Source organism: Lithobates pipiens, unplaced genomic scaffold, assembly GCF_037356315.1.
Source record: "Lithobates pipiens isolate NorthernLeopardFrog02 unplaced genomic scaffold, aLitPip1_a1.2 Scaffold_30, whole genome shotgun sequence".
NCBI lineage: Eukaryota > Metazoa > Chordata > Amphibia > Anura > Ranidae > Lithobates > Lithobates pipiens.
The window spans coordinates 61,760,851-61,832,939 of NW_027507791.1; the positions used below are offsets into that span (position 1 = coordinate 61,760,851).

General features: G+C 43.2%; 1 protein-coding gene across 1 annotated transcript; it reads left to right on the plus strand.

The window, feature by feature from the left end:
* The first annotated feature begins 16,352 nt into the window (after positions 1 to 16,352).
* Positions 16,353 to 35,753, plus strand: LOC143942091 (uncharacterized). The gene is made up of 6 exons (XM_077463391.1): positions 16,353 to 16,509; positions 18,324 to 18,656; positions 22,374 to 22,676; positions 24,547 to 24,666; positions 28,989 to 29,029; positions 35,440 to 35,753. The coding sequence occupies exons 2-6, from the start codon at positions 18,338 to 18,340 to the stop codon at positions 35,503 to 35,505; spliced, it is 849 nt and encodes a 282-aa protein (XP_077319517.1). The 5' UTR covers positions 16,353 to 16,509; positions 18,324 to 18,337; the 3' UTR covers positions 35,506 to 35,753.
* Positions 35,754 to 72,089: the final 36,336 nt, after the last annotated feature.

Here is a 72,089-nt window from a genome sequence, read left to right on the forward strand (position 1 = left end):
GAACTTTTGGAATAACGCACAGAGGCAGCACCCTGCAGAGGCGGAGCTCTGTGGTGGGATTCAGTCAGTGTGCTGCCCCTAAGCTGGCCTCCAGAGGGCATCCTGCCTCGTTGGAGATGTGCCTCCTCCAGGCACAAACATGGAGTCAGTGACCTCATCATCCCCTACCTCTTCATCACTGGAGTAAACCTGGCAGTATGCTGCAGCTGGTGGAACATGACTGCCAGATTGCTGTCCTTCTTGAGCATCCCTTCTCTTTGCGCTCACGCTACTGCCTTCCTCTAGCTGGGTATCATCATCAGAGCCTTCAAAACACTGGGCATCCTCCTGGAGCATGTACCCAACACTGTTCTCAAACAGTTCGGGGGACTCCTCAGGAGGACATGGTGGGTCTAGGGACGGAGTGACTGATGATGACATTGAGACGAGGGAAGAGGACGCGTTAGCAGCTGCTTTACTTGTACCCTGAGCCTGGGTAAGAGAGGATGAGGAGGATGGAGAGGGCATGGTCATCCACTCTACCAAGTCTTCGGCATGATGCGGCTCAACACGTCCAGCTGCCGAAAATAAGGGCAAGCATGTCCCATGGCCACGTGCTGATGACGATGCACCACGTCCACGACCAGCACTGTTGTCTCTAGACACAGAGCCTGCTTGCCCTCTTTTATTGGGTCGTGACTGTCTGCCTCTCCTTGTTGGCTTTCCAGGCATAGTAATGGCCTGCAGGGAGATGGGAAAACCAGCAATTAGGTAGTGTATATTTTGCTGGAGGCACACAACACCCACTAACTCCTGCAGATGCCTTTATTATAGAACACCAGAGATAAAGGGGTATATACAGATGTATACTGTGCTGTGCTGGAGGCACACACACCTTCCAATAACTCCTGCAGATGGCAGATGGCTCAAATAGAGAAGAGCTATGTAGGTGGATATAGCGGTATGTACTGGGTACAGAGCACGCAGACAGCACGCACTAGCTCCTAACACTACTGACTGCAAGCTCTATTATAAAAGATAGATCACTAGCTATATAGGTGAGGGGAATATAGCGGTGTATACTGCGGTCAGGGCAGAACACCAGCAATAAAGGGTAGATACAGGTGTACACTGAGCTGTGCTGTAGGCACACAACACCCACTAACTCCTGCAGAGGCCTGTATGAGAGAACACCAGCAATAAAGGGTAGATACAGGTGTATACTGTGCTGGGCTGGAGGCACACAACACCCACTAACTCCTGCAGATGCCTGTATGAGAGAACACCAGCAATAAAGGGTAGATACAGGTTTATACTGTGCTGTGCTGTAGGCACACAACACCCACTAACTCCTGCAGATGCCTGTATGAGAGAACACCAGCAATAAAGGGTAGATACAGGTGTATACTGTGCTGTGGACACACAACAACCACTAACTCCTGCAGATTAGAGATGGTAAATACTTACTTACTAGCTGTGCACACATAGTCCCACCACATGCCCACTGACATAACACATGTATGAAGTGAATCTGGAATCGGAAAACTACAAGCATTCTTTTTTTATCTGTGAAATTTTGACAATTCAGGACTCAGGAGCGCATGAAGGCAATGAAGGAGAGGAAAGGTCAGGGTAGACTATGAAGAGGGTGCAGGAGATGATAACCAGCACCATGATATAGAGCACTGACACCAATACTGTGATAGAGTGCACTGACACCAGCACCATGATATAGAGCACTGACACCAGCACCGTGATAGAGTGCACTGACACCAGCATCGTGATAGAGTGCACTGACACCAGCATCGTGATAGAGTGCACTGACACCAGCACCGTGATATAGAGGACTGACACCAGCACCATGATATAGAGCACTGACACCAGCACTGTGATATAGAGCACTGACACCAGCACAGTGATAGAGTGCACTGACACCAGCACCGTGATATAGAGCACTAACACCAGCACCGTGATATAGAGCACTAACACCAGCACCGTGATAGAGTGCACTGACACCAGCACCGTGATAGAGTGCACTGACACCAGCACCATGATATAGAGCACTGACACCAGCACCGTGATATAGTGAACTGACACCAGTACCGTGATATAGAGCACTGACACCAGAACCGTGATAGAGTGCACCTGACACAAGCACCGTGATATAGAGCACTGACACCAGCACCGTGATAGAGTGCACTGACACCAGCACAGTAATATAGAGCACTGACACCAGCACCGTGATATAGAGCACTGACACCAGCACAGTGATAGTGTGCACTGACACCAGTACCATGATAGAGAGCACTGACACCAGCACCATGTTAGAGAGCACTGACACCAGCAGCGAGATAGAGAGCACTGACAGCAGCACTGATACCAGTAACTTTCTGCTGGGCCCCAAAAATATGACACCGCTCAACCTCTTCAAACAGGAGGGTACGGGCATATAGTATGGTGTGCTTTTTTTGTACAAGGAAGTGAGCCAAATGTAGAAAAAAGGTGCTCGATTAAATAAATAGTTTATAGAGATATACATGGTCTACTGGTCACATGTGTTGAATTCCTCCGAGATCCATGCCTCATTCATTTTTATAAATGTGAGGTAGTCAAGACTGTTGTGAGCTAGGCGAGTGCGCTTATCGGTCACGATCCCCCCTGCTGCGCTGAACGTCCTTTCGGACAGGACACTGGACGAGGGGCAAGCCAACAGTTCCATTGCAAATTGGGCAAGCTCTGGCCAGAGGTCAAGCCTGCCCACCCAGTAATCTAGGGGTTCATCACTCCTCAGAGCGTCCACATCGGCGTTAACTTGTAGTAGTCGGACACCTGTCGGTCTAGGCTTTCCCTGATACTGGATGCGGATGACACCTGTCGATGGGTCAGCTGAAAGAATGACCTCATATCAGAAGTCACCAACACAACTTCAAACTGCCCTCTTCTTGCAGGCGCTGTTGGATTGGTACCCGCAACTCTTTCTCTGGGAGTGGGAATTCCTCCTCTGCCAGCGCACGCAAAGGCAGAATGCAGCATTTCTTGAAGCAAGGCCTGGAAGTGCTCCATTCTGACAGCCCTCTGTGACGGTGGTAACATTTCCGCCATTTTGTGTTTGTACCAGGGGTCTAAGTACGTTGCCACCCAGTACTGGTCCTTGACCCTTATGCTTTTTATACGGGGGTCCCTGTTAAAACACTGGAGCATGAAGGCCCCCATTTGCACTAAACTGGAAGCGGTGTGGTGGCCTGGCTCCTGCTCATCATCCAGGATAATGTAGTCCTCCTCGTTCTCCTCTCCCCATTCACGCACAACAACAGGGATCCCAGAAAGGTTTAAAGCATGCTCTTCTTGCTCCTCCTCATCTGCCCCGGCACCATCGTCCTCTGTAGTGATGGACGAACTTCCGACGGGACGTTTCGCGAACGCGAAACGCGAACGGACACAAACGTTCGCGAAAACGACCGTTCGCCGCGGGCTCCATTGACTTCAATGGGAGGCGAATTTCGCAAACCTTTAGGTCGAATTTGCGGCCACGGGGTAATTATTAGGGGGTAGCACGTAGTCCCACCACCTGGACAATAGCATAATACATGTATGAGGTGAATTTGGGATCGATAACTACAAGCATTTTTTTTTTATTTGGGAAATTGTTCTGACAATTCAGGACTATGGAGCTAATGAAGGCAATGGAGGAGAGGGAAGGTCAGGGACCAGGGTAGGCAAACAAGAGGGTGCAGGAGATACAGAGCACTGACAGCAGCACCGTAATACAGAGCACTGACATCAGCACCGTGACATACAGCGCTGACAGCAGCTCCGTGACATACAGCGCTGACAGCAGCTCCGTGACATACAGCGCTGACAGCAGCTCCGTGACATACAGCGCTGACAGCAGCTCCGTGACATACAGCGCTGACAGCAGCTCCGTGACATACAGCGCTGACAGCAGCACCGTGACATACAGCGCTGACAGCAGCTCCGTGACATACAGCGCTGACAGCAGCTCCGTGACATACAGCGCTGACAGCAGCTCCGTGACATACAGCACTGACAGCAGCTCCGTGACATACAGCGCTGACAGCAGCTCCGTGACATACAGCGCTGACAGCAGCACCGTGACATACAGCGCTGACAGCAGCTCCGTGACATACAGCGCTGACAGCAGCTCCGTGACATACAGCGCTGACAGCAGCTCCGTGACATACAGCGCTGACAGCAGCTCCGTGACATACAGCGCTGACAGCAGCTCCGTGACATACAGCGCTGACAGCAGCACCGTGACATACAGCGCTGACAGCAGCTCCGTGACATACAGCGCTGACAGCAGCTCCGTGACATACAGCGCTGACAGCAGCTCCGTGACATACAGCACTGACAGCAGCTCCGTGACATACAGCGCTGACAGCAGCTCCGTGACATACAGCGCTGACAGCAGCACCGTGACATACAGCGCTGACAGCAGCTCCGTGACATACAGCGCTGACAGCAGCTCCGTGACATACAGCGCTGACAGCAGCTCCGTGACATACAGCGCTGACAGCAGCTCCGTGACATACAGCGCTGACAGCAGCTCCGTGACATACAGCGCTGACAGCAGCTCCGTGACATACAGCGCTGACAGCAGCTCCGTGACATACAGCGCTGACAGCAGCACCGTGACATACAGCGCTGACAGCAGCTCCGTGACATACAGCGCTGACAGCAGCTCCGTGACATACAGCGCTGACAGCAGCTCCGTGACATACAGCGCTGACAGCAGCTCCGTGACATACAGCGCTGACAGCAGCTCCGTGACATACAGCGCTGACAGCAGCTCCGTGACATACAGCGCTGACAGCAGCTCCGTGACATACAGCGCTGACAGCAGCTCCGTGACATACAGCGCTGACAGCAGCTCCGTGACATACAGCGCTGACAGCAGCTCCGTGACATACAGCGCTGACAGCAGCTCCGTGACATACAGCGCTGACAGCAGCTCCGTGACATACAGCGCTGACAGCAGCTCCGTGACATACAGCGCTGACAGCAGCTCCGTGACATACAGCGCTGACAGCAGCACCGTAAGCAGCCCCAGGAGGAAGTCAGCACAGCACAGGGATGGTGTGATCCCCTCATAATAAGAACCCCCAGGAGGAAGTCAGCACAGCACAGGGATGGTGGGAGCCCCTCATAATAAGAACACCCAGGAGGAAGTCAGCACAGCACAGGGATGGTGGGAACCCCTCATAATAAGCAGCCCCAGTAGAAATATGACACCGCTCAACCTCTTCAAAGAGGAGGGTAGGGGCATATAGTACGGTGTGCTTTTTTGGGTCAGGGAAGTGAGCCAAATGAATTAAGAAGGTCTGTGTGCTTGATTCCAAAAATTGTTTATAGACATATACATGGTCTACTGATCACATGTGTTGAATTCCTCCGAGATCCATGCCTCATTCATTTTTAGAAATGTGAGGTAGTTAACACTGTGGTGAGCTAGGCGAGTACGCTTATCGGTCACAATCCCCCCTGCTGCGCTGAACGTCCTTTCGGACAGGACACTGGATGAGGGGCAAGCCAACAGTTCGATTGCAAATTGGGCAAGCTCTGGCCAGAGGTCAAGCCTGCCCACCCAGTAGTCTAGGGGTTCATCACTCCTCAGAGCGTCCACATCGGCCGTTAACCCAATGTAGTCGGACACCTGACGGTCTAGGCGTTCCCTGATGCTGGATCCGGATGACACCTGTCGATGGGTCGGCTGAAAGAATGACCTCATATCCGAAGTCACCAACACATCTTCAAACCGGCCTCTTCTTGCAGGCGCTGTTGGATTGGTACCCGCAAATCCTTCTCTGGGAGTGGGAATTGCTCCTCTGCCAGCGCACGCAAAAGCAGAATGCAGCATTTCTCGAAGCAAGGCCTGGAAGTGCTGCATTCTGACAGCCCTCTGCGACGGCGGTAACATTTCCGCCATTTTGTGTTTGTACCGGGGGTCTAAGTACGTTGCCACCCAGTACTGGTCCTTGACCCTCATGCTTTTTATACGGGGGTCCCTATTAAAACACTGGAGCATGAAGGCCCCCATTTGCACTAAAGTGGAAGCGGTGTGGTGGCCTGGCTCCTGCTCATCATCCAGGATAATGTCGTCCTCTTCATTCTCCTCTCCCCATCCTCGCACAACAGGGATCCCAGAAAGGTTTAAAGCATGCTCTTCTTGCTCCTGCTCATCCGCCCCGGCACCATCCTCCTCTGACTCCTCATCAGACTCCTGTTGTTGACTTGTCTCAGATAGAGTAGCCCCCCCTGGGAATTCATCCAGCATTGCGACTTCCTCATCTTCCCGCTCCTGCTCCTCCACAGCCTGATCAATGACACGACGCAATGCACGCTCCAGAAAGAAGGCATAAGGTACCATGTCACTGATGGCGCCATGGCTGCGACTGACCAGTTTGGTGATCTCCTCAAATGGCCGCAGAAGTCTGCATGTGTCGCGCATGAGCAGCCACTGGCGCGGTGAAAAAAAACCCAGCTCCCCAGAACCGTTTCTTTCGCAGAGTTCATACAGGTAGACGTTAACTGCACGTTTCTGCTGGAGCAGCCTATCAAGCATATAGAAGGTTGAGTTCCATCGCGTCGGGCAATCGCAAATAAGACGTCTGACCGGCAGATGGTGTCGCCGCTGAATGTCAGCAAGGCGAGCCATGGCCGTGTAAGATCTTCTGAAATGGGCCGAGATTTTCCTTGCCTGCCGCAAGATGTCCTGGACCCCAGGGTATTTGACAAGGAATCGCTGCACGACCAAGTTTAAGACGTGTGCCATGCACGGCACGTGCGTGATTTTGCCCTGTTTCAATGCGCTAAGCAGATTGGCACCGTTGTCACACACCACTTTACCAACTGTCAAATTGAGCGGTGTTAGCCACTCATCTGCCTGTGAACGCAAAGCTGAAAGGAGTGCCGGGCCAGTGTGGCTCTTTGCTTCCAGGCACAACAGACGCAGCACGGCATGGCAACGTCTCACCTGGCATGTGGAATAGGTTCTGGGGAGCTTGGGCGGTGCAGTGGAAGAGACGCTAGCAGCGGAAAAGGAGGAGGCAGCTGAGGAGGAGAGGGAGGAGGATGGAGTAGGAGGAGGAGAAGAAGAGTCAGGCCTGCATGCAATCCGTGGCGGTAAAACCAAATCTACACGGGTGCCACGGGTTACATGCTTGACGGCCGTCAGAAGGTTCACCCAGTGGGCAGTAAAACTGATATACCTTCCCTGCCCGTGTTTGCTAGACCACGTGTCTGTGGTCAGATGTATCTTGGCACCGACACTGTGTGCCAGAGATACATTCACTTGCCGCTGAACATGGCCATATAGCTCTGGGATGCCCTTCTCTGAGAAATACTTCCTTCCTGGGACCTTCCATTGTGGTGTTCCAATGGCCACAAATTTGCGAAAGGCCTCCGAGTCCACCAGTTTATATGGCAGTAGTTGGCGGGCTATGAGTTCTGACAAGCCAGCCGCCAACCGTTGGGCAAGAGGGTTATCCGGCGTCATCATTTTTTTACGCTCAAACATTAGGCCCACGGAAGCCTGCCTTTTTGCAGAAAAATGTGAGCTTGGCGTGATGGAAGGTGGAGTGGAGGACAATTGTGAGGAGAGAGGAGAAGGAGAAGTAGAAGACGAGGCTGGACGGTGAGAGCCTGCAGTGTGGCTTTGTGTGTTCCGTTGCTCCCACTGGGCTCGGTGATGGCTGCTCATGTGCCTTCTTAAGGCGGTCGTCCCTAGGTGAGTATTGGGCTTACCGCGACTAACGCGTTGACTGCAAAGATTGCAGATGGCAACGCTATTGTCAGCAGCGGACACGTTAAAAAAAGCCCACACTGCGGAGCCATGTGCCGGTGTCCTGGGAGCGCCAGATGTGACCGTACATGGTCGATGACTCGCTCCTGATACATTTGCAGTCTGCTTTGTCCCTGCTGTGCAATGTAAGTCATTGCTGCTTCTCCTCCCTATCTGCTGGTCCATATCTCCCTCTGAACTCCCCTCCTCTTCCTCTCTTGTGGGCACCCACGTGACATCACTAGACACGTCATCATCAACGTCACCTTCCCCACCGCTATAAGTAGAGTAGGCAGCAACACCGGGGACCAACCTCCTCCTTGGGCTGATCTGGGTACTGGCGTCAGACTGCTGAGTAGCGCTTGTTGCTACCTCCTCTTCCTGATCCAATACCAAGAGTGGCTGCGCATCAGAAATGTCCTCTTGATATGGATCGGAAAATAATTCCAGTGACTCAAGCGGAAGGTATGTGGTGGTGGTGGTGGTGGTCGTGTTGTTGGTGGTAGTGTCTTTGGGGGTGCACATAGCAGAGAGTGAAGAAGAGGGTGCAGATCGAGAGGATGAGGAGGGTGCAGAAGAGTAAGGCTGAGCGAGCCACTCAACCAAGTCTGGTGCATCCTTTAAAGTAATTGAACGCACCTTCTGCAACTTCCCACTTTGGCTCAAGCCTGTTGCTCCTGCCCTACCCCTACCACCCCTGCGGAAGGGCCTGCCTCTTCCTCTGCATGTCATTTTTTAAATGACCCTGTGACAAAACTCTTAGTCCCTATACCGCTGAAGGACTGCTGCAGTATAGGTGAGCGGTCAGCAGTGGTGCACGTCAACCCTATCTATTGTGGACCTATAGCGGTCCTTACAGAACAGCAGACTGTACCGCACTCAAGCCTATGTACCGTAGCACCCTATACCAAGTTACCAGTCCTTATAAGAACTTTTGTGGACCAAGCAGGTTGTGTATTAGTGTTTAGCAGACTGTACGTCAGTCCCTATACCGCTGAAGGACTGCTGCAGTATAGGGCAGCGGTCAGCAGTGGTGCACGTCAACCCTATCTATTGTGGACCGATAGCGGTCCTTACAGAACAGCAGACTGTACCGCACTCAAGCCTATGTACCGTAGCACCCTATACCAAGTTACCAGTCCTTATAAGAACTTTTGTGGACCAAGCAGGTTGTGTATTAGTGTTTAGCAGACTGTACGTCAGTCCCTATACCGCTGAAGGACTGCTGCAGTATAGGGCAGCGGTCAGCAGTGGTGCACGTCAACCCTATCTATTGTGGACCGATAGCGGTCCTTACAGAACAGCAGACTGTACCGCACTCAAGCCTATGTACCGTAGCACCCTATACCAAGTTACCAGTCCTTATAAGAACTTTTGTGGAACAAGCAGGTTGTGTGTTAGTGATTAGCAGACTGTACGTCAGTCCCTATACCAATGAAGGACTGCTGCAGTATAGGGCAGCGGTCAGCAGTAGTGCACGGCAACCCTATGTATTGTGGACCGATAGCGGTCCTTACAGAACAGCAGACTGTACCGCACTCAAGCCTATGTACCGTAGCACCCTATACCAAGTTACCAGTCCTTATAAGAACTTTTGTGGACCAAGCAGGTTGTGTATTAGTGTTTAGCAGACTGTACGTCAGTCCCTATACCGCTGAAGGACTGCTGCAGTATAGGGCAGCGGTCAGCAGTGGTGCACGTCAACCCTATGTATTGTGGACCGATAGCGGTCCTTACAGAACAGCAGACTGTAACGCACTCAGGCCTATGTACCGTAGCACCCTATACCAAGTTACCAGTCCTTATAAGAACTTTTGTGGACCAAGCAGGTTGTGTGTTAGTGATTAGCAGACTGTACGTCAGTCCCTATACCAATGAAGGACTGCTGCAGTATAGGGCAGCGGTCAGCAGTAGTGCACGGCAACCCTATGTATTGTGGACCGATAGCGGTCCTTACAGAACAGCAGACTGTAACGCACTCAGGCCTATGTACCGTAGCACCCTATACCAAGTTACCAGTCCTTATAAAAACTTTTGTGGACCAAGCAGGTTGTGTGTTAGTGTTTAGCAGACTGTGCGTCAGTCCCTATACCGCTGAAGGACTGCTGCAGTATAGGGCAGCGGTCAGCAGTGGTGCACGTCAACCCTATCTATTGTGGACCGATAGCGGTCCTTACAGAACAGCAGACTGTACCGCACTCAAGCCTATGTACCGTAGCACCCTATACCAAGTTACCAGTCCTTATAAGAACTTTTGTGGACCAAGCAGGTTGTGTATTAGTGTTTAGCAGACTGTACGTCAGTCCCTATACCGCTGAAGGACTGCTGCAGTATAGGGCAGCGGTCAGCAGTGGTGCACGTCAACCCTATGTATTGTGGACCGATAGCGGTCCTTACAGAACAGCAGACTGTAACGCACTCAGGCCTATGTACCGTAGCACCCTATACCAAGTTACCAGTCCTTATAAGAACTTTTGTGGACCAAGCAGGTTGTGTGTTAGTGATTAGCAGACTGTACGTCAGTCCCTATACCAATGAAGGACTGCTGCAGTATAGGGCAGCGGTCAGCAGTAGTGCACGGCAACCCTATGTATTGTGGACCGATAGCGGTCCTTACAGAACAGCAGACTGTACTGCACTCAGGCCTATGTACCGTAGCACCCTATACCAAGTTACCAGTCCTTATAAAAACTTTTGTGGACCAAGCAGGTTGTGTGTTAGTGTTTAGCAGACTGTGCGTCAGTCCCTATACCGCTGAAGGACTGCTGCAGTATAGGGCAGCGGTCAGCAGTAGTGCACGGCAACCCTATGTATTGTGGACCGATAGCGGTCCTTACAGAACAGCAGACTGTAACGCACTCAGGCCTATGTACCGTAGCACCCTATACCAAGTTACCAGTCCTTATAAGAACTTTTGTGGACCAAGCAGGTTGTGTGTTAGTGATTAGCAGACTGTACGTCAGTCCCTATACCAATGAAGGACTGCTGCAGTATAGGGCAGCGGTCAGCAGTAGTGCACGGCAACCCTATGTATTGTGGACCGATAGCGGTCCTTACAGAACAGCAGACTGTACCGCACCCAAGCCTATGTACCGTAGCACCCTAGACAGACCAAGTTACCAGTCCTGATAAAGAGCTTTGTGGAACAAGTGAGTTGTGAATGATTAGCAGACTGCAGCAGAAGGGCAGCAGTCAAGTATAATATTCTTTCTATATTTGGAAGAAAGAATATTATACGTGTACAAGCCTATTACCGTACCACTGATACCAGTCCTGAAAAGAACCTTTGTGGAACTAATAGTAACAGCAAGTCTTTAAAATTATCCTCACTGCCTGACACACTGCTTCCTGCCTGTCCCTATACAAATTGGCAAAAAAGAGTAGGCTGGAACGATTAGCTGGAACAGCTCTTTTGTGGACCTGATAGTAACAGCTAATGATGATGATGATGATGATGATGAAGAAAGACTAATCTGGCTGAGCTGTCCCTAAAATAGCAGCATACAGCGCTCTGTCCCTTTATCTAAACTGACAAAAGAAACTCAGGCTGCTGACCTAACACCTATACCAGTCCTGAAAAGAACTTTTGTGTACCAAATAGCTAGCGTTTTCTCTGTCCCTACTCCACACAGGATCCTTTCCCTACAGTGACAGAAGAAAGAATGTAAAATGGCCACCGGATCGGGTGTATTTATAGGTTAGGGGGAATGTCCAAGTGTCCATGAGCTGTCATGTCTCAATTGGTTGTCCTGTAACACATGATAAACGTGTCACGAAAGGTTAAAGTTCTTGTATACATTAAACACGTAAGTCCGCCGGGGCGAACGACGGAAAAAGGCGTTCGAACCCGCGGACGGCGAAAGTCGGAAATTCGCCGCGAAACGACCGCCGGGCGAACCGTTCGGCCATCACTAGTCCTCTGACTCCTCTTCAGACTCCTGTTGTTGACTTGTCTCAGATAGAGTAGCCCCCCTGGGAATTCATCCAGCATTGCGACTTCCTCATCTTCCCGCTCTTGCTCCTCCACGGCTTGATCAATGACACAACACAATGCACACTCCATAAAGAAGGCTTAAGGAACCATGTCACTGATGGCACCATGACTGCGACTGACCAGTTTGGTGATCTCATCAAATGGCCGCAGAAGTCTGCATGCGTCGCGCATGAGCAGCCACTGGCGCGGTGAAAAAACCCCAGCTCCCCAGAACCTGTTCCACCGCAGAGTTCGTACAGGTAGACGTTAACTGCACGTTTCTGCTGGAGCAGCCTATCAAGCATATAGAAGGTTGAGTTCCATTGCGTCGGGCAATCGCAAATAAGAAGTCTGATTGTGTCGCGGCTAAATGTCAGCAAGGCGAGCCATGACCGTGTAAGATCTTCTGAAATGGGCCGAGATTTTCCTTGCCTGCCGCAAGATGTCCTGGACCCCAGGGTATTTCACAACGAATCGCTGCACGACCAAGTTTAAGACGTGTGCCATGAAAAGCATGTGTAATTTTGCCCTGCTTCAATGTGCTAAGCAGATTTGCACCGTTGTCACACACCACTTTACCAACTGTCAAATTGAGCGGTGTTAGCCACTGATCTGCCTGTGAACGCAAAGCTGAAAGGAGTGCAGGGCCAGTGTGGCTCTTGGCTTCCAGGCACAACAGACGCAGCACAGCATGGCAACGTCTCACCTGGCATGTTAAATAGGTTCGGGGGAGCTTGGGCGGCGCAGCGGAAGAGACGCTAGCAGCGGAAAAGAAGCAGTCAGCCAAGGAGGAGAGGGAGGAGGATGGAGTAGGAGGAAGAGAAGAAGAGCCAGGCCTGCATGGCAGTAAAACCAAATCTACACGGGTGCCACTGGTTACATGCTTGACAGCCGTCAGAAGTTTCACCCAGTGGGCAGTAAAAGTGATATACCTTCCCTGCCCATGTTTTCTAGACCCTGTGTGCCAGAGATACATTCACTTGCCACTGAACATGGCCATATAGCTCTGGGATGCCCTTCTCTGAGAAATACTTCCTTCCTGGGACCTTCCATTGTGGTGTTCCAATGGCCACAAATTTTGGAAAGGCCTCCAAGTCCACCAGTTTATATGGCAGTAGTTGGTGGGCTATCAGTTCTGACAAACCAGCCGTCAACCGTTGGGCAAGAGGGTTATCCGCCATCATCTTTTTTTATGCTCGAACATTTGGCCCACGGAAGCCTGCCTTTTTGCAGAAAAACGTGAGGATGGCGTAATGGAAGGTGGAGTGGAGGACAATTGTGAGGAGAAGGAGAAGTAGAAGACGAGGCTGGATGGTGAGAGCTTGGAGTGTGGCTTTGTGTGTTCCGTTGCTCCCACTGGGCTCGGTGATGGCAGCTCATGTGCCTTCTTAAGGCGGTCATCCCTAGGTGAGTGTTGGGCTTACCGCGACTTATGCGTTGACTGCAAAGATTGCAGATGGCAACACTATTGTCAGCAGCGGACACGTTAAAAAAAGCCCACACTGCGGAGCCATGTGCCGGCGTCTTGGGAGCGCCAGATGTGACCGTACATTGTTGATGCCTCGCTCCTGATACATTCGCAGTCTGCTTTGTCCCTCCTATGCAATCTAAGTTCTTCCTGCTTCTCCTCCCTATCTGCTGGTCCATATCTCCCTCTGAACTCCCCTCCTCTTCCTCTCTTGTGGGCACCCACGTGACATCACTAGACACGTCATCATCGACGTCACCTTCCCCACCACTATAATTAGAGATCTCGGAGTAGGCAGCAACAGCAGGGACCAACCTCCTCTTTGGGCTGATCTGGGTACTGTCGTCAGAATGCTGAGTGGCGGTTGTTGCTACCTCCTCTTCCTGATCCAATACCAAGAGTGGCTGCGCATCAGAAATGTCTTGATATGGATCGGAAAATAATTCCTGTGACTCAAGCGGAAGGTATATGGTGGTGGTGATGTTGGTGGTGCACATAGCAGAGAGTGAAGAAGAGGGTGCAGATCGAGAGGATGAGGAGGATGCAGAAGAGTAAGGCTGAGTGAGCCACTCAACCAAGTCTGATGTGTCCTTTGACGTAATCGCACGCACCTTCTGCAATTTGCCACTTTGGCTCAAGCCTGTTGCTCCTGCCCTACCCCTACCACCCCTGCAGAAGGGCCTGCCTCTTCCTCTGCCAGTCATTTTTTAAATGACCCTGTGACAAAAGTCTCTAGAGAAGTGCAGTATGTATGTGGAAGAAGGTATATAACACCCCGCTTCAATCTGTCATTTTTGGGGGCCACTGGTCTATCACACCAGTTATAATACTTTTTTTTATTGCGTTTGTCACTATTTGTAGTATCGCTGCAGAACCACTCAGCAGTCACAATGCTGCACAGTGGAAATGCACTATACTATGCTTTCTATATGTGCAAGTATTTTATATTCGTATTACACACCTATATACTGCACACCAAATAGTACACCTATACCACTCCTTAAAAGGACCTTTGTGGACCTAGTAGCTAGTGATTTGCAGACTGTCCCTCAGCCCCTACACTGATAAAAGAATGCTGCAGAATAGGGCAGCAGTGAGCAGCAGTGCACCACAACCCTATATATTGTACACCTATATCAGTCCTTACAAGGACCTTTGTGGACCTAGTAGCTAGTGATTTGCAGACTGTCCCTCAGTCCCTACACTGATAAAGGACTGCTGCAGAATAGGGCAGTAATCTGCAGCACAGCCCTGCGCCAGCACCCTATATATTGTACACCTATACCAGTCCTTAAAAGGACCTTTGTGGACCTAGTAGCTAGTGATTTGCAGACTGTCCCTCAGTCCCTACACTGATAAAAGAAAGCTGCAGAATCGGGTAGCAGTCAAGTATAATATTCTTTCCATATTTGGAAGAAAGTATATTATACGTGTACAACCCTATATACTGTACACCTATACCAGTCCTTAAAAGGACCTAATAGTAATAACTAGTGATTAAACTGACTGTCCCTGCTCCACACAGCGTCCTGTCTCTACACTGACAAAAGACAGCTGCAGAATCAGTCAGCAGTACATTCAGCAATCACCAGCACAGCAGTGCACCAGAACCCTATATACTGTACACCTATACCAGTCCTTAAAAGGACCTTTGTAGACCTAATAGCAATATCTAGCTAGTGATTAAACTGACTGTCCCTGCTGCACACAGCGTCCTGTCCCTACACTGACAAAAGACAGGCTGCTGCAATCACCAGCACAGCAGTGCACTGAACCCTATATACTGTACTACACCTATACCAGTCCTTAAAAGGACTTTAGTGGACCTAATAGCTAGCGATTTGTGCCACTACAGTCTCTCCCTGCTCCACACAGCGTCCTGTCCCTAAACTGACATAAGACAGAATGTAAAATGGCCGCCAGATCAGGTCTATTTGTAAGGTAGGGGGAATGTCCAATTGTCCATGTGCTGAAATGTCTCAATTGGCTGTCCTGTAAACCATGATGGATGTGTCATCATGGGTCAAAGTTCTTTCACACTGTAAACACATATGTCCGCTGGGCGAACAGCGGTAATAGTCCGCCGATCAGGCCGCGAACCGACCGCTGGGCGAACAGTTCGGCCATCCCTACTGCAGATGCCTGTATTAGAGAACACCAGCAATAAAGGGTAGATACAGGTGTATACTGTGCTGGGCTGGGCTGGGCTGGAGGCACACAACACCCACTAACTCCTGCAGATGCCTGTATGAGAGAACACCAGCAATAAAGGGTAGATACAGGTGTATACTGTGCTGTGCTGTAGGCACACAACACCCACTAACTCCTGCAGATGCCTGTATGAGAGAACACAATCAATAAAGGGTAGATACAGGTGTATACTGTGCTGTGGGCACACAACACCCACTAACTCCTGCATATGCCTGTATGCGAGAACACCAGCAATAAAGGGTAGATACAGGTGTATACTGCCCTGGAGGCACACAATACCCACTAACTCCTGCAGATGCCTGAGAAAAGAACACACTGTCCCTGCCTATCTAGCTCTTTCCCTGCACGCCGGAACACACTACACAAGGCCACCACGCTGGCGGCCTTATATAGAGTGGGCCATGTACTAAACCCCTCTGAGCTATAATTATTGCTCTCTTCGCTGCTGGCGCTGTGATTGGCCAAGCATGTGGGGTCATAGTGCATGCTTGGCCAATCATGAGCCAGCAATGCACTGCGATGGCGCAGTGCATTGTGGGCCATGAGCGCCACACGAATTTGGCGCAAACGGCCCATAACGTTTGTTATTCACCGAACGTGCGAACAGCCGATGTTCGAGTCGAACATAAGTTTGAATCGAACACCAAGCTCATCCCTAGTCCTGGTGCTCCAGGGCCTTCAAAAATGTGATAGGTTGTCAGAGAATTAGATGTGTAATTTATGCCCCTAGAACGTCTGAAGGTGCTCCTTGGATGTTGGGTCTCTCCTTGTGGCTAGGCTGTGAAAATGTCTCAAACATACTCAGGAGGAGTAGCAGTGCAAGTGGGTGTAAGTGCAAGTATGCATATGTTGTGTTTGAGAAATAACAGGAAGGGAGTAAAAGTGTCCAGTACTGAAGTGGTGAAAGCTGAACACCAGACTTACCTTCAGTCTTGCACATTGTGAGCCTCTCACACATTCCTCTCTTCTCATGTCCACAACATGTTTGGGAGTTTTCTTTAGTCCTACTACACTTCCTGCTTAACTGCAGAGTGCACAATACACAAGAAATTACAGGATTTCGGGCAGGATTAACAGGTACTTTTTTGCACTAATAGAACAAATTTTGGAAAATGCATCATTGGTATATTTAACAGGCAGAAAAGAAGCAAAAAAGATGTTAATACACTTTAATTTTTCCATTTATAATGCTATATTTGCATAACTCATACTATAATTATTTATTCGGCTTCTATAAAAAACAGTATGTTTTCATCAATGTACATCAAAAAGAGGTAGGGTCTGACAGGAGGAGGGTTTTCCAAGAATATTTAATAACGTATAAGCATAAACCAGAAATCAGTATACCACCAGCAGCAGCAAAGAAACATGAGTCTTTTAACATTTTTCCTATTCTCTGAAGGTAAGTAACTTCTCAGAACATGGTTTTGCCTACATTAACATTAGTTATTTATAACAAAAAAACAAACAGAAGAGCAAATAATTTGAAAGCTAAAATGTTTGCATATTTATAACATTTATAGTCTTGTTAAAATTTGCATATGACAAAAAAAAAATTAAAAATGTAAAGAAAAAAAGAAAAAAAAGACAACATATAACATGGAAATTTGATCTCTGGTATAAATTGTTTTTTAGTTTCTGTATAGATATTATAGCGTTCTGTATGTGATACTTTTTAAATACTTTTTCATGAAAATACTGGAATACTACAAGATCTAAAAATTGTAACTTGTATCTTTCAAATAAATTATGAATTTTTAGTAATGTTAATGCATATTAGAATTATCACCTATGTCTAATGAACACAGGGTCAAAAGCAATGCATATTATACAAATTACTAATATCAACAAATTCTACATAAATAAAAACAGAAGCTGGATTACATCAGTAAAAAAGCACGAACTCTGTAAATCACAATTTTTTTTATTGAACTTCATAAAAATACATCATATCAAAAATATTTTTGCTTTTTAAGTGAGTTTAAAGGGTATATTCTATCTGACACAATATTTTTTTCATTTCCTCTCAAACACTAGGCATATATTTATGAAATAGTGACCGTGACATTTACCAAACATTGTAGGGGTATTATCCAGGTGTATGCTTTTAAAAAACAGTGATTGATTAACCTGCAGTTAATGATTGGTGAATGTCACCTTCACTTTATGAAGTGGCATTTTTTTTGTTATATTTTACTGTATAGTGGAAATGATAAAACTTCTAAGGGGAAGAAGGACATTCAAAACAGATACTGAAATTTGATCATTTCTATTTTTCAAAATATTTCTACATTTGCAATTTTTTGGAATTTAATGGCCAATTATTTTTTGTCACCTCAGTCCTGGTGAATGGAAGTGAATCTACCGAACATTACACAGGGAATGTGGAGAGGATGTACTACTAGGAATATTGTTTATTAGTGGCATGGTGCCAAAATAACTAATCACATTTTTATTACTATATCCCAAGGCAGATGCTTGTGATATTTTAAAAAGTGATAACCTGTGTGATAATCTTTGTGAATGGACCCCACTCTCCATGTTTAAACAAACGCAAAATATTTTTGACTTGGCTTAAATATGGGTTCTTGGGTCTATCACACATAATTTGGTAGCTATTTTATTTTGCCCTCCTCTGGATTTAAACAAAGTTTGTGTAAAGTATATGTCCAGAGAAAACTTTTTATTTAGTTATTGATAGGGCTGCGAAATATTAGAACCCTACTGAGTGTATGCCGCTGTCCAGGGGTCTTTTAATGAGAGTTCTTCAAGCCTACTAAACTTTAACTTCAAAGTTTTTCATAAAATGGTACCTAAACATAAACCTGTTATATATTTACTTATATAATGAAGATATTTTATGCTAAATTCTGATTTATCTTCTTTTCCAGTGGTTGTCTCACAGATGGTTCTGTATCAACCTCAACACATTGTGGCGGCTGATGTTGGTGCCACCTCAGTGATCAGCTGTGTGTCTAATGAAACAATAGAAGATGGATTAATTTTCTGGTACAAAAAGAGCTCAAAACCTGCAGAAAGCCCTAAACGAGTGAAGGCCTTTGATAAGGATAACGATACCCATAAATATGGATGCAAAAACTCTGCCTATATGGCAAACCTGGAGATTTATAATGTACAGATTATTGATTCTGGAGTTTATTTCTGTGCATTCCATTATGTGAATGTGCTAAAATTTAGTAATAGGACAGCTCTAATCATAAGAGGTGAGACATTTGTTTTATAAAGTCTAGCCTTAGAGGGTGCAAAAAGGTAGAGGTGGGATTGAAAAGAAAAAGAGAAGTAATAATACAGTAGTAACAACCAGGTCACCAAATGGTACGTGTAAAGTTCATTTTATAAACAAATCCACTAGGCATCACACTCTAGGAGAAGTCTGTATGTGTCACCACCCCTGGCAGGCTTTTTTAATTTTTCAAAACCAAAAAAACCTAATGTCTGACATATCACCACTGTGTTTTTGATAAAACAACCCCAACGTGTTTTATAAACAGTTGCCATGTTTTTTTTTATTAAAAAATACTATTTTTATAATTTTTTAATCTTGTGTTTTGCATATTAGCGCTTCTGTTTTATTGCAGCCTATTTCAGCCACATCCTGTCTATCTGCACTCATCTGCACATCATTGCTCTGAACCGCCTTCCTGAAACATACAATGATGGACCATGCCTGTCTAATGCTTGTCAGCATGGGTACTTGTAGTCTACACCAGTGTTACTCAAATCCAGTCCTCAAGGCAGTGGTGTAGCGTGGTTTGTCAGCGCCCGGGGCAAGGCAAGTGATTTGTGCCCCCTTGACCAACAGACTTACCTATTTTCAGCTAGCTCCAGTCTGGTCACAGAGACAGTTGTGGCTGTAGGGGAGAGGAGAGCGTGCTTGACAATGACTGGTAAAGCCTGGAGTGGTGACATCATGCATAGGTTCCTATGTCCCATATGTTTTTGGCATTCCCTCCTCTCTCCTGCATACACCACTGGCTCACACAGGGGATAACATTACTGGACAGCCTGAAAATAGGTGTTTACATCTTTTCTACACATGTTAGCCATCATAGGCATTAGGTGGGGGGATTTTATAATATTTCAGTTAATGGGAGCTACATATGTCATGTTCACACTATAATACTTTTTGCAGCACCGTGCCATTGGGATCAATACCCTAACGGCATGGTGCTGCAACAAGTGTTATAGTGTGAATATGACATACTGTATGTAGCTCCCATTAACTGAAATATTATGAAAAAAAAAACCCTACTGGGTAGTAAGTCCTAATCACCAGTGCTGCAAGAAACCTCGACCTCATTGTGCAAATAAAGTACAGAAAATGTCATATAACAATTTATCAAATACAATTCTACAATTCTAAGATAGCCCTACTGGGTAGCGAATCCAAATCACCAGTGCTGCAAGAACACACAATATTGTGCAAATATATAAACAAACAAATCTCATATAATAATCAATAAAAAGCATCCAAAAAACATGGCTATAAATGGACTTTATGGCTATGGATGAACTTTTTATTGATTATTATATTAAATTAGTTTGTTTATTTATTTATATATTTGCACAATTGTGTGTTTTTGCAGCAATGGTGATTTGGATTCACTGAGAGAGAGGCAGAGAGACATTGGTATCAGAGAGACAGTGAAGCTGAGGGAAAGGGGGGGGCGAGGGAGAGAGAGGGGCCTGAGGGGGAAATGACAGAGACTGCTAGCCCTATCTTCCATGCCAGTCTGTCTCCTTGATACGGAGGTGCTTTGATCCTTCTAGCGGCTCCCTGGCAATGTGCGCCTCTGGGTTCTCAGTCAGCCTGTTCTCCGGGCCTCATGTTAGTGTGGAGAGGAAGTTCGAGCAATCCATGCCCTGGAGGCACGGGAGATGCTGTGTCCAGCAATTCTCATCTCTTGGGGGGGCGGGGTCAGGGGGGCTAGGTCAAGGCGGAGGCGGCCGTGGTAGAACTATTCTCCCCAGTCCCGGGCTCTCAGGCGGCCAGCCTATATGTCCTCGGCTCGGCCCCTCGCTGATCATCACTGTGATACGGATCCCCCAGCTGCCCACCCGCACCACAAGAACAGCCGTTGTTGCTGAACAACGTGGATTCTCCAGCATCATCATTTTAATAAGGGGCTTTTATCGCAATGATAATTGGTTCACACTCGTGACAGCACCCCTCTAAATTTTGCACCCTTGCACCCCCACACTACGCCACTGCCTCAAGGCACCCTAACAGGTCATGTTTTCAGGCTTTCCATTATTTTGCACAGGTGGTTTGATCAGTTTCACTGCCTTAGTAAATACCAGAGCCATTTTATCTGAGGAAAATCCTGAAAACATGACCCGTTTGTGTGCCTTGAGGACTGGAGTTGAGAAACACTGGTCTACACCAAGAGCTCAAAGTGATAACACAGGGGTACTATTGAAAAGGTAAGTTCGAAATCACTGGTCTCCAATCAGAGATGCCGAGAAGGTGTGAGCAAGGGGACTGTCACGGGGCACATACATCAATTTAATTAATATAAGGAAAAACAATGTTACATAAAAAAGTATTTTATTAAAAGATATACAATATTACAGCTTCGGATGGGTATCACATTTTCAGAGAGGAGAAGTAGGGTAAATCAACTAGTTTCGCTTCTCAGCTTCCTCAGGATATTACCCCCATCTAGAAAATATACAACAATTGGCTAATAAGTATAACAATAAAGAATATCAAAACTACATCACAGTCCATATAACAATTCAAAAGGAGACAGTTTTTATAAATAATGGTGAGAGTGTGAATTTATCTCTTCAATCCTCTACACTCTCACCATTATTTATGAAAACTGTCTCCTTTTGAATTGTTATGTGGACTGTGATGTAGTTTTGATATTCTTTATTGTTATACTTATTAGCCAATTGTTGTATATTTTCTAGATGGGGGGTAATATCCTGAGGAAGCTGAGAAGCGAAACTTGTTGATTTACCCTACTTCTCCTCTCTGAAAATGTGATACCCATCCAAAGCTGTAATATTGTATATCTTTTAATAAAATACTTTTTATGTAACATTGTTTTTCGTTATATTCATTAAATTGATGTATGTGCCCCGTGACAGTCCCCTTGCTCACACCTTCTCGGCATCCCTGATTGGAGACCAGAGATTTCGAACTTACCTTTCCAGTTAAATTGGGATGAGGGTGCACTTAGATACAGGATATGTTTACTAGATACATTTTTTTCTTCCTGATGTGAGGCCGTTCAATTATCTTTAAGGAGTACTATTGAGTAACGGTTGTCACCCTATAACAGGAAGTGGCTAGCTAAGCAAAGACCTTTATAGCAGGATTGGGTATCATTTTAATAAAGGCTGCAGAATTAAAAAAAAAACTAATTAAAAATTACATTATTAAATCTTTTAACTATTTGCTTTAGATCCACTTTAACAAAAATTATCTGCTTTTTTGCTTTAATGGGCTGTAGACTGTTATCAACGACTGTACTACATGTTGTCTAGGGCTGAGAAAATCATTAGAAAATCCCTCAGGCCAACCAATTTACACTTGTGCCTGTTGCACATTTTATTTGGATAAAATGTATTGTTGCAATTTCCCTCAGTAGCAACAATGGGTATTTTGCATTACTGGAATATTGTACACCAAATGCATATGCAGTTATTTAGCCAGATTCTATTGATAGCAGGTAGAAACAATTTTATCCTGAACCTAATCTCACTCAGATAACATATTACATACTGTACAGTACAGTACGTATATAAGTGTATTATATTACATATATTTTCTAGAAGAGTGTAGCTAAGTGTGTAGCTAATTTCCTATAGTGTCTATGTTCAATAGTAGACTGTCCACTATATACTGGTATGGATTCTGTTTGTGTTTTGTATAGATTTGAGATTACATTGCATACATTATTTATTTACAGACAACTCCACAATGAACAGCTCCATCCATCTCCTGGCGTCCCCCCAATCTTCTCTTCTGAAGGCTACCATGCAGTTGGCTTGTGTAGTCAGTACTCCTCTTTATGAAGTTTCCATCACTTGGGCTGTCTCTGGAACACATCACAAGGGTAGCATGACCTCTGTGGAGGAACCTGGTGGCACCAGGACATTTCAGAGCCATCTCTCACTCCCAACAGACACCTGGGACTTTGGAGACCATGTGACCTGTGAAGTGTGGACCAGTCCTTCTTCTATCCAGATACACTGGATAATAAAAGAAAGAGGTAACAATATCCAATTGTTCAGTATACATTCCAGTTATATGTAAAACTGAATTTAATTAAATAATGTAGATAAATTAAGATAATTCACTATTAGGTTAAAAAATGTCATGAGCTATCTATGGAAAAGACAGAGGGAAGTAAGCCTAATTTGTTGATTACACTTACAGCCATGTTGTCCTTTCCAATATTCAGCTCTTTAAAACCATTGCCAGGAGCTCTTAGGTACTCTTCGCTCAGTTCTTCCAAATTCTTCACTTTTTGCTTCCTAAATTGTAATAGAATTGTCACAATAGAAGTCTTTGGGCCCAACATTGGTATTTAGAAAACAGTAGGGACCAGAAGCATGGAACTAATGGTATGATTGTGCTCAGTGCATATTTTTTGATTTTTGGAGAGGGAGGAAAACACAGCTAGTTGGTCCCATCATGGTGGGAACTATGAGCTAAAAAGTGTGCCATAATGTTTGGTAGCCATTGTAAAAGGCAGTGGAGAACATGGTTTGTGGTAACACAACTTTTCAAATATTTACCTGCAAAACGAAGGATTGCAAAGTATGAACTGTGAATGAAGAGGCACTTTATGAGCTGCACGCTATCACTGCTGCTTTGTGAAAATATGGAATTATTTTTACGATTTTTACTTACCAAGTGCTGTTATAGCAGGTCAGAACAGGAAGTAGATAGCTAGATTAACACACAGCAACTATCAATGACTATGGCTACAGCTCTGACTGAAGTCTGAATGGGGTAGTATCTGCACTCATGGCTACCAGTCCAACATGTAATATCTGCACTGCTCTGAGAGGCAAATGTCCCTGTAGCCCCATCCCTGATGTATCCTGCTGGGAATTTACATGCAGGGATCTCATCACTAATGGTTTCAACAGAGTTATGAAACTCCAGAAACAGAAAAAAAAATTGTGGGGGCTGGTGGCTGGTTGCCCTACTTAGTAACTTATTGACCTGGAACAAGCACAACCAAGCTGGCTAGTCAAGTCTAAACAGTGTGACATTGTGAGGGTATGCCACTATGGAAATGGTCAGAAAAAGGACACAGGGTTCACAATATGTTTGCAGGACTCCGGAATATTGATTTTGAGTGCAGAAAAGTGTTTCAACAGCTTTCTGCGGAATTTGATATTCCCCGATTGGGCTTTGTAGTTTTTAGATTTCTAGGTGTCTTGGGAGGGAAGAAATCTGCAACTCAGCATCTAGATTTTGTTGAAGAACAGCAGGGTGTGTGTCCAGGAGTACACAGCCCGTATCATAAAAGCTTGATGAGAGCTTGGGGCAGTTGCTGCCATTTAGAAAGAGAGCATTTGGAGAGGAGAGGAGGAGAGGTGACCCACTGGAGAAACAAGACTTGGGTGACCCACTGGGAGAGTTGGGACAGCTAAGCGTTATGGCAGAGGACTGAGAGCATACCTCTCAATTTTTCGATATGGGAATGAGGAACACCTATTAGCAAAAGTATGTAGTTATGGAACACACACCCCTGCCATGCCTCCTTAAAAGGAGAATTACACAATTATTAGTTAAATCCACAAATGTTTTTTTACCACTATTATTCCTTTAAACTGGCTTTTGAAATTTACAAATGCAGTAATTTAGAAATTAGCTCAAAGTTTAACCACTGAGAAACACGTTTTGAAAGATAAATTATGCATTTTATATATAACTATATAGATCAGACCAAAATGAGGGACAAAGGAGGAGGAAAGAGGGGCAGAGGGACATGGTTTTCTAAAAAAAGAACAAAAGCGAAAAAGTTCAGGGAAACCTTATTTACACTGACATGTTATGCTATGGCCAACCTTTATGCAACGCTAGAAAATACAATTTTGTTTGACATATATGTGACTATTTTGTAGATGAATCCAAAGAAGATTTTACCTCATCATGTAAAAGTTACCTGGGCTTTGTTGTTTGTGGAGGTCTTCTTCTGCTTTTGGTTATCACCGTTCATCTCTTTTGGGCATACAAGCAAATAGGTAAAGTATCACTTGGGTCCTGAATTTCCAAAAAAGAAGGTTCAAAAGCTCACATTGGACAATGTTTCTTTTAGAGGATAAAGAGTGGTAATGTCAGCATTTTGGAGAACAGAGATAAACAAATTGGTCGCATATCTGTCTGGGCCACCCTAAAGCCTTGTACACACGATCGGAGAATCCGTTGGAATGTGTCCTATCGGACCGTGTCGTCGGGTAATCCGACTGTGTGTGGTATGAATCGGAATGTTTCTGTCGGAATATCCATCGGACCCAAATTTCCAACTTGTTGGAAATATTTCCCGACCAACTGGTTCGATCGGACATACTCCGATCATGTGTAGAGAATTTTGATCGGACCAAGTGCCACGCATGCTCAGATCAAATTCCTACATCAAAGCTATTGGCTACTAGCCTGAATGTAGTCCCATCGTAATGAAATTACATCATCACGTTCTGAAAGATCGGATTTTTCGACAACTTAGTCCGACCGTGTGTATGCAACAGTTTCGGACAAGATCCGACGGACAAAATCCGAGGGGCAAAATCCGACGGATTTGGTTGTCGAAATCTCTGACCGTGTGCACAGGGGCTAAGCTGGGACTAATTTGGAAGTGCTATAATTCTTTATTAGGATACTTCATAGGATAGGTGTGTCTTTTGAACATTTCAGTCATCTACATATGGTGTCTTGTGATTAGTTAATTAAATACAGCTGGGTTTGCTAATCAATCTTCAAAACATTTCAGTGCTTCGTTACTTTTCAAAATGATTTGGTTGAAAGGTTAAAATGTTTTCACAAATGGCCAGCGAATCCACTTGTGCTTGAACTTCTGTCAGTAGATTTTAATTAGTAAACTATTGCATCAGAAAGTGCTATGTTTTATACAATACAGTGTTTATGTTAATATGCTAAATCATTTGGACTGATGAACTGACTCATTTAGATGTATTTAAATATTATTTTTAAATATATATACATCAGTCGTGGTGTGATCGTGATCTAACTCTGATTTAAGCCACGCATGTGGAAATGGACTGAGTATTTGTTTGATCACTGTTACCTAAGATTTGGATTTGTGGTGCTACAATGAGTGGTATTTAACACCCTGATTAAATTTATTACTTTATTGAAGTGGGGTATTCTACTGCACTTTGAACTTTAATTATAAGTGTGAGGAGCATATAGCACTTTTTTCTTTTGCTTATGTATGATATAACTACTTTGCACAGCTATTTCTGCATATCATTTTTCTGTTTATTTCATAGGTATTCATGAGCTATTTTGCACAATATTCAGCACTTTATTTTATTACTAAGGAACATATGCATTATATTTCCTTCTTTTTGTGTAAATGATCTAATTTGAGCATCTTTTGCACAGCAACTTTTGCACTTTATCTAATATAATTATTTTTGCAAATTGGTCTAGATAATATTCAGCAATTTTGGTTTATGCGTGGAGCATGTATTATTGCACTTAGAACTTTATTAGCATGAATTCACATTGAGTAGTACCTATTCTTTTTAGTGCAGTGGTTAAATAGAAAATAGATCAGAGCGCACCATCATTCAAACTATTAACCCCTAGAGTGACAGAACACTTTATATGGTTGCGGCTTGATCATTAAGGTTTTTTCTATTTTTATTCTTATCACATATATACTATCATATCAGCACTTAGGCCCCTTAGATTTTATGTTTAGGATAGTTTAACAAATTTCAAGGATTTATCAAATATTATAAAACCCTGTTTAGTTGATATTGGGATAAAGCTTTCCAGCAGTGAAGAGTTTCACATTTACCACCAGGGTTTGTGAGCAGATTGCTTGAATTAGCTGGCTTTGCAAACCATGCACTTTTGTCGAAAACTTTGCAGATTTTGCATTAGGAATGATATATATCCAACACAAATGTATGCAAAAATATCCAAAATATTAAATCATGTATAAGACATGTAAAATACACTCATTAATAGCCCTAGATCAGAATATTTACAACACTTGCAACATAGATAATAGACATTTGTAACCTTGTATCAACATTAAAAAATACATGTCAAAATCAATACCCATGCTCTTTACGACACTTGTTCTTCAGGACGAGACTTTTTAACCACTTCGCATCCAGGCCAATTCTGACATTTCTCTCCTACATGTAAAAATCATAATTTTTTTGCTAGAAAATTACATAGAACCCTCAAACATTATATATTTTTTTTAGCAAAGACCCTACAGAATACAATGACAGTCATTGCAACTTTTTATCTCGCACGGTATTTGCGCAGCAATTTTTCGAACACGTTTTTTTCAGAAAAAAAACTGTTTCATGCTTTAAAAAAACAAAACAGTAAAGTTAGCCCAATTTTTTTGCATAATGTGAAAGAGGAAGATACGCTGAGTAAATAGATTTCCAACATGTCACGCTTCAAAATTGCATGCGCTTGTGGAATGGTGCCAAACGTTGGTATTTCAAAATCCCCATAGGCGACACTTTAAAAATTTTTACTGGTTACATGTTTTGGGTTACAGAGGAGGTCTAGGGCTAGAATTATTGCTCTCGCTCTAACGTTCGTGGCGATATCTCACATGTGTGGTTTGAACACCATTTTCATATGTGGGTGGGACTTACGTATGCGTTTGCTTCTGTGTACGAGCTCACGGGGACAGGGGCGCTTTACATTTTTTTTTTTATTGTTAATTTTATTTTTATTTTTTTTAGTTTGACACTTTAAAAAAAATAATATTTTTTTGATTACTTTTATTCCTATTACAAGGAATGTAAACATCCCTGGAATATGGCACAATCGGACCTATTTTCAGTGAGATATGGGGTCAATATGGCTGGGAAGCCTAAAATAAAATAAAAAAACGATCCTGGCTTCCTAGCCAAAACGGCGCCGTTAATTTGAATGCAGAGGTCGGGCGTGACGTCATAACATCGCGCCCGGCCTCCAAACGATCATAGAGACTCCGGGGATGATCTGGTCCGCCGGAAATCTCTATGGTATCATCCGGGGGCCGGCAGATCCTGTGACCGACTCACCGATGGCATCCCCTCCCGCCACCCGTAAGAACGATCAAGCGGCGGAACAGCCGCTATGATCGTTCTTATGGTGCAGGGAATCGCTGGCTGAAAACGCCGATATCTGAATGATGTCTGTGGCCTCAGGCATCATTCAGATATACCGCCACAAAGCCCACAACGTCATATGATGTAGTGTGGGCGCCAAGTGGTTAATGTAGATACCGAATATGTTAAGCATTGGTTTCATGCCCATATGCTGCATTCAATATTCTACTGCCTTTGGCCCCTTTCACACGGGGCGGATCAGTAATGATCCACCCCATGATGATCCGCTTGCTCAGCGGGGATCGCTCCGTTGTCCCCGCTGAGCCGGCGGCGGACAGGGCGGTCTCCGCACACAGTGCAGGGACCGCCCTGTCAGCTCTCCACTCTCCTTTATGGGGATCGGATGAACACGGACCGTCTGCCCGTGTTCATCCGATCCGCTCTGCAGACGGATATAAAAATAAGATTTTCCTCCGTCTGCAGAATCGGACCATAACGGAGGCGGACAATAGCGGGTGTCTGCGGATGTTCATCCGCAGACACCCGCTATCCCATAGGGATGCATGCATGTCCGTATTTAATCCGCAAACGAATGGATTAAATTACGGACATACTGTCCGCATGTGTGAAAGGGGCCTTAAAGACAACAGCAAAGGCTGATACAAAAGACTGTATGAAGGGGTATCCCTTCAGAAGAACAATAGTGGCAGGCCTAATTTGGGGCCCAGAAGCCACAAAAATCATAACCTCTAGCCTGGTATGGGGAACATAGCTCTGTAGAGGGAACAGTGTTTTTGATGCCTTTATTGGAGTTACAACATGTTGATATATAAACCAATGTTTAACACTTACATTTTTATTCAAAATTCTGGTCCTGAAGAAGCAGAATGTCCAAAAAAAAATTTGATGCATGTTTATGATAAGGCATTGTATCATTTGGTGCTCATATGACAGTACAATGGTCTATTGTCTATGTACCAAGTCTTAAAAAGACCCCGATCTCTGTTTTTCATGAGTTGCTGTTTTTATCCATGATATGAATTAATAAACTATATACAGTATATACAACACACTTTTCTTTACAAAAATATACAATTTGTAATACCACATTTAAAGTTAATTTCTATCTTAATCTCTGCCTAGTTATGCAAACACTGGTTTATGGAGACAGCATTCTTGATGACATTAGTTGGTCTCCTATTTCCATACTTTTTCTTGTTGAAAAATAAACAAAATATAATTTTATATTTCAGATAAAAGAGCTCAAGACGTCACGCACCAAGACAGAGATTTGGTAATCTTATTTGCATGTGAATGCATTTACAAATACTTGACCAGTTGACATCATATTTTTATACTAAAATTCTAGAAGCAGTGATACAGTATAAACTGAGTTCCAAACCTAAACTCTTCCCATGCTTCTTAACGGACAAAACAGACATGGTGTGCTGGTAATATTTCCAGTGGGGGCCAAACAATAAAAGCACATTTGTTAAGTGGACAGAGGCTAGACCCTCTATCAGGTTTTTTGTACAATGGTACTTATCTGAACCTGAAAAAATTCTTCCTTCTCCATTTTAGTAAAAAATGAAAACGATTCTTTGGAGTTGGGTTGTACAGCTGTGCAGTAACAAACAGTAATGGCTTTTGCTCATTACACGTTTTATGCCCTTTTATGTGTGTTTATGTAAGCATGGCCAGGGCCGTCTTTAATATTGATTGGACAATGGGCAAACATTTTCTTGGCATATAGATCAACAACATAGACCTTCAGCACTAGAAAGGACAGTTATAAGAAAATCATTATCATGTCAAAATCAAAGATAAAATTCATCTGGAGCCCAGCGCAGCTGTTCACTTCTGGGGCAAAGTTCACACAAAATATATACAAAAAACAGCGCTCAATAGGACCAGACAAAAATAAATTGATGATAAAAGTTAATTTAATGAAAAGCACAGAAGACAAAAATTCACAACAATCTGATGAGAAGTGTTTAAAAGCAATTAGTGTTCAGTCAAATGCAATTAACTTCATTGTTGGAATATAGCAAAAATAATAATAACAGTACCGCCTTAGATCCTGAAGACAAAGGGTTAACCATGATGTATCGGTATAACAAATTCCGGCCTGTAGGTGGAGGGCTCAATGATTCACACTGCTGAAACAGATGGCAGCAAGGAAACACCACTCTCATTTCTGCAGCCGCTGACCTGATGGTAAAAGAAGATGACACACTGTCCCAAGGGAAAATCTCTGGCCAACAACACCGCAGCACCTCATCGGCTGACACCAGACTGGCGTCCTGGGTAACACTCCGTGCGGCAGAAGGGGAACACAAGACCCAGAAGGCAGGGTCAACCTCAAATCAGCAAGAGGACTCGTGGTACGCAAGCTCAGTCAGTCGCCGTGGCGACCATGACTGACATGTTTTGCGTGCCTGTGCTTTGTCAAAGTCACGAGAGCCACCGGTAGGATCGAATATAAAGGCAAAACAAATGTCAGGGAGGGGAGGAATAATGGGTGCCTATAATGTTAACCCCTTGTTTACACACATAATGCGCTAAAATCGCAGAGGCACATGTAATAATGCTGACACACAAAATAAAACAACAAAAGACAGAGAGAGAACAAAAGAGATATATAAGATGGTATTATATAAAAAAAACTTAGAAAATCCTGGAAATATAAAAAAAAAAAAAGAAATAAAGAACTTTAGGAACTTGTATAAAAATTATATTCAATTAAATAGTGCACAAACAAGCTATAAAAAAAAGGAAGGACTGAAAAGGATTTTTGTATGTAAATATGGATATATCTTATAATACCAGTAATTACGAATTTTGCCTCTAAATAAATTACTATACATGGTTGAACTATTTTAAATCAGAACTAGAAAGCAATTGGAAAATCACCCTAAAATTAAATATCGAATGATAAAAAAACTGCCGTGTAATACCATACCGACTAAACAGAAACAGAGATGATATGGTCAGTAAAAGCTTTAAAAAACTACCAACAGATTCCTCTGACAGTACAAGGATAAGTACAAGATTATATAGTCTCCTGGATTGCATTAAATTCCACTAAATTACACTAAGGATGTCAATTTGTGCACCTTTGGAAGGTGGTAGAAGTAGGGAGTGCTGCCCAAGATATGTAGCACTCCCTACTTCTACCACCTTCCAAATTTGCACAAATCCCTCATTGATCCTCCTGGTAGACCTATTGTCGCTAGTATGAAAGGCTTCATTAGTGGTCTATCAATATATATAGATCACTGGTTACAACCGATGGTTGTCCAATTACCATCGTATATCAAAGACTCAAGTCATGTTATTGACATTTTAAAAGATTATTCTTGGCAAGATGATTACTTGTGGGCTTCATTAGACGTATCCTCACTGTATACCTCAATACCTCATGAGGTAGGTATTGCTGCTGTACAGTTCTTTTTGAGTAAAAATGATGAGATGAACTCTAAACAATCAACATTCTTCCTTTCAAGCATAGATTTTTGTCTACGTCATAATTATTTTACATTTTTAGATTGTTTTTATCTTCAGGGTAAAGGTACTGCGATGGGAGCTAATTTTGCCCCCGGGTGTGCGAATTTGACCATGGGGTATTAGGAAGTCTTAAAGATATGGGTCAATGACCCCTTCTCTCAATATATTGTCTTCTATGGACAATATATTGATGATGTTTTATTAATTTGGAGTGGGAGCAGAGATCTTTTCTCCTCCTTCGTATCATATTGCAATGACAACACTTTTGGATTATCTTTCACCCACGAGATAAGCCAGAAGGAACTGGTGTTCCTAGATCTGGTCCTGTCTCATGAGAATTATACCATCATCACCAATAACCACAGCAAACCCACATCGGGCAATTCATATCTTCATTACGACAGTTTCCATCATCCCACATGGAAAAACAACATCCCCAATGGTCAATTACATAGACTATGTGGAACTGTAGCAAAATAGATGACTATAGGACATAAGGACAGCTGATGGAAAAGAAGTTTGAGATGAAAGGTTATTCTAAGGAATTAATAACGAATGCCTTCCTCTCAAATGAGATACAACCTTTTAAAAGAAACAAGAACGATCCTTTAGAAATGGTCCATTCGGCAAGGTTTGTATAAACCTTTAACACCAAATATAGAGCAATCTCCAAAATTATATATAAACATTATGTTATTCTTAAACTTGATCATGTCCTGTCCCCGGTACTCCTTCCCAAGCCACAAGTGACATTCAGACGTTCCCGCACAGTTAAAAATATCATTGCCCCCAGCAAGGTGACAAAATCCAAGAGAGGACCCCTTTTTGACATCAGAACATACTTTGATAGTAGGATTGGGATTTTCCAATGCCACAAGAGAGGATGTTTCACTTGCCAATCCATTCCACATGGTTGTTCTGAGATAATTACTAAGAAAGGCGAGTCTTTTAAACTTAAACAATTTATTACTTGTTCAACAGAGTTTTTGGTATATGTTTTACATTGCTCATGTGGTATGCTTTATGTGGGGCGCACAATATGCACCCTGTGTACTAGAGTGGGGGAACATCGTAGATTGACAAAGAAGGGTTGTGTTAAACATAGCGTCCAACATCATTGTTGTTAGGTACATAACAAAGACTTTAGCCATATTTAGCCATATTTAGCCATATAGAGGTATGTGCAATAGAGGCTATACCCAGGGATACCCTCACTGATAATGAAAGGTTCTCCCTTCTCTGCCGAATGGAGACCTTTTGGATTTATCATTTGGGCTTTCACCTGAGGGTATGAATGAGGAAATTGACATCCTTAGTGTAATTTATTGGAATTTAGTGCAATCCAGGAGAATATATAATTTTGTATTTACCCATGTACTGTCAGGGGAATCTGTTGGTAGTTTTTTTTAAAGCTTTTACTGTCCATATCATCTCTGTTTCTGTTTAGTCGGTATGGTATTACACGTGCAGTTTTTTTTATCATTCAATATTTAATTTTAGGGTGATTTTTCCCATCGCTTTCTAGTTCTGATTTAAAATAGTTCAACCATGTAAACTAATTTATTTAGAGGCATAATTCATAATTACTGCTGCACTATTTAATTGAATATAATTTTTATACAAGCTCCTAATTTTCATACAAGTTCTTTGATTGTTTTAAAAAAAATTCTTTCCAGGATTTTCTAAGTTTGTTTTTATATGATACCATCTTATATATCTCTTTTGTTCTCTTTCTATCTTTTGTTTTGTGTGTCAGCATTATTACATGTGCCTCTGTGATCTTAGCGCATTATGTGTGTAAACAAGGGGTTAACATTATAGGCACCCATTATTCCTGTCCCCCGGCATTCGTTTTGACATTATATTCCGTCCTGCCGGTGGCTCCCGTGACTTTGCGCAGGCACGCAAAACATGTCAGTCACTGTCGCCACAGCAACTGACTGAGCTTGCGAACCATCAAGTCTTCTTCCTGATCTGAGGTTGACCCTGCCTTCTGGGTCTCGGGTTCCCCTTTCGCCACATGGGGTATTACCCAGGACACCAGTCTGGTGTCAGCCAATGAGGTGCTGCGGTGTTGTTGGCCATAGATTCATCCCTTGGGACAGTGTGTCATCTTCTTTTGCCATCAGGTAAGCGGCTGCAGAAGTGAGAGTGGTGTTTCCTCGCCGCCATCTGTCTCAGCAGTCTGAATCATTGAGTCCTCCACCTCCAGACCGGGACTTGTTATACCGATACATCATGGTTAACCCCTTGTCTTCAGGATCTAAGGCGGTACTGTTATTATTTTTTGCTATATTCCAACAATGAAGTTTATTGCATTTGACTGAACATTAATTGCTTTTAAACCCTTCTCATCGAATTGTTGTGAATTTTTATCTTCTGTGCATTTCATTAAATTAACTTTTATCATCAATTTATTTTTGTCTGGTCCTATTGAGCGCTGTTTTTTGTATAAACATTATCTTGGGCCCTCCCCATGCAAATTTTCTCTCCACCCCAACATTCCAAAAAACAATTATTATTGAATTGTATTGTAACTGTACTGTCCCTCCTCATGTTGTAAATCGCTGCACAAACTGTTGGCACGCTATAAATCCTGTATAATAATAATAATGATGGGGGGAGATAGAGGAGAACATCATGATGGGGCAGGGGGTAATAGCGGTGCCCAGGATGATTGGAGGGATAGGGAAATCCAGGATGATGGGGGAATAGAGAAGTCCAGGATGATTGGGGGGAGAGATGGGGCAGTTCAAGATTATGTGAGAGGGGGAATAGGGGAGTCCAGGATGATTGGGGGAAGGGGGAGATAGAGGAGTCCAGGGTGACACACATGGATTTGGAGTGTGTACTGTGCGGTGTTCGTATCATACAGGGCACAGAAAAAAATCAGCACAAGGGGCGGTACTTGCATATTCTCCCCCTCCCAAAAGTAACCATCTATTGGTCACCTCTGCACATCACTTTTCTTACCTCTACACCCTCGTCCACAGTTTAACTCTGTACCCCCCTTCATCCACAGTTAACCTCTGTACCCCCCTCCATCCACAGTTCACCTATATACCCCTCCATCCACAGATCACCTCTGTACCCGCCTTCATCCACAGTTCACTTCTGTACCCACCTCCATCCACAGTTCCCCTCTGTACCCCCCTCCATCCACAGCTCACTTCTGTATCCCCTGTCTACCTCTGTATCACCCCCCATCCAGAGTTCACCTCTGTTTCCTCCATCCACGTTCACCTCTGGATCCTTCCATCCACCTCAATACCCCCCATTGACCTCTGTATCACCCCTATCCACATTCACCTCTGTATCCTTCCATCCATCTCTGTACCCCTCATTCACCTCTGTATCACCCCTATCCACGTTCACCTCTGTATCCCCCCATCCATGTTCACCTCTGTATCCTCTCTATCCACGTTCACCTCTGTATCCCCCATCCCCATTCACCCCTGTATCCCCCTATCCATTTTCACCTCTGTATCCCCTTATCCATATTCACTTCTGTACCCCATCCACATCCACCTATATACCCCCCTCCTCCAGCACACCTCTGTACCCCTCATCCATGTTCACCTCTGTACCTCCCATGTTAACCTCTGTATCCCCCCGTGTTCACTTCTAAACCCCCCTTATGTTCACCTCTGTACCCTCCATGTTCACCTCTGTACACCCAATTCTCTGCATATGTGAATCGCCCGGTGTTCTTTCTCACCTGAAGACATGGCGGGGCAACACAGTCTCTGCCTATCAGACCCGTAGCACACAGCCACACTCACCAGATAAAGCAGATAAAAACAGGCCTTTTTATCTGCTTTATCTGGTGAGTGGGGAACCAGGAGGGGAACATAGGAAGCCATCGGAATTACACCTGATATTTGCATCTAAACACTGTACACTTTAATTGGCCAATTGGCCACACCTTATTTGTTTTAGCACTCTAATTGGTTAATTGTATAACACATACACTAAAGTGTAAGGATTGTTGATACAAATTTATATAGTAGATGCAGCGCTGATTTCCAAATTTCCACTATCACTATTTTGGGGTACTTACCATTCACTTCAGCAGCAGCCCTAGGACATATTTTATATTTTATATTTTTTCTCTACAGCGCGGTTTAATAATTATTATTTCCAGGTATAAATATGCCCATAATTTGGTTTTTCATTTGTTTTTGTTTGTTTTTTTAGGATGGGATTGTGTATGCACATCTGGATATGAGCCGTCTCACTCAAGGGAGAAAGCAGCAGAGATAGCAAAATGTATAAAATTGTATCTTCAGTGTGAAAAGTTATCAGCTTTGCAATTAACAAGCATTACCGAGAGTACTTTCTCAAGAAAATTAAAGTTTTTTTTTGCTATATTTGCACTTTGCATCATTCCACCTTACTATATAATAAGCCTTTGCTTTTTGATTATACCAAATTTAAAAACAATTTTTTAAACTTTTTTTACTTTTTAAATGTTAAACAACATGAATAAAAAATATAGGAACCAAATCGAACCTGCATACTAGGAGACAATTTAAAATAAACTTGTTCAGTAATGAAATTCAAGTGCAATTGCACTGACAAATCATCAGAATCAGGGACTTTAATGGACAGTTTTCACATATGCTGTTTTATCTTGTATCTTTGGCTTACTAGACTTTTAATCTGTTTCTACTGAACATAAGTTAATTATAACCAAATTAATTTCTTTCAGAAGGTATAGTAGGGCTTTTATTTATTTTTTTTCATTTTGGATATAGTAGGGGATGGTTATAACCCCGGTTGGTTTTTGCAATCTGTATCAATCTGTATCATATGGAGGAGGATTAACTTCACTTCCTGTCCAATAGCCAAAACAGGAAGTGAAAGGGAATCGCTCCAAAGTAAGAGAATCCCCAGTTGTCACCAGAACTAGTGTCCCCATTGGAAGATTTTCCCTCTACAGTTCTGGTGAAGACTCAAAATTTGGGATTTTCTTATACTTTTACTGGTAAATAGGGCACATAGGGAGAGTGAGAGAGTGGGGGCACAGACAGCAGTAAAACAAGACAGTAGTTCTAATCCACGTTTTGTCTGTAGTAATACAGGTGGGGAAGGGTTAATACTGAGTCTGCCAGTTTCCCGGGCTTTTCAGGTTCTACCCTTTTCCTTATTTAGCACATAAATAAGCGGGAAGGCCAGGCTCGAGGAGTGAGCAGGACCACATGGGAAAGGAACCTGAGGGTCCAATAAAAAGATGTAACCCAGAGTAACCCTTGATCACAATCAACCCAAGGCAGTGATAGCAAACCTTGGCACCCCAGATGTTTTGGAACTACATTTACCATGATGCTCAACTACACGGCAGAGTGCATGTAAAATGTAAAACGAATATATCTGATTCTCCTGAAAATGAAACATAAAATTGCATATTTTGGAAAGAACTGACCTGGGAGACATTTACCCCCTGGGCCAGTACTAATACGATATGTTGGACAGGTGACCTTTGGTGCAGATATTTCACTATTTATATATCAATCAGGTATAGACCTGCAGTAACTGACTTGGTATATAGATACCTGCTCCTTCTTCAGATCTTAACTTGTGCTCCTGGCAGGAGAAACTGTACTCTGATGTCAGAATTCATGTGACCTAATGTGACCAAATGGCGAGAGCCATGAAAGAAGCAGATTTTGGAATATGTGGAAAGATGTGAACAATAAATGATGTTTAGGCACATCTACTTTTCAAATTCCAACCAACCTGTATCCCTCAAAGGACATAAAGAAAATATATTACAGAACATAAAAATAAAAATAAAATTAACATCAGGCATGTGCAGATTAAAAAAAGGCCACAGACATTAAAGGCCTATCAACTGGTCAACCAAAATAAATAACAACCTATTGCCCATAGTTATCTGCAGACTTTGCCACTCCTAAAATCCTAGGTTGAAAAACCTCCCAATGCTTCTCTTCAGCCTGATATGGCAGAGATAACTGCATGCACCCACCACCTTTTTGTGCTATGCAATAAATAAGCATGCTGAAATACCAGGCAGGTGCCTACAAGGTGGGTTGCTCTTAGATAGGGAGCATAAGCTGCCCAGGTAGGGAAGGGTTAAGCCTGAATCTGCCAGTTTCCCAGGCTTTTTAGGTTCTACCCTCTACCTTATTTAGCACATAAATAAGCGGTAAGGCCAGGCTCGAGGAGTGAGCAGGACCACATGGGAAAGGAACCTGAGGGTCCAATAAGAAGTTGTAACCCAGAGTAAATCTTGATCACAATCACCCTAAGGCAGAGCAAACCTTGGCACCCCAGATATTTTGGAACTACATTTCCCATGATGCTCAACTACACGGCAGAGTGCATGATCATCATGGGAAACATACAAAACATCTGGGGTGCCAAGGTTCATCATCCCTGCCTAACACTGCCCTAGGGCAACCTACCTGCTGAGGACTTTCCCATTAATTAACTTCTACCTGCAATGGTGTGTCTGGACAGTCTATAAATGGTAAGTTAAGGACATGGATGTTCATGGACTGTACTGTTGTAGACTTCAAGTAAAACTTTGTTAACTGATTATGAGCCTGGTCTGAAGTTATTCAAAGGGGTGCATGGTGATACATGGCATGTCAGAAAAACAGGGCCAGCAAAGGTTCTGCTTTAATGATGACTTTCACATGCATGTGGCTCTGCCCAGTCCAATGCATTGATGAGTGCTACACGAGAGGAGAGCCACCCTTGCGTGTGCAGAGTGGGGAGGTCTCATGCACAAGATGTTCTGAGCATTTGTGTTTGTATGGGGTTTGACATAAGGATCTATTGAGAATGACAGACTGATTGACTGCATAACTGACCATCTTGCGATGCCTGTTACAAACATTATGGTTCATCATAATTAAAACTGAAGCTATGAAGACAGAAACTAATAGTTTCCTAATGATTATACAATGCTCTCTTTTGAACTACTAATACATACTATATAGTTTAGAACACAGACATGCAGGGTATCACATTTTTTTTTTTTTTTAATGAATACATAATTGAAGAAAAATACTTAAATCCAATGTTTAAGTGCAGCTAGTCTATGTACCTGGATCTGCCATTGTTTTCTATAATGGCCTGCTCAGCAAGATTCAGCCTGGCAGAGGAAGACCAGAATTTTAAGCTGACTTTGATTTGTGACCGGAAGTTTGCTGATGGACATATTGAGCAAAATAATGACCTTATTGGATATGGTGATGCTGTTTTATAGTTCAGTCAGCAGGCTGTGATCAAGCCTCATTGCCTAAATACAGTAGAGAAAGTTTAGGTCCCGAACCTACCTAATTTTTATACAAGAATTGTTAAACAGATTTACATATCTTTTGACACTTAGAGTGGTTGTAAAGCCTCACATATACCCAGTGAAGTGAACAGCCTCGGATGATACGCAGAGATGAAACAAATCCTCCTACATAAGTTTTACTTGTTTATCTGCACCCTTTTCTTCACTACACCCCATTTTGTTAAAATCCTTCTCTATCTGTTAGTATCACAGAGGAGTGGGTGGAGATACTGCAGTCAGGGGCGTAACTATAGGGGGTGCAGCAGTTGCGACCGCAACCGGGCCCTGTGATGCAGGGGGCCCATGCAGCCCCCTCTACATATGGCCGGCAGCAGCATAGGCAGCTAGGGGTACCAGGACACCATGCACACGGGTGGCTGGAAGTGGAGGGTGACTAGCAGAGCTCCATGCTCGACTATCGCACTGTCTGCTCTTTAGTTGTGCATTCCCCGAATGACCTGTGTCCTCGGCCGGCTCCTCAGCCAGCCAAAAAATACTGATACCAGTGGTGGAACTACAGGGCTCACAAAGGCCATACCTGTGACCATGCCCTAGAGTTCCACCGCCGGACTCGGAGAGAAGGGCCCTGGCTGGGGTTCAGGGGGGCCCTTCATGGTTTCTTGCATCGGGCCCTGAAGGTTCTAGTTACGCCACTGACTGCAGTTACAGTGTGTGATAGCTAATTGGAGGAAAGGAACACACACCCCCTTCACACAGCAGAAGAACTATGTTGTGAATAGACAATCTGCATGCTGAGCTCCCTCCCCCACACAAACTTTATCTCGTGTGTCAGAAAAACTTCTCAATAGTGAATCATGCTGATAACAGAGGAAAGAAGCACCAGAGAGAAACAACACTTAATTTCCATTACAGAATGATACAGCCGCTGGGCATGCTGTATTGAACTGTAGTAGCATTAGCAGAGCTGTGTTCGGGCAGCCATATGGGCATTTTCCTGTCTGCTGTCAAAATTAAAGTGAGGTGGACTAAGTGCTTCCCCACCATTTAAGAGAAGCCTTGCATTTTCTAATTGACAGAGGTGGAAATCATAATATCATCCGTTTGCCTCTCCCCCTCGGCCAATCAAAGGGAGCCTTTATTCATTGAACAAAAATACAAGGTTTCTCCAAAACCTAACCTGAGTCTCTTTAATTCTGGCAGCAGACAGGAAATTGACAAAACGCAGCACTACTCAGCTTATGTAGCCAATGAAACTACTTTCAATAACAATAACATACCCACATTACATCATTGTGTAATGGAAATAGTTTGTTTGAGCCAACTTGGCCCACACAAATGAATTAAAGCAGAGTTCCACCATTTTTTTTTTTTTTAAAGTCAGCAACTACAAATACTGCAGCTGCTGACTTAAAATATGGACACTTACCTGCCAATTTCGGCACCCAAAGCCGATCTGTCCCTCGGCTCTCGGGTGGAGGCGCCGCCATCTTCAGCTATACAGCCTGGTTTCCTATTGCGCATGCATGAATCGCGCTGCCCAATCCCACTGGTCCCTGCTGTCTTCTGAGACCTGTGTGTCTCCAAGAAGACAGAGGGGGGGGGGGACAGAGGAGGCACTGGATATGGTATAGATATCTGTGGAAACTGTGGCTATCTATGCCCGAAAGTAGGGGCAAATACCTGGATTATACAGGTATCTGATCCCCCCTCCCCCCCCCCCCCCGAAAGGTGCCAAATGTGACACCGGAGGGGGGAGAATTCCGAAAAGTGGAAGTTCCATTTTTGGGTGGAACTCTGCTTTAAAGTGAAATTAAACCTGGAATTATACTTTACCTACTTGATGCCCATGCTATAGTCGAAAGTTGGCTACAGCGTATGCTTAAATTGCTGGGAGGGTGTACATAGACATCCTCCCATGTTTGTGGATTGCAGGTGGTGTGCTCTGTGATCACTGGCCCTTTACCACATGATCAGCTGTCAGCCAATGATAGCTGATCACATGATGTAAACAGAAGCCGGTAATAAGCTGACAGCATGAGGAGAATAAAGTAAGCCGATCACCACCTTGTGTAAATGGGACATTGATCCAACACACTCACAGCAACTGCTGCTAAGCAGTGCCCACCAGTGCCACCTACCAGTGCCCATCAGTACTGCTAAGTACTGCCCACCAGTGCCACCTATTAGTGCCCACCAGTGCCACCTATCAGTGCCCATCAGTGCTGCCAATCAGTGCCCCTCAGTGACTCATCATCAGTGCCACCCACCAGTGTGCCTATCAGTGCCACCTATCAGTAACGCATATCAGTGACGCCTATCAGTGACGCTTATCAGTGCCCTTCAGTGCTGCTTATCAGTGCAGTTTCATTAGTGCCTCCTGATCATTGCCCACCAGTGCCGCCTCAACAGTGCCCATCAGTGCCACCTATCAGTGACCATCAGTGCCGTCTTATCAGTGTCCATCAGTGCAGCCTCATCAGAGCACATCAATGAAGGAGAAACATTACCTGTTTGCAAAATGTTATAACAAACTATGAAAACTGTTTTTCTTTTCAAAATTTCTGTCTTTTTTTGTTTATTTAGCAAAAAATAAAGATCCAGTAGTGATTAAATAGCACCAAAAGAAAGTTTGTTATTTGTGTCCAAAAAATTATAACAATGTCATATGGGTAAAGTGTAGCACGACCACGCAATCGTCATTCAAAGTGTGACAGTGCTGAAAGCTGAAAATTGGCCTGGGCAGGAAGGGGGGGTAGGTGCCCAGTAAGCAAGTGGTTACGACAGATTACAAATGTGAATTGCCACAGACTATTTAACTGTTTGTTTAACCACTTGCTTACTGGGCACTTAAACCCCCCTCAGTCCCAGACCAATTTTCAGCTTTCAGCGCTGATGCACTTTGAATGACAATTACGCGGGCATACAACACTGTACCCAAATGAAATTTTTATCATTTTTTTCCCACAAATAGAGCTTTCTTTTGGTGGTATTTAATCACAGCTGGGAGTTTTATTTTTTGCTAAACAAACAAATAAAATGCAAAAAAAAATCATGTTTAATAGTTTGTTATAAAAGTTTGCAAACAGGTCATTTTTCTCCTTCATTGAAGTGCGCTGATGAGGCAGCACTGATAGGCTGCACTGGTGGGCACTGATAGGCTGCACTGGTGGGCACTGATAGGCTGCATTGGTGGGCACTGATAGGCTGCACTGGTGGGCACTGATAGGCATAGTTAAGGCGGCACTAATAGGCACAGATAAGGCGGCACCGATGGGCACAGATAAGGCGGCACTGATGGGCAAAGACGGGCACAGATAAGATGGCACGGATGGGTGGCATAGATGGGTGGCACGGATGGGTGGCACTAAGGGGCACTGATAGGTTCCACTGATAGATGGGACTGATGGGCACTGATAGGTGGCACTGATAGGTGGCTCTGATAGGTGGCACTGATGGGCACTGATGGGCGGCACTGCTGGGCACTGATGGGTGACACTGCTGGGCACGGATATGTGGCACTGGGGTGCAGCACCTTTGTTGAGGCAGACTGTGGGCACTGCTGGGTGGCACTGTGGGCACTGCTGGGTGGCACTGCTGGGTGGCACTGTGGGCACTGCTGGGTGGCACTGTGGGCACTGCTGGGTGGCACTATGGGCACTGCTGGGTGGCACTGACAGGGGGGACACATTTTTTATTCAGGCAGGCAAAGCAGGGGGCAGGTGGGCACTGGCAGAGGGCAGGTGGGCACTGGCAGGGATGGCTGTGATCGGGACTGATGTCCCGATCACGGCCGCCGTTGATCGGCTTTTTTTTTTCTCCTCGCGCTGTCAGCGCGAGGAGGAATAATAGCCGATTACCGGCTCCGTTATGTCACATGATCAGCTGTCATTGGCTGACAGCTGATCACGTGATAAGGGGTCGGGATCGACCCCTTGCACGGATCGGTGATCAGGCGAGTCTCGTAGACTCGCCGATCACAGAGCGCGCCGCGCGCGCCCCTCAGGGGGCGCGCAGGCCGCTCGTGCACGGGACGACGTCAATAGACGTAGTCCCGAAAAAGGAGATCCGCGCTGTAGCCGTCATTCGGCTATAGCGCTGGTCTCAAGTGGTTAAAGCTCAGATATAAGGTGACATTAAAAAGAAAAGTATTTAAAAATATCTTCTATAGCATCTATTTTTATATCAGGTTTCATTTATGTTATATTTTTTATAAAGAATTGTATATGCATGTCTAAATATGAGTCATCTTAGACAGAGGGGAAGTAGCTGAGTCCTCACCTTTACGATCAACTGCTGAATACAGTTTTTCCAATATAAGAACATATAAGATATATATTGAAAGTACATACATACAAAAAATATTTTATTTTCTTAAAGGACATTTTTAATTAAAACTGATATTTTAGTTTTTAGAAGCTTTTAGAGTTAATTCACTTGACTCCTTTTTATCTCTGGGGGACCCTTGCATCAAGATTGCTATTTTGGGATTCTACATAATACACCCCCCAGCCGCTGCCTTCCACCTCTCCACAGGGGCTCTCCTGTCCCACCTGGAGGCCTAATCTACCAGCCGGCACATACGCCGGCTAAACAGAAACCCGAACAATGCCAGAACAAAGCCAGAATCGACTTTGATTGGGTCTCAGATCTAGTAACCCGGAAGCAACATCATGACATCATTTCTGATTTACTGGAGCCTTAGAGGTGCCAGATTAAAAAAAAATGGCAGTGTTCAAAACAGCTAAACTTGGTGTTTTGAATGCTTTTAAATGCAAAGGAGGGATTTTAGGTCTTATAGACCGCAGGTTCCTGGAAAAAAATCCTGAAATGTGACTATTACTGTCACAAGAGATGTTTACATTCCTTGTGACAGCAATAAAAGTGATCAAAAAAAATTAAAGGGACGGTGTAAAAAAAATAAAAAATAAAAAAATAAATAAGAAAAAAAAATTAAGCAATAGCAAAGTATATTGTGGTAAATCAGCAAGAAAACAATTATACTATAATGGTTCACAACCAGAAGGTATACCACAGTGGTTAAGCAATCACAGAATGAATTGCAACAAATCAAACAACTGAATATAGTGGTAATACAATAGCTGAACTGTTTAGTTAACAGGCTTTAAAGAGTGAATGTTAAAGGGTGGACCTCTTTGTTTGACCTGTTCTGGGTAACCCTGACTAGGAGAAGGACTTGTATGTATTTACCACAGTAACAGTCAGCATCAAGTTTGCTAGTGGGCAATTTACTTTTGATACTAGGGGCCTTTCTGTAAGAAAACTTTTGTCTGTCGGGTATGTATGCCTCAAGGTGCACATCTTGTTTGAACAAGGGCCAATGTTTTCACAATATATGTTCCATCTACTTATAGCGAGAATGGAACTGGTTAAGTGTATATAAGAAGCATCAGAACTGGGTGATGTGCGAGATGTAGAACAGATTTCCGCATATTGCTAAAAAGGTGCCTTCCACAATATCAGAAGGGTATTCCTTCTCAAAAAACTTTGTATTAAGGTCCTCACTTTGGGATTTGTAATCACTGTGTGTGGTACTGTATGTTTGACAAAGCGCATGCATGTGAAACATGTAAGTCATGGCAACAGAACAGTGGACGCTTACACAACTGACTTCAGGACACCTTTTCCCTTAATCTCCAGCACAGCAGTGACGTCACAGAGGGCGCATAAGCAATCTGAGAATATTGACCCTGCTCGGCTGGGTTGTTCCCTCTGGGGCCATTTACATCACACAGGTTTCCTTTCTATCCATTCTGCTGACCACCATCCAGCCATGGTATCCACCTGGAGTTGGCAGGTTTTGCCATCAGCCATTACACTACCCCTCTGGGAACTGAATTTTCTCCCCTCCAATTCCTTTGATCGTGATTGATGTTCAAACCATCTGTAGGCAAGCCTCCTGGATGATTGTTTCCCCCTTATCCACTCTGAGGTCACTGGTAACATTCACTACCATTTATTTTAAACTTTGACTGTTCAACCATTTTTTTTTTTACTTTATGGAATAAATAGCATTGTTTATGCATATAGTACTATGTTGGAATTTATTTGATCATTCTTTCGGAGCTCTGCATTTTGTGTTTTTTTCTTTGACTGTTGCATCTCTTTCCATGCTGTGTTGGCTGCACTGGGTCTGATCCACTTATCTGATTACTCCTCATCAGAGCACTCTACTGTGCTCCTAGACTCACAGCGCTCCAGGTGTTCTGTGTTTTTTTGTCATAGTTATGTTTGAGTCTACAAAACAGGCTCCTGGGGTTGTTGTTTATCCACCGCGGGTGGTGACAGCTTGGTGACACTATGGGGCTGATTTACTAAGATGAATGTGAATGCACTGCGCCGGTTCATACCTCAATTTGTGCGCCAGATAAATTATTAAGTGAATGTATGAACCGGCGCACACATAAGTGCAACAAATGATAATATGCCGGCGCACGCGATAATAGTATCCCATTGATAATAGCGCACGCTGTATCATTAACAGTCCATTCAAACAGGGGCATCACGACTTCCAGCGCGACTTTGGGACGCGACTTGAGTGTGAATCAAAGCACGACTTGGGGCGACTTACAACACGACTTTGAGTTGCCACTAGGCCAGGTGATTTTAATAAAAAAAAACGGCATGGTTTCCCCTCCAAGAGCATACCAGGCCCTTCAGGTCTGGTATGGATATTAAAGGGAACCCCGCGCAAAAAAAAATGGTGTGGAGGTCCCCCTCAAAATCCATACCAGGCCCTTCAGGTCTGGCAGGGATATTAAGGGGAACCCCCACACCAAAAAAAAAACAAATGGCATGGAGGTCCCCCTCAAAATCCATAACAGGCCCTTCAGGTCTGGCAGGGATATTAAGGGGAACCCCCACACCAAAAAAAAAACAAATGGCATGGAGGTCCCCCTCAAAATCCATAACAGGCCCTTCAGGTCTGGCATGGATTTTAAGGGGAACCCCACACCAAAAAAAAATGGCGTGGGGGTCCCCCTCAAAATCCATACCAGGCCCTTATCCAAGCACGCAACCTAGCAGGTCACAGGAAAAGAGGGGGAGTGAGAGAGCACCCCCCTCATCAACCGTACCAGGCCACATGCCCTCAACATTGGGAGGGTGCTTTGGGGCCTGTGGGGGACAATGGTTGTGGGGGTCTGCAGGCTGGGGGGCTTTTCTGGATCTGGAAGCCCCCTTTAACAAGGGGACCCCCAGATCCTGCACCCGTGTTAAATGTTAAGGGGATACAAAAGTACCCCTACCATTTCACCAAAAAAGTGACAAAAGTAAATGACAAGAGACAGTTTTTGACAACGAGAACACCGGAGCAAGAAGCATAGGATCGGAGGCAGAAGAAAATGGAGGAAGAAGAAGATGGAGGAAGAAACCGAAGGATTAAGGAAAGAAGAAGGAAGAAGACCCGAAGAAGATGAAAGAAGAACACTTTATTAAAGGAATTGTCAAAAACTGACTTGTGTCATTTTTAACACTTTTGTCACTTTTTGGGTGAAATGGTAGGGGTACTTTTGTATCCCCTTACCATTTCACACAGTGGGGGAGGCCAGGATCCGGGGGTCCCCTTGTTAAAGGGGGCTTCCAGATTCCGATAAGACCCTCCGCCCGCAGACCCCACAACCACCGGCCAGGGTTGTGGGGATGAGGCCCTTGTCCTCATCAACATGGGGACAAGGTGCTTTGGGGGGACCCCAAAGCACCCTCCCAATGTTGAGGGCATGTGGCCTGGTACGGTTCAGGAGGGGGAGGCACTCTCTCATCCCCCCCTCTTTTCCTGCGGCCTGCCAGGCTGCGTGCTCGGATAAGGATCTGGTATGTATTTTGAGGGGGACCCCACATCATTTTTTTTTGCCACAGGGTTCCCCTTAAAATCCTTACCAGACCTGAAGGGCCTGGTATGGAATTTTCGGGGGACCCCCACGCATTTTTTTCTTAATTTTTTTGTTTTCTTAACGTTAACATGGCCTGTGTGCAAATAGCCTTAAAAACCCCATAGAAGTGAACCGGCGCAAAAAAAAAAAGAAAAAATCAAGTTGAGAGGTGCGCCTGTTCAACTTATGCAAATTAATCTATGTGGCTTGACATTTACTAAGATTTTGCCGGCGCAGTGAACCAGAGCACTTGAACGTGCGCAAATGTCGCTTGCGCATGCGCAGTGTATACATTGACCTCACGCAGTGTATTTGCAGTGTATTTGCAGTGTATTTGCAGGTGCAGCAAGCTTGCTCAGAGAAAGTTACTTTTCCTTTCTATTTTGGGCATATTTGTTACTTGAACAGTTATAACTATACTTCCTCACATCACCCCCATCACCCCCATAATATTGGCACTTCCTTTTAATTCAGAGTTGAAGAATGTGTGCTCCAGGTCTATAGTGGCGCACAGATCGCCGCCTCCCATGCGCCAGCATGTTATTAGTGAATGGGGAATTGTGCTGTGTTACCGGAGCAAATGCTTTGTGGATGTGAAAACGGCCGTTGCGCATCGGCGTGCGCCGCAACTCATGGCACAAACAATCAGTTAACCTCCCTGGCGGTATGATTATGTCAGATTTTTGCGTCTCTAAAGCCGCATACACACGGGTGGACTGTATGGCGTACTTAGTCCGTCGAAACACATTTCAGCGGACAGTCCACTCGTGTGTGGGCTTCAGCTGACTTTTTCAGCGTGCAGTCTGGCGTACTAAGTATTTCGGAATTTTCTAAATTCTGTCCGTCATACTTTGGTTTCAGCGGACAATCCGCTCGTCAGTAGGCTAGTTCGACGGACTAAGAATGGCGCATGCTCAGAAAGGATTTACATGGCGAAAGGGTGCATTGCTGTGTATTGGACTTCCTATTTCTAGTCCCGTCGTACGTGCTGTACACGTCATCGCGCAAGCTTTCGACGGACTGTTTGTGCATCCGTGTGTGGTCAAGTCCGTTCATTCGAAAGTAGGACGGACTGTCCGTCGGATTGTATGACGGACTAAGTGGGCCATACAGTCCGCCCGTGTGTACGCGGCTTAAGCGGTACAATTGTTTTACATAGAAATTTGGCGTTTTATATTGTAGGCCTGTAATTCTTAACAATAACTCACTTAAATCTGTCCAAACAAGAGTCTAGTAGACATCCTGGGTATGATAAAGTTTGAAACACAATTATAAATAAATAAATGATAAATTATAATATAATAAATAACTATAAATAATTCTAAAAAATAATCATATAATAATAATATAATAATAATAAAATTAATTTTTCCACAAAACACTATCGCTCAGTTCTGCAAGTGTTCTAATTTACTATTACTGTTTTCTAGCTGGACTAAAATCACTTTTGACGTAAAGGGACACTTTTTGGTTGCCATGGACAATCTCAAGTTTCCAGGCAGAAAGAACAGTATTTATGATATAAAACTGTATGCAGGGCACTGGACAAAGCACTAGGGATAAAAGGGATGTGATGCTCACAGGGGACAGAGCCCGGCACACAGGACATCGGGGTGGAGGACACAGCCCGCAGACACAACGGGGGGACATCGCAGGATCCTGGAGACAAGGTAAGTACCCTGCACCAGGATCTTGCAATGCAATCCCAAGTGTGTCTTGGGGTTACCACTAATAGGACTGAAAATTAACCCCAAGCCATGCTCGGGGAAAACTGCCAGGGAGGTTAAAGTGTCAGTTAACCCCCCTAGCGAGTCTGGTTCGGGTTGTGATTTTACTGACAGGAGCGGTAACCCCGAGCCAGACTCGGGATCGCATCGCTGGATGCAGGGAGGACACAGGGTGAGTTACTTACCTTGTTCCCCTGGATCCAGCGATGTCCTCCGCACTGTGTGATCGAGTTGTCCTCCTCTTGATTCACAGTGCTGAATGGCGCCGAGCTCTGTTCCCTGCGACGTTACGGCGTACGGGAGCGGAGAACGGCGGAAAATTCAAAAAAGTAAAAACACACAAAACACACATAGCACTGTAATCTTACAGATTACAGTACTGTATTAAAAAATACACACCCCCTTTGTCCCTAGTGGTCTGTGCAGTGCCCTGCATGCACTGTTATATTATAAATACTATTTTTTCTGCCTGAAATTTGGAGATTATCCATAGCAACCAAAAAGTGTCCCTTTTTCAATGTTTTAGGATTTGATTACATTATTGAATAATTTTTATTATTCTTTATTATATTATAAACTTTATCATACCCGGGGTGTCTGCTAGACTCTGGTTTTAACAGATTTAAGATAGTTATTCCTAAGAATTACAGGACTACAATATAAAATGGCAAATTTCCATGCAAAATAATTGTACCACTTTCAGCACCTAAAACCAGACTGAATCATACTGCCAGGGAGGTTAAAGTAACGCAATGCAGGGGCAGCACAGTGGTGTAGTGGATAGTACTTTCACCTCGCAGTAAGAAGGGTCGCTGGTTTGAATCCCAACCACGACACTACCTGCCTGGAGTTTGCATGTTCTCCCTGTGCTTGCATGGGTTTCCTCCGGGTACTCCGGTTTCCTCCCACACTCCAAAGACATGCTGGTAGGTTAATTGGACCTTGTCTAAATTGTCCCTAGTATGTATGTATGTGAGTTAGGGACTTTAGATTGTAAGCTCCTTGAGGGTAGGGACTGATGTGAATGTACAATGTATATGCAAAGCGCTGAGTAAATTGACGGCGCTATATAAGTACCTGAAACAAATAAAAAATAAATAAATTCTGTATTGCAAAAAATGGCCTGGTCATGAAGGGAGGTAAATCTTCCGGAGCTGAAGTGGTTAAAACAGATTCAATTTCTGCACATGTTCTCTTAGCGGCTAAGCTTGTGAATCCATCCCTCCGTGACCAGCAAAGGACAGGATGTCCAATACACAGAAAATATATGGGAGATGGACAGGAAGTCAAACACAGACCTTACAAGACATCTAAGCTGCTACTGGAAACCAGCAAAGGAAACATGACAGCCAAAACAGTGATCGTGTTTTATATTTATCTGCATGGTAAGTAAACAAATTTCTTCATTCAATAGTGTCCAGTGAGAATTTTAAATGGACAGATTGTATGAGATTCTTTTTGTGAATGCTCTTTTGCACAAAAGAAAAAGATATGTATATGGCTCTATTTGTGGGTCAGACTTTCCATTGGGTTAGGCTTATAGTTTTATTTTCAATTTTTTTGTCTTTTGCATGCAGAAGACAGGGGTTGATTAACAAAAGGGGTTGATTGGGGTTGATTAATGGGGTTAAAAACCTTCACTAAATATAGTAGCTGCATTCACATTTAATAACCCAGTCGTGCAGAGGATTATTTACCTTTCCTTTTGAGCATTCGCTTCTCCTTTAGCAAATTAATATAAGACTAATTTACTAAAGGATTTGAAGATGTTTGCACAATAAAATGTGTGAAGATTCACTTTAATTATCCAATCATGTGCTCAAAGCAAATACAAATGTTCTGTTCACATGGTTAAATCATTGAAGCAAATTTTTCCACATTAATGTAGATACACTGTAATAAGCATTATCAAATCCTTTAGTAAATCAGACTAATAATGTCTACAAAAAGTTACTTTAAGCGATGTCATGATAGTCGATCGATTATGAAAAGGAAAGAACGGAGACTTTCAAATCTTCTAAATAAATCTTTCCATGTTATAACACTGGTGTTCCACATTGCCTGAAATTGTATGGAATGCTATCCAATCCTCTTTATAAAAAACAAATATTTATGTAATGTAGATGTATCAGCCAAATGATTAGACAAGATTCAATGATTAGAAAGGAAAGATTTTGTAGTCATCAAATAAATCTCATAAAAATATCTCATATACCCGTACATAGAGTGTCTCACACCAATGTGTGATAAAGTAAATATACAAAATTCATAAAAAATTCTGTGCAATCATGCACCAAGTGATGACGTTTTCTACGACGAAACGTACATCGGGCGAAGGAAGTATGTGACATCAGAATGCCTGCCGGGGGGGCCGGATGATTTTGTACATGAATGACTGTTGTAAGTAGATGTCTTTTAGTTAATAAATGTTTTTTACCAGACATTGTGTAATGATGATTTCTCCCTTCTCTTCCCATCTGCAATGCCCCATGTGAATAGTCGTGAGCACTTTCTGGTAAAGTGCCATGTGGTGAGGGAGACTCCACAGAGTGTGTCCAGGGCAAGTGCTGACCTATATGGGCTTTCCTGCTGTGATATACTCCATACACCTATCGTAAGGGGTACTCACTAAAGTGAGGTCAGACCCACTTAGGTTCTCATCTTCTTGTAAGAGGCCAATTTTATCTGTCTTGGAGCAGGTCACTTACAACACCAGCATACTGAACATATGCACAATTTCATCACCATACTCTAATTCATGAGTGCTCAGCCTGTGGCCTTCCAGATTTTGCAGAACTACAAGTTCCATGAGGCATTACAAGGCTGATAGTTACAAGCATGACTCTCAAAGGCAGAAGCACGATGGGACTTGTAGTTTCACAACAGCTGGAGGGTCACAGGTGGAACACCCATGCTTTAATTTAAAAATGTTGGGGCCTTTTTATCTCTTCTTTGGGCTTTTACACATCTTTATCTTTGCATGATTGCCTGGAATGTTGTATATTTATTTTATCACGTCACATATTGGTGTGAAACACCTATTTATGTGATACATTTTTTTTTAGATTTATTTGATAACAGCGAAACAAAATCTTTCCTTTCTGTTTTTTTTATATTTGTATGTGCAATAAAGTGCAGCTGTCACTTATAATTATCACTTTATTGTTTATATCACACTGAGCACAGATATTATCCGCCATACTAAATGAATAGGATAAACCAACACTGTAAGGGCTCATTTACACTTGCTTAAGCTTCAACACAAATGAACGGCTAGTTTAGACTTGCTTCAAAACAAGGCTTCGGATAGGCTTTGTTAAAGCTTTCTGAATGCTGTCACTAAATAAAATGTTTAGCTTACAGTCCTGTTTACATCTGCTTTTGCTTTACTTTGCTTCAAAAGTGATACCCATGTAGCATTAGTGGTGTTTCAAAGCATCTTCAAAGCCTCCATAGAAGTCTATGGCAAAACTTGCTTGAAGCCCCACCGAAGCCTCAACGAAGTTCCACTGAAGCCCCATCGAATCTCCACCAAAGCATCATCAAAGCCCCACCAAAGCCTCACCGAAGCCTCATGGAAGCACCAAGCAAAAGCAGGACTGTAAGCTAATCATTTTATTTAGTGACTGGAGCTTTGACTAGCATTCAGAGAGCTTTAACAAAGTGTGTCCGAAGCCATGTTTTGAAGCAAATGTAAACTAGCCCTAAAGAAGATGGTAATGGGGCTTGCAATAAGCACAGAACAAATAACAGGCAATGCAACAATAACAGGAGCTGCCTTGGAGAAGCTCCCCAATAAGGACACTAGGAGTCTATGAGAGAAATTCTATAACAGAGTTTATAAAACTCTATAAAAGTACAAATTACTATTTTAGTTTGCCATGGGGCAACGCCTCTCTCACAAGTAGGTAGGCTCTCTCTGATAGCTCAGGTGGCTGGCTGAAGGGTTCCCCAAATCTGTTCCACAGGAACGTGGCATGAAGGGATTGTTATATGTCAAATTTAGTTGTGCTAGCTAAAATAGTCTTATTGGTATACTTCCCATTATGATAATTCTTTAGTGAAAATTTATTATATTTAGACTTTAGTGTTATTGGGTCAGCTAATTGTATGTTAAAGTGGTAGTAAACTGCTACAATTTATTTATTTATTTTAAAATCATAATGTACTAGTGTGCACCGCACACTAGTGCATTAAGACTGACTTACCTGCACACAGAGCCCTCCAGCACAGTGCTGCCATGGCTTCCATCTTCACCCGGTCTTCTTTCTGAGTTTGCGGCTGTATGAATGGCTGGGGTTACAATTAGATCACTCCTGGTCAAGCGCGTGTTAGCCCCGGCACGGAGCTTTGGAGATACGGCAAGGGGAAGACCAACTCTTCAGAGCGCATGCACTGGTGATATCACTGGCTGTAGAATTAAGAGATATTCAATGTACCTACAGGTAAGCCTTATTATAGGCACAAGCTAAAAAGTGGACTTTACTTCTACTTTAAAGGGCGTATTTAGGATTTTAGGTGTAAACGATGTTAAGGATTAAATTTAGGCATTGGGTCTATGGATTAGAATTATTCCTCTTTATCACTATAACTATTAGCAGCTGATTGAATGATTGCTTGTTAACCACTTTCAGACCGGACCAATTTGCTGGTCAAAGACCAGACCACTTTTTGAGATTCGGCACTGCGTCGCTTTAACTGACAATTGCGCAGGCCTGCGACGTGGCTCCCAAACAAAATTGATGTCCTTTTTTTCCCACAAATAGAGCTTTCTTTTGGTGGAATTTGATCACCCCTGCGGTTTTTATTTTTTGTGCTATAAACAAAAATAGAGCGACAATTTTGAAAAAAACACATTATTTTTTACTTTTTGTTATAATAAATATCCCCCAAAAATATATAAAAAAAAATAATTTTTCCCTCAGTTTAGGCTGATACGTATTCTTCTACATATTTTTGGTTAAAAAAAAATCGCAATAAGCGATTATTGATTGGTTTGCGCAAAAGTTATAGCGTTTACAAAATAGGGATAGTTTTATAGCATTTTTATTAATAATTTTTTATTATTTTTTTTACTAGTAATGGCGGCGATCAGCGATTTTTATTGTGACTGCGACATTGTGGGGGACCCATCGGACATTTTCGACACATTTTTGGGACCATTGTCATTTATACAGCAATCTGTGCTATACAAATGCAGTGATTCCTGTGTAAATGACACTGGCAGTGAAGGGGTTAACCAGTGGGTGGCAGTGTAGGGGTTAAGTGTTCCTAGGGGTGTGTTACTAACTGTGGGGGGGTTGGGCTTTCATTTAGTGAACAATGATCTCTGCTCCAATCACATGGAGCAGAGATCAGCGTCACTAGTTGCTAGGCAGAATGGAGAAATGCTGTTTACAACGGCATTTCTTCATTTGGCCGCTCCGTGAAACAATCGCGGGTATGCCCGCGGCGATCGAGTCCGCGGGTCCCGCAACCGGACTCACGGGGGTCCCGACCAGTGCGGGAGCGCGCCGCCGGCGGCGTGCTCCCGATGGCAGGGCGGCAAATTTAAAGGGACATACATGTACGCCCATTTGCCTGCCCGTGCCATTCTGTCGACGTACATCGGCGTGCGCTGGTCGGCAAGTGGTTAATCACATGGAATGATACAATGAGTAAAATGTAATATGTTTCATTTCACCTTGCAGGTGTATTCACAAGTGAACTTGCCCAGAAGTTTCCTCATGTCCAATTTGTGAAAGCTGGAGAGACAGTCACCATCACTTGTAATATGACTGCAGACAATAACATTGATTACTGGCAGTGGTATAAAGAAAATGAGAATGGAGGGTTACAGTATGTGGCACAATGCAGATGTTTACCATTATCAGCACCATCATCACCATCAGAAAGAATTGTACCATTTTTCAAAGAAAAACAGGTTGCTGTGGAAATAAAAAATGTTTACAGATCTGATTCCGGAGTATATTACTGCTACAAGTTTGGACAGAACCAGACCTTTAACCCCCCTGGCGGTATTCCCGAGTCTGGCTCGGGGTGGAATTTTCATACCAAAAGCGGTAACCCCGAGCCAGACTCGGGACTGCATCGCTGGATCCAGGAGAAGGTTTACTTACCTTCTCCCTCGGATCCAGCGTTGTCTCCCCGCTGTACGAGCGAGCCGTGTCTCGCTCGATGCATCACATCGCCGATCTCCGTTCCCTGCGAGCGTTGCGACGCACGGGGACGGAGATCGACGCCAAATTCAAAAAGTGAAACAAACAGTAAACATACAGTATAATGTAATCTTACAGATTACATTGCTGTATGTAAATATTTCACATCCCCATTGTCCCTAGTGGTCTGCCCAGTGCCCTGCATGCAGTTTTATATAATAAAAACTGTTCTTTATGCCTGGAAACTGGAGATTGTCCATAGCAACCAAAACTGTCCTTTTACATCAAAAATGGTTTTAGACCAGCTAGAAAACAGCGATAATAAATTGGAATCACTCGCAGAATTGAGTGATAGCAATTTGTGGGGAGATCCGTCATCAAATACTGAAAAGTAATGACGGTGACAATTCTGCAACTGAGCAAATTTCAGTGTTTTTGATTTGATTACATTATTGAATAATTTTTATTATTGTTATAATATTATTTGGTATAATTATTTATAGTTATTTATTATATTATAATTTATTATTTCATTTTTCAAACTTTATTATACCCGGGATGTCTGCTAGACTCTGGTTTGGACAGATTTAAGTGAGTTATTCCTAAGAATTGCAGGACTACAATATAAAACGCCAAATTTTCATGCAAAATAATGGTACCGCTTTTAGCACCTAAAATCCGAAATAATCGTACCGCCAGGGAGGTTAATGCGGCAAACACATTAATTGTTACAGGTAAGAGGTCATGTTCCGGTGAAACGTGTACTTCATATACTCGCCCTTCATCTTCCCCTTTCCCTCCTTTTTTTTTCTTCTCCCCTCCCTCTCTGTCTCTCCCCCTTTCCTTTGTCTCCTTTTTTATACATAAATATATACTATGTGATGGCTCTACCTCTTGTGGGTAGTTTGCTTTATGCTACACGGTTACTGTAATGTGTCTATATATGTGCTATTGTTTTGGCCATGTTGGCCTCTGTTGATTTATGTACCAAGCATTCATACTTCAATAAAGTTGGCTTTTTCAATAATAAAAAAAAAAGAGTTCATGTTCCACTCATCACACATTGCCCAGCCAGCATAAAAAAATATTATTTTAGCAAAATCTTACCCACAGGCCCTCAATCTTTCAACTACTATACAGAGGGTGAATAAGCCCAGCTATGCCAATACTCAAAAGAGATATAGTATATGGTTGGCAGGGACTTCAAAGATGTAAAAAATATGCATCTCCTTTGTGAACTACCTAAATAATTTTTAATACATAATTATTTTAATTAAATGTTCACAAAGACAAAGAAATGGTAGTAAGAAAGCACCAGGTACCGTCTCATAATATCAAATGTGTGAAGACTAAACCCCTGCTTTTAATGCATACTGTTAGACAAGTTACTTGGTTGTCTGCGGGCTGGTGGTAAGTTAAGCTTGTTTTTTTCCTTGGATTTATCCTTGACCTTGTTTGTACCTGTTGTTAGCCTTCCAATGCTTCTCACTGCAATAGCCAGTGTGTCTTTTTTGTATCACCTTCTGATAATACCCTTCTCTGAAAGAATTCAAGTGTTTAGCCAGCGTTTGATAATCTGTAGAGTTTTACGTATGATAATATTTTTGCAGTTGTTTACACATGCTAGCTTTATGACCATTTACGTAAATATATCCCTAAAAAGCTAATACATACTGTAACTCGCAAAATCCTAAAACTCCTGAATAAGTTATGCTTAACTTTAGTTTGACACCAGCCATTATATAATTTTAGGCATGTATATGTAGACAAACTTTTTTCCATTTGCATAACACTAGGAAAGTTAAAGATCTTGTCAATTTATTTTTGCTTCCTGTGTCCCACTGGAGAGATTTCCTTTCATTTCACTTCTGTGCCAGAGATGAAAACTTTAAAAAGTGAGAATAACTTACCTCTTAGCCCTTGTACACACGGTTGGACATTCTGACAACCAAATCCGTTGGATTTTGTCCGACAGATTTTGTCCGAAACTGTTGCATACACACGGTCGGACAAAGTTGTCGGAAAATCTGATCGTTCAGAACGTGATGACGTTATTTCATTACGACGGGACTACGTTCAGGCTAGTAGCCAATAGCTTTGGTCCAGGAATTTGATCTGAGCATGTGTGGCACTTTAATCGGAATTCTCTACACACAATCGGACAAAGTCCAAACGGATCACGTTGTCGGAAAGTTTTATAGCCCAGCTATAAAACTTTTTCCGTTGGATATTCTGACGGAAACAGTCCGATGGAGCCCAGACACAGTTGGATTATCCGACAACACGGTCCGATCAGACATTTTCCGTCGGAATGTCTGACGGCGTGTACAAGGGCTTAGACAGGTGTCACCAGTCTCCCCAACAGGGAAACACACAAACACTTTGCAGGTGTTACTGTATATTCCTTCCCTTCTCTAGGGTTGGAAAAAAGGGAACAACAAATACTAATATTATTAATAATAATAATACTAATAACAATTATAATATTAACAATAATAATAATAAAAAAATTTAGATTTCTGTTTGTTGGATGTAGGAAATCCCAGCTATATACCCATTGCCACATATATTTATATATTGTTTTACTGTTTTTTTTCTATATTGCCAATATATAATTCAAAAATGACTCATTGGGATTTTGGGGAAGTTTGTGATGTGTTTCCAAAATTTGCTAGGACATATCAACTGGTACCTATCATGCTGTCTCAGTAGCAGATGTGTTTGTGGCCCTTTTCACAGATCCTGACCCAGAAGGACCCACTGTAACTTTACTTGCCCCAGTCACACAACAAAATGCAGAGCCTGGGACAACAGTATTACTGTGTATGGCACTTAACTGGTCCAACAAATGGAGCCTGCTGAAGTGGTCTATCGATGGAAATGAACTTGATGGGTGGCTGACTCTTGATCCAGATGGCAGTTTGATAAATCACATTTTTTTACCCACGAATAGTAACATTGAAAATGCTATCTGCCACATTAAAAACCTTTATGCAGGCAGAATTATATCTGCCCATTACTCCACTGTATCTGAATCTCTAACAACTGAAGGTAAATACTGACATTTTTGTCATAGATATTTTAAATTTTTTATTGCTCAACATTTTTCATTTGTTGACAATAATTGGGGTAACCAACAGTATATTAACTGTATTTTTTTTTTTTTTCCATAATATTTTATTGAGAGAACAAATAATAAAAAAAACAAGCGATCAGGTTTACAACACCTTAGTTATATAGACAAAAGCAATACAAAAATATCACAGAAGCGCTGGGTTGAGATAATCAGCAATATCAGAAGTAGGATATTATCTAGTACATGTTATTACTAGTCAAACAAGTCGAAGGCCTGAAGTGTAATTGTCGATGGTCTAGTAAACACTTAGATCCATCAGTTTCATAGAACTGTTTGTAGATAGGCAGTTACGTGGATCTGATTGGACAATTGCTGGATCTGAGAGTATAAGCCAACTTTGACTAGGTAATTGTATCTAGGGGCTAAGTAGTCAAAGTCGGTTACTTGACTGTGCTTGGGAGCAGGGAGTTTTGTCAGATGAGGGCGAAAGTTTGTGATGTAAACTCAGATGGGGGGGAGATACAGAGGGGGGTAGAGCAGGAGAGAGGGGGAGGAGTAAAGAGAGGAAAAAAAAAAAAAAAGGGGGAGGGGGGTGGGAAAATAATCAGGGGGGGCTGGCTGAAGTTTGGGGTACCTCACAGTCTCTGCCACCGGTCCCGGGAGATTGAGATAACGTAGGTAGAGGGATCTAGTCTGGAGATACTTGGATGTACTTATAGATAATTTGACAAGGGTCCTCCCTCTGTCTCCCCTTGTTCAGGTGAGGGAGGTCACTTGTCTCGTGTTTTGTTATGGATACTGTCTAGAGAAGGTGAGGAAATCATTGGGGGTCGTCATCATTCTGGGATGTGTCATTGGAAGTGGTTTGGCTTGTCAGTAGTTTGTATTGGTCAGTAGTACGGAAATAGGTCCAACAGGCCCATGTGCGGGAAAATTTAGTTGGACAGTCCTTGGCTATGGAGATTAATTCCTCCATTTCCGCAATTTTCCCCACACGTTTGAGCCATTCATGGATGGTTGGGGTATGCGTTGTCCCCCAATGCAGTGGGATACATAGCTTGGCTGCATTCAGTAGTGGAGGAATCAGTGTTTTACGATAGTGGTGTGTCGGTATATCTGAATGGTGCAAAAGAAGTTGTGCTGGGGTGTGTTCTAGAGTGTATGAAGAGATTGTAGACGTCAGTTCCCGTACTTGAGTCCAGAATGGTTGGATAAGAGTACAGGACCACCAAATGTGTTCTAAAGTACCTGTAGTTCTGGCGCATCTCCAGCATTTCTCCGAATGGTTAGGGTTGTATTTGTTGAGAATTTCTGGGGTTCTGTACCAGCGCATTAGCAGTTTATAGTTGTTTTCTTGGATTGAGACATTTAGGGAGCCTTTATGTGTAATCTGGGAAATGCGTTCCCATTGTGCTTCTGTCATTTCTATGTGCATGTCCCGTTCCCAGCTAAGAAAGGCTTTGTTCGATTACATAAGATTATCAGAGGCGAGAATGTGGTATATATTGGAAATCATATGTTGCTGGGGTGCAGATTGGGAACATAGCTGCTCGAATGGTGTCAGTGCTCGAGAGACAGAGGCTACGCGATCAGTACTCTTAAGAAAATGTCTGATCTGGAAATATGTCCAAAGTGGAAGGGCATTATTGTCTGTGTTGATTGGCAGAGAAGAACGTTCTAAGAATGAACCCGAACGGAAAAAATGGTGGGCTAGCACCTCTGTGTGTTGCCAGGTTTCTGTAAGGAAGTTGGCAGCCATGCCAGGTGAGAAAGCTGGATTAAATTTTACAGGTGTAAGGGGCCCAGGATTGGAAGAAATGTGTAACTTTCGGCACGTTTCCCTGAAACAGCGGAGCGTCGGGGCAATTAGGGGGTGGTCAGTTAGGTGCTTCGGAATGTGTTTAGGTGCGATCCAAGGAAGGGATCGCAGGGGTAGGGGGGATAATGAATGCTCTAGAGTCACCCAATCTTTGTAGGGGCCATGCACTGACCAGTCAATAATTCTGGAAAGGTGGCATGCCCAGTAATATTTCTTTAAGTCTGGCAGACCGATGCCTCCCTTCATTTTAGGTTTCGTCAGTTGCTCGTACGCTATCCTAGGTCTCTTCTGTCTCCACAGAAACCTAGTAGTCATTCTTTGGTAAAGTTGAAAGAAGGTCGGGGGAAGTTTGATGGGTATGGTTTGTAAGAGATATAAAATACGGGGGAGGATATTCATCTTTAAAATTGCTGCCCTTCCAAACCAGGAAAAATGGGGGTTATTCCATTTGGTGAGATCGTCGGTAATGGTTTTGAGGATGGGTTGAAAATTTTTTGAGAAGATATCTGATAGGTTTGACGTTAGATATATTCCAAGATATTTAATGTGGTCGTGTTTCCATTGAAAGGGGAAGTTGTTTTTGCATTGTGCTACTATTTCTTGTGGGAGGGAGATATTCAGGGCCTGGGACTTTGCATAATTAATCTTAAAATTGGAAATATTAAGGAAGTGATTCAAATCTTTTAGTAGATTTGGGATCGAAATGTGTGGATCCTTCAGGAATAGCAATATGTCATCGGCGAACGCAGCCATCTTATAGCTACGATCGCCGATGAGAAAGCCTTTGATACTGTTGTTGTCTCTGAGACATTGAAGGAAGGGTTCGAGGGTAAGGATGAAGAGGATTGGGGATAGTGGGCATCCTTGTCTTGTCCCGTTAGTGATGGAGAAGGCGTTCGACAGGTGGCCGTTCACACGTACTCTAGCGGTTGGGGTTGTATAAAGGGACATAATGGCATTAAACATACGATCTTGTAGCCCGATATGCCTAAGGACTGCGCTCAGGTAGTCCCACGCCAGCCTGTCGAACGCCTTCTCTGCATCTAGTGATAGAAAGAATCCCTCTTGTTTGCGAGTCGTAATCCAATGGTGAATATTCAAAGCTTTTATGGTATTATCCCTGGCTTCTCTTCCAGGTATAAAGCCTACTTGGTCTGTCCCTATCAAGGACGGCAGAAAAGTTAACAGACGGGAAGCTAAAATTTTGGCGTATATCTTTATGTCGACATTTAATAGGGATATTGGCCTATAATTAGTCACTACTGTAGGGTCTTTTTCTTCTTTTGGGATCACTGTGATGTGGGCTTCTAGTAGCCTATGAAAGGGGAGAGTGGATGATGTTAAGGAGTTAAAGGTCTTAATCATATGCGGGGCTAGTACGTCTGTAAAGGTTTTGAAATAGGCAGCCGTAAGCCCATCGGGGCCTGGACTTTTACCATTTTTAAGCTGTTTAATTGCCACTTTAAGTTCTTCTTCTGAAATAGGGTTTTCTAACTGGGTGGCATCCTCTCTATCTATACGTTTGGTACAAAATTTGTTGAGGAAGGACTGGATTGAAGAGGTCCGACTTACAGGTATATCCTGGTTTGCATTATGTCTAGGGAGATTATATAAGTTGGTGTAATAGGTTTCAAATTGAGCCGCTATATCTACCGGGGAGACATGTGCTTTCCCTTGAGAATCTTTGATGGTGTGGATATGTGTACGCGCTTTCCTGGTTTGGAGGGCTTTGGCCAGGTATTTACTACACTTATTGCCAAATTCATAATAGAGCTTTTGGTGTAGGGTGAATTTGCGTTGCGTTTTACGGTTCAGTTCTTCCCGCAGCAATTTCCTGTGGGTAGTAAGTTCCTGATAAGTTTGTTGCGCTCGTGAGAGTTTATGTGCAAGTTCGAGTTGTTTGATTTTGTCGAGGATGTGCGTAATCGTCTGTTGGTGGGCTTTCTGACGGGCTGCTTTAAGGGCAATGAGTTTCCCCCTGATAACGCATTTATGAGCTTCCCATTGCGTGATTGGGGCTGTGTCAGGTGTGTCATTTTCACGAAAAAATGCCTGTAAGCAACTACGGATGTCGTTAGCCACCTCTTCTGAGGTGAGCAGTGAAGAATCTAATCGCCAGATGTTTTTGGGGATGTGCATGTCGGGAAATGTCAAAGTCATTGTGATTGGGTGGTGGTCCGAGAGTAACATTGGTTCAATGGTGGCGGAGGATAAGAAGGGAACGTCTTTCTGGGATAGGAACAAGTAGTCTATTCTAGAATATTTATTATGTGGGGCAGAAAAGAAGGTAAAATCTTTGTCGTCAGGGTGAAGGGTACGCCAAGTATCATGTAGGAGAAGATCTTGTATTTGTAGCCTAATTTGCCGAATGGCTTTATATGGTAGTGAGGCTGTACCTGAGGAGGTATCTAGAATGGGGAAAAGGGCTACATTGAAGTCCCCTCCCAGGATGGTTAAACCAGAATTGAATTCTGCGAGTAGTTTTGAGATTGATCTGAAAAAGGAAACCTGTGCCGTATTGGGGCTGTATATGTTAGCCAAAGTCACGGGTCGGCCTTGTAGTCGGCCTTTTAAAAATACATATCTGCCTTCTGGGTCTAGGATAGAATCTATTAGTTGCCAATCAAGGTTTTTCGAGAGTAAAATTGAGACCCCTTTGGTTTTTGCAAGTGGGTTGGTCGCATGATACACAGTTGGAAACATATGGTTCGCAAGTTTGGGAATTTTGTTAGTGCGAAAGTGCGTTTCTTGTAGAAATACTACATTTGCCTTTAGTTTATACATCATGTCAAGCACTTGACTACGCTTTTCGGGTATGTTGAGGCCCTTTGCATTCAGTGATATTATTTTAAGCGTGGGGAGTTTTTGGGTTGTGCGTATGCGTGTCATCGTGTGTTGTTGAGCGACCTGAAAATTCACAGGGAGTTGTGGGATGTCGGGTAGATACCTCTTCACGAATAGACTGAGGGGATCTGGGGAGAGGCAAGGTCTTAAGTGATGTTTTGTCCTGACAGGAGTGTAGTGGTGGCGGAGGCTGTGAGTTCGAAAGGGAGAGGAGAGAAAGATGAAGAAGGGAACGGGCAAAAAAAGAAAAAAAAAAAAAGAAAAATGGGGGGGGGGGGGGGGGGAGGGGGAAGGGAGAAGAAGAAAGGGAGGGGGAGGAGGGGGAAAAGAGAGAGTCTGGAAGGAAGGGGAAGAAGCCTAGGTCTCAGAAGACCACAAGGCAAACAGTAGTCCGGATTCAGGGAGGTTGTACTTAACCTACCCTGAGGGTAAGATAGTATCCAGTAAAGTGTGACAGGAACACTAAGGTTCCCGTCTTGGGAGGAGGTGGAGGGTGTCTGAGCGGAACGGTCACGAGTCAATGTCTTCCGTCCGCCGAGGTTCATGCTGCTGATTGTAAAAAAGGAGCCCTTGGTATAAGTGTCTGATGTAGTAGCTATAGGGCCAAACTCGGGGTGAGCAAACAAAGGGAATGTTCTGAAGGTCGTTGAGCAAATGTATTTTGAATGTTCATAAACAATTCCAGAATGCAAAACATTACATATTATTAGAATAACCATCACAGGAATATAAATTTTTCTTTACCCAAGAGAAAAAAAAAAAAAAAACTTTTCTTACATCTTCAAAAAGGGGGAGATGTAAAGAGATTCTAATAACAGAACAGATCAACAATATATATAACCAGTTATGTCAACATAAAAAAGGATAACTTTGGTCAAGGTTGTATCAGAGGGCCCTCTTCCTCACACTTGAATTTGGATGAGCAACGATTAAGTTGCAGTCGGCTTTGGCCAGGATCTAGTCAGGGTATGACTGTGTTGAAATGTGGGTGACAGGAACCCCAAAAGTGTATTTATCATTCCAGAAGGTGCAAGGCGAAATAGACTAGAGACATCTGGAGGCGGGGGTGATTAGGCCCAGGTGGTGCGTGAGCGTAAATTGGGAATTTTTAAGATCAGTCGAGCGACTGAGTGTTTGAGGTAAACGCTAATATGTGAGACGGAACCCTCTGGTACAGACCAATCTTGAAGGACTTTCTCTCACGGGGCCTCCAGAGGAGGTATGTAAAGTAGATCCGCGGTTCTATGCGAAAATGGAGTAGGCCTCCATGCAACCTCACCCCCCCCCCCCCCCCCCCCCAAACAGGAAAAAAAAAAAAAAGGGGGGGGAACAAAACCCCGCCCATGAGAAAAAGTTACAATTATTGAACCGTAATTAAGGGTAGATCTTGGAGTGGAGAGGCTACAAAGGTTCATATATGAAAGTACTTGCTGAGGAGGGGTATGGGTGGGGAGGGAGCCCAGGGAAGGAGAGGGGCAAGCAGAGGAGGCATGGGGTAGGTTGGGGAACAGTGAAGGGGGAAGCCCCGGGGAGGGCGAGGGGAGGTATTTGGTGCTATAGTTCCATTCCTGAGACCAGATATACAGCTGGCAGAACTGTCCAGTCTCTCGGCTCAGACTGAGGTGTTTTGCTGGGGGGGTATATGGCTAGTCTTAGGGGGACAAATTTCTCCTTGGAGGCCATTGGTTGGTCTCAAAAGGGTTTACTAAGCGAGAGGGATCTCAAATGGGGGCATCAAACATACATTGTAGCCATTTGTTAAAAGTAAAGTAACCTGGGGGTTTAGTAAATGTCAATCAGGAATCTGGTGTAGGCATTCACTGGGGAGAAAATGACAAGAGCTACTTAGCTGTGTCCGTACGTGGCAAGATGTCGTCTTCTTGGGTGTCACCGATGGGGGCTGCAGAAAGGCTCTTGTCGTAATGAGGTGCATTCGATGTACAGATGCATAGAAGAGTAGAGGAGAGGCCTTTCAGTCAGATCTGTCATGCCGGGCTCTTCTATGCGCTGGGGATGCCGTTGGGCTGTTGGGCACCGCATTCCGGGAGTCCGAAATGTCGGGTTCTCTTGGCGGGGTGATTCTGCGGCGTCTGATGTGAAAGTCATCACGTACTGGGATGGCATCAGTGGAAGTTGCTCTTCTCATACGTGGCGGACGAAGGGTGTTATACCAATCTGGGATGTCGACGCGTGGGAGGTTCAGTGTCTCGCAGAAGGCGGGTAGGTCTTCTGGCACGCGTAGATTTGCTGTACGGCCTTGAAAGGAGGCAGAGAGGCAAAAGGGGAACTTCCATCGATATTGGATCCCCTTGGTGCGTAGGAGATCAAGGAGAGGGCGTAGGTCTCTTCTATTTTGAAGGGTGATCGGCGAGAGGTCTTGGTACAATTTAATGTCCGCTCCTTGATAGGTTAGGGAGCGACGGTCTCTGGCCCTGTGAAGGATTTCCTCCTTTAGTTTGAAGTTGATCAAACAGCATATGACATCTCTAGGCGGATCTGTGTCTCTGCCTCTGGGTCTTAGAGCTCTATGCAAGCGTTCAAAGTCAATGGGTGTTTCAGGTGGTCTACCCAGAAGATCGTTAAATATGGCGATAGTGGCATTTGCGATTTGCGCATTTTCAACGGATTCAGGGATTCCTCTTAGCCGAATATTGTGGCGGCGACCACGGTTGTCTAAATCTTCCATTTGCCTTTGGATATCCCTGATCTGTGTAGTTTGGGAGTGGGATGATGTCTGTAAGTGCTGAATGGCATTGGCATGAATGGTTGTTGTTTCCTCCAGGTCATCCATCCGCACAGCCATCGCCTGGACGTCTCTCCTGAGATCAGTGATAGCAGAAGCAAGTGTAGCTTTAATGTCTTCTGCGACAGATCTCAGGTCCTGCATGGAGAGAGGCTGAGGGACGCTTGCTTCTGCAGCCATATGCTGGGGCTGGGCAGCGTTCCTGCCTGAGGGGCTGAGGCTGGAGGAGCGTGCGGCGTGGGAGTAGGCCCGATCTGAAGCCGGGGCCTCGCGTACCTGGGACCGGAAGAGTTCCGGAATGCTGCGGCCGTTCTGTGCGCCGGATCCTCTCGGCGAGCGGGACCTAGTTGGGGAGGGATCCCCCGAGGTTTTCCCCATGTTCGGCGGTGGATGGCTCGGCTGGGCTGATTACAGGAACCTCCGCGGACGGGAGCTCAGGCACTAAGCGGCCATTCAGGTTCGGCACCAAGCCACGCCCCTATTAACTGTATTATATATTCAAAAAGTATATTAAAATACATGTGAAAAAAACTATTTGTATAAAGAAAAGGTTAGAGGGATTTGATTGGTGCTGTCTTATAAGCATTGTCAGCCATCCAGAAAGTCCCCCTTCCCCATTCTATCCTAAACTAGAAACTGGGTTGTGGGTAAACCCCTCAGTATCCTTACTTACAATATAGGGCTCCTGGTTTTACATTCTACTTGATGATACCACAGTGTGACCAATAGACAGCACCAAAGAGAAGAAGCTTCAAGGACCAGTTGCATGGCGAGGATGAAATCTGCGGGAGCAAGGGTTAAGGTAAGCAAAACTTCATTAAATGGTACCCTAGCCAAAAACAGCATTTAAAAACTTGAGGTGTGGCGGTAGCCAACATTGCAAGGGTAGTTTTGAATTTTTCTAGGAGTTTAGCCTTAAAGTATTGTGATTTTAGCAAGTTTCCTATTAAGAACTTGGGGCATACCTATATCTTCCCTGACAGTTGAACTTGGGTGTAAATGCCAACAACTACTGATCACTTTAACCACTTTTAGACCGGACCATTTTGCTGGTCAAAGACCAGACCATTTTTTGCGATTCGGCACTGCGTCGCTTTAACTGACAATTGCGCGGTCATGTGACGTGGCTCCCAAACAAAATTGATGTCCTTTTTTTCCCACAAATAGTGCTTTCTTTTGGTGGTATTTGATCACCCCTGCGGTTTTTATTTTTTGCGCTATAAACAAAAATAGAGCGACAATTTAGAAAAAAACGCATTATTTTTTACTTTTTGTTATAATAAATATCCCCCAAAAATATATAAAAAAACATTTTTTTCCCTCAGTTTAGGCCGATACGTATTCTTCTACATATTTTTGGTAAAAAAAAATCGCAATAAGCGATTATTGATTGGTTTGCGCAAAAGTTATAGCATTTACAAAATAAATAATAAAAAATTATTAATAAAAATGCTATAAAACTAGCATTTTTATTAATAATTTTTTATTACTTTTTTTTACTAGTAATGGCGGTGATTAGCAATTTTTATTGTGACTGCGACATTATGGCGGACACATCGGACATTTTTGACACATTTCTGGGACCATTGTCATTTATACAGTAATCACTGCTATATAAATGCAGTGATTCCTGTGTAAATGACACTGGCAGTGAAGGGGTTAACCAGGGGGTGGCAGTGTAGGGGTTAAGTGTTCCTAGGAGTGTGTTACTAACTGTGGGGGGGTTGGGCTTTCATTTTGTGAACACTGATCTCTGCTCCAATCACATGGAGCAGAGATCAGCATCACTAGTTGCTAGGCAGAATGGAGAAATGCTGTTTACATGGCATTTCCTCCATTCAGCCGTCCCGTGAGACGATCGCGGGTATGCCCACGGTGATCAAGTCCGCGGGTCTCGCGACCGGACTCACGGGGTCCCGACCAGCGCATCCTCTGTTTTTACGTTTCAAGATGACCAAAATGATCAAAGTCAGTGTAATATTGTCTTGTATGTGGGATTATGCGTTGTGGTCCTTCTCCTAGGGATACATCAGATCATTCTTGCCAAAAAACAGAGAAGCTTGTGTAAAAAGCATCCAAACAAGCAGACTCGTCCTGGTAAGTTTATCCCAAATATAGATAGTAAATTACCTAAATGAATCTGTATGCAAACACTGAGTCTAAGGGGTTGATTTACTAAAGGCAAACAGACTGTGCACCTTGCAAAGTGCAGTTGCACTAGAGCTTAGTAAATGAGGTAAAGCTTCACTTTGCAAAGAATACCCAATCACAAGCAAGGAATGCTTGCACATGATTGTGCAATGCTTGCACATGATTGGATGATGGAAGTCAGCAGAGCTTTCCCTTATTTACTAAAGAGGAAGTAAAGTCTTCCTCTTTAACCACTTGACCACTGGGCACTTAAACACCCTTAATAACCAGACCAATTTTCAGCTTTCGGTGCTCTCACATTTTGAATGACAATTACTCAGTCATGCAACACTGGACCTATATGAAATTTTTGTCCTTTTTTCACACAAATGGAGCTTTCTTTTGGCGGTATTTAATCACCGCTCGTTTTTTTATTTTTTTTGCTATAAAAGAAAAAATACAGAAAATTCTGTAAAAAAATGCATTTTTCTTTGTTTCTGTTATAAAATTTAGCCGATTAGTAATTTTTTCTTCATAAATTTTGGCCAAAATTTATACTACTACATATCTTTGGTAAAAATAAGTACAAATTGGTGGATATTATTTGGTCTTTGTGAAAGTTATAGAGTCCACAAGCTATGGTGCCAATATCTGAAAATTGATCACACCTGAAGTACTGATGGCCTATTTCAATTCTTGAGACCCTAACATGCCAGAAAAGTACACATACCCCCCAAATGACCCCTTTTTGGAAAGAAGACATTCCAAGGATATTTAGTTTGATGCATGATGCTTTTTTTGAAGTTGTCATTTTTTCCCACAATTCTTTGCAAAATCAAGATTTTTTTTATTTTTTATTTATTTTTTTCACAAAATTGTCATATTATCAGTTTATTTCTCACACAGCATATGCATACCACACATTACACCCCAAAACACATTCTGCTATTACTCCCGAGTACGGCGATACCACATGTGTGAGACTTTTACACAGTGTGGCCACATACAGAGGCCTAACATGCAGGGAGCGTCATCAGGCGTTCTGGAGCACCCAGGCCACTTCTGACATTTCTCTCCTACATGTAAAAATCATCATTTATTTGCTAGAAAATTACATAGAATCCCAAAACATTATATATGTTTTTTTTAGCAAACACCCTGGAGAATACAATGGTGGTTGTTGCAACTTTTTATCTCGCACGGTATTTGCGCAGCAATTTTTCGAATGCTTTTTTTTGGAAAAAAAAAAGTTTTATGCTTAAAAAAAAAACACAGTAAAGTTAGCCCAATTTTTGCATAATGTGAAAGATGAAGTTACACCGAGTAAATAGATACCTAACATGTCACTCTTCAAAATTGCACAGGCTCATGGAATGGCGCCAAACGTCGCTACTTAAAAATATATATATATATATATATTATGACTTATTTTACTAAGGCTACTCTTTATTTTTGTCTCTAGAACGAGCAGTGAGATTTCGTCCAGAGGATGAGATGGTAAGTCAAGAAGCTTCTCTAAATCAAGGTGACCAGATTTTCAATTAACTATGTCCACTTTGGATAGGGTGGGACAGTGATGGGGCAACAACGGGGCTAATAGAACACACAAAACACACTGCATCTAAATTGCGGTGACCGTGAAATGGGTTTAAAGGGTATGATAAATAAAACTTGTTCCTGCTTTGCTTCTAGGTCAAGAGTGCAGGGGTCAGGAGTGCATAATGCAGATTAGCTCACAAACAAAAATTCTCCTTCCCTGACCCCCTTTCCCTGGCAATGCTTATTTACTGACACACATGTAAGAGAGGACCAGGCAGCATCTCCTTTTCTCTGCCTCTCTGCCTCACCACCTCCCACTTAACTAATCTGTGCAAGACGGGAGACAATGAGAGTCAGTCAAATGATGCCAGCTGACCAACAGAACTAGGCACTGAATTCATAAAAAAGTCAATGATGTCTACCCACCACCCCCACATTTCTGTAATTGCTAAGCAGGTTTTAACTTAGCGCCCCTGTTCTGAGAATGCCATATTTGAAACAGGGTAGAGATATTTTAACTAGGGACCAAATCAGGAACACTTGGCAAGTGTGGACAACTTTCTCAAATTGGGGACTGTCCATGAAACTGGGGAAGTCTTGTTACCCTACTCTATTATTTACTAAGCAGAAAAAATGAATCTCATGTCATTCTTGTTTTCTATTTTTGCACTCTTTTTTTACTCTCCTCTATCTTTTCCTCCTGTGTTGGATTACTATTTCTGTGTTGGAACCATTTCTGGAATAGTTCTTCTCTCTCTCTCATTCTTTTGCTCTTTCTTTCCTCTAACTTCTTTTCTTTCTCTACCAGGAAAAACATAAACATAAGTCTAGTGCACACCGTTCAGCACATTAGTTTAAATTTCTGTGTTCATTTTTTCAGGTCACTTATGCTCCTGTGAAAGGATGATCAACCAACATAATAAAGGGAATTTTAATAAAACTGTGTTTTGCACGATTACTGTGTCATTTTCCTTTTTGGGGTTTGATGCTTATCTATCGATGGGAGAATTCACTATTGGAGGACATGCTGATTGTTTAAGGAATTAGTGAAGTTGGCTTCTGGCCTGGTAGGCCAAAAAAATTAAAAAGGCTTGACTGGTCCTGGTGGCCTTAGGGCTCTGGTCACTGCATTCATAGCATCACTGGCGGTGGAGCACTGTTTCTGTACTATCTTGCACATATGAACACGGTGGATGGGATGAAGTGTATCAAGGGCTTAAATATTGGACTTTGTTGCTGAATATAAAGGACTTGTGCTTTGTTTTTGGATTTTTTTGTCCTTTCATTTTACTCCCAAGTTTTATATTGATCTAGTATTAATTTTTCTGTTACGTGTTTTTTCACCCTATAAGGTTGATATTTGTATGTCATAATGTTGAATATATGAGTTTGTTTAAACACAGATCACAAGTTCACATTAAGGGGATTAGCATTAGCACCTACTTTATCTTTTTGGTTGTGATCAACCACTTGAAGCCTCTAGAAGTTTTTTGGGGGTTGCAGGGCTTAATTTTTTGGGAATTTTGGGTATTGCTATACTTTCAATCTCTCTAAAAGTGATAAATTGTGTAGAAATTCAATCTACTCTAACAAGCTCCCACAGCAGAGCTCTCATCTATCATATATTATGGCAGATATCCCCGTTATTCCTGAACCCATTCAATTCTTTTACCAAGAGTAAATTCTCTGTGCTATGGAAATAAGGAGATTGTTCACTTCTTGGGTGGAAAAATAAAAAAATTGAAAACCGTTACAAACATTAAGAAGCATTTTGTGTAGTTAGCATTTCAATAGTAACCACTTTAGTACCCAATTATCACAAGAGATGCTTAATCCCTCATCTTGATACTGATGAGGAAGCCCTGTGCTAAAGTAATGCCCAGGGAAAATGACCCGGCATTAGGTTGAAGCAGAGGGAATTGAAAACAGGTATAACACTGCATGTCATACTTGTTAGCAGCTGTTAGAGTCTCTGTACACAATGCAGCTTGGTCCCAACACTGTCCCTAGGTTGTGATTGGCCAGTGAGGGAGGAGCAGTAAACTGATAAGGTCACCCCCTCTTCTCTCCATCTGTCAAAATGCTCCATGTCAGCACATGCAAACCTGATTGGCTCATAATCCTGATTGACCCATAGTCAATTCCTTTCCTAGTCTGAGTTCTACCAAATGGAGGATTACAAGATCCTTATGATTACCAAGCCATAGACTCTTACAGTAGTTTAATTTAAAAACATATTTCATGATTTTTTTTTATAGATCCTGTAAATAACTGAATTTATTGGCCGTTTTTTCTGACCGTCTGGAGTTTAGGTTTGTGGTAAATTGCACTATATGTTCTGTTACAGAATTTACAGAACCTTTGTCTTTGCAATGTATTATAACCTTTTTTTTGTTTCAACACATTTGTATTAAGTGTTTATAATGCCATTACAGTATATGAATTTGTAAAAGTCATGGTAGATAGAATATTACATCACCAAGAAATCATTTTGAATATTTTTTTTATTGCATTCTAAAACTTACACTTTAATAATAACATTTCAAATAATTTTCACTCCCCAAGCTCATTATCCAGCTAATATGTGTAATCATGTTTCTCTGTTTTCTATAGTCTACAGATAATGTATCTATTATAGCAGATCCCTTTAGGTTAAATTAGCTGTATAAGGAAAACAAAGACTGGGACTTTGCAAAAAGAAAAAAAAAAATATGGCCAAACTTAGTTATCATTGTATTAATGCACATTAGTTCAAGCTTAATATGGTTGTAAAGGTTATCTTTGTAACTAAAATCAAAAATATGTTATACTGCTCTGTGCAATGGAGGACAAGAAATGTGCTAGCATTACAGAGCATTACAGAATGCTTCCTTCTCTCCTTGTCTCCATAGCATAGGTGGAGGTGTTCTGCAGTCTCCTGCAGCTAATCGCAAATGCAAACCTTTGAAACACATTGGATGTCTTGTACTACTCTGATGTGCAATGATTACATTTTTCATTTGCACTGTAACCCCTTCCTAACCAGTGGCCGCAGTTATACTGAGGCAGGTTGGCTCTCCTGGGCAAGCCGAGGTAGCTGTACGTAGGCTCTTTAAGACAATGTAGCAGGCATGCGCATAGCATGTCCCTATAGAGATTACCCCCCGGCACCCACGATCACTTGTGACAGAGCGAGAACCGGGATCTGTGTGTGTAAACAAATCCAGATTCTGTCAGGGGAGAGGAGACAGATTGTGTGTTCTTACTAAGTTGGAACAACGATCATTCTCCTCCTCTAGTCCGCCACATTCCCCCCACAGTTATAACACAGCTAGGGAACTCAGTTAACCCCTTGATCACCCCCTAGTGTTAATCCTTTCCCTACCAGGGACATTTATACAGTAATCAGTGGCTATTTTTAGCTCTGGTCACTGGATAAATGTCACTGGTCCCAAACAAGTATCAAAAGTGTCTGATCTGTCCATTGCAATGTTGCAGGCTTGATAAAAATTGCAGATCACTGCCATTATTAGTAAAAAAATTATAATAATAAAAATGCCATAAATATATCCCCTATTTTGTAGACGCTATAAACCAATCAATATGCTTATTGTGATTTTTTTTTAACCAAAAATATGTAGAAGAATATATATCAGCCTAAACTTTTTGGATA

Excerpts from the sequence above, each read along its gene's own strand:
- LOC143942091 (XM_077463391.1), top strand. The coding sequence starts at position 18,338 with ATGGTTCTGTATCAACCTCAACACATTGTGGCGGCTGATGTTGGTGCC. Across the intron at positions 18,657-22,373 it reads GACAGCTCTAATCATAAGAG|ACAACTCCACAATGAACAGC; the intron begins GTGAGACATTTG and ends ATTTATTTACAG. Across the intron at positions 24,667-28,988 it reads TTGGGCATACAAGCAAATAG|ATAAAAGAGCTCAAGACGTC; the intron begins GTAAAGTATCAC and ends TTTATATTTCAG.